This window comes from Homalodisca vitripennis, chromosome 3 (assembly GCF_021130785.1).
Source record: "Homalodisca vitripennis isolate AUS2020 chromosome 3, UT_GWSS_2.1, whole genome shotgun sequence".
Lineage (NCBI taxonomy): Eukaryota > Metazoa > Arthropoda > Insecta > Hemiptera > Cicadellidae > Homalodisca > Homalodisca vitripennis.
Window position 1 is genome coordinate 172,951,249 of NC_060209.1, and position 72,089 is coordinate 173,023,337.

The 72,089-nt window shown below is 36.9% G+C and overlaps 1 protein-coding gene across 1 annotated transcript; it reads right to left on the minus strand.

The window, feature by feature from the left end:
- Nucleotides 1-25,976: 25,976 nt before the first annotated feature.
- LOC124358475 lies at nucleotides 25,977-38,285 on the minus strand. The gene is made up of 7 exons (XM_046810768.1): nucleotides 38,004-38,285; nucleotides 36,681-36,811; nucleotides 35,676-35,811; nucleotides 34,353-34,483; nucleotides 33,275-33,410; nucleotides 26,397-26,463; nucleotides 25,977-26,120 (listed from the first exon to the last, which is right to left on the minus strand). Exons 2-7 carry the CDS (start codon nucleotides 36,799-36,801, stop codon nucleotides 25,977-25,979), a joined length of 735 nt encoding a protein of 244 aa, XP_046666724.1. The 5' UTR covers nucleotides 36,802-36,811; nucleotides 38,004-38,285.
- Nucleotides 38,286-72,089: the final 33,804 nt, after the last annotated feature.

Here is a 72,089-nt window from a genome sequence, read left to right on the forward strand (position 1 = left end):
AACGAAGGCGATCGCGCATTTAAATTACTACAATTCTTGTATAGCGTAAATTTACGGTTTTTTTTTATTTTCGTTGCGGATAGCATCGCGGTAAATCGGGAGTCTAGTCTACTGTACATTGAAAAACTCGTTTAATATGAATAAAACAATTTTATGTACTGGAGGAAAATCTTTTTTTATTTTTGGGGTTTGCGGCCCCTTTAGACCTGCGGCCCATAGGCAGTTGCCTATCGTGCTTAATGGGAAATCCGCCACTGTATGTGTAGTGTCGCAACTGTTGTATTATTTCGCTTGTTAAACCACATACACCTAGTGCTTATTAAGTTGACAGTGTGTAAGTATGAAGATAAAAATGTATCAAAATATCTAAATTGATCGTATCGTTAGATTTTATTACACAACTGTGAATATTAAATATGCCCACTTCCTGCTGTGTACCTGGATGTGACAGAAATTACAAAGATGACGGTAGGATTGCAGTTTTTAAATTCCCTAATGATGTTAAGTTTAGGCAACAATGGCTTCGTTCCATTTATAGAAAAGACTTTGTACCAAGTAAGAGCTCGGTAGTATGCATCAAACACTTTGATGAACGTTATCTTGTAAGAGAAGACTCAGTAACTATACAAAAAACCACAAGAGAGTGCAGTTGAGGGAGGAGCCTATTTTGCCCGTGACGTTGGAGCGGCCAACGAGAACTGAGCGACGTTGCCAAACTTGTTCCCCGCTGTAACCACAAGCCGCGCGAGTCCAGCGTTCTTAACCCTCCATGAGTCGCATGAATTTCAAAACGCGAGAGGTCGCACACGGAGGTTACTTCCAGGTGACTAAATTAAATGTTATTTTCACGAAACTTAATACTTTTATTTACAGTAATTTCAAAACAGTATGTAGAATCATATATAAAAAAGGTAAAACTTATTTTAGTACCAAAATTATAGTAAAAAAAAATATGTATGTGAGTGTTGAAATTACAATACATTTTAAATCAAATAAATTAACAAATGTAACCCTGATACTGTATATACAAAAAATGTCGTTTGTTAACGAAGTTTCTGATAACATACTAATCATGAAAAGAATACAATAAAAAAGAAAAGTACAAAAAATTATATAATAAAAACAAAGAAGATTGATACACTTTTCTGACTACTAAATCAGAGCTTATTCTGAGTCTGTGTGAACTTTCTTCCTCACTTACTGCGCAGTTGACACACATCACTGGTGCAGAGTGCTCACGACAGATGAAGTTTTTGCAGCTGTTACATCTTGTTTTTGGACAAACGGTTTTTCCTCCAGTTGCATGAGTAGCATCTACCTGAAGTGTCCTCATCAGCGGGTGCGGGTCGTGCCTCTTCTTCATTCAAGTCCAACATCTGTCGAAGCCTTTTCTTGGTTGCAGTTGGAGTACTTATTACAGTTATTCTTGTTGCCATGTGTTCTCTGCATAGTTCTTTGGCTAAAGTTCGTTAAAAAAAGTCTTCGCTTAGCCACAGGAGAGTTCACATTTTCTTTGTGAATAATGAATGAGTTCAATCCACCTACATTCAGCATTGAATAAAAGATCACCATAGACCATCTGTTTGAGATTCTTGCTTACATCGTAATGTGAAACGTATTTATCCACTGTATCAACTCCTCCTTTGCTTACAGTTATAGAAGAGTATTACCTCTGGCTTGCCATAGGTAGCTGAAGCTTCATCTCTGTCTACAGCTGCGTCGTCATGCATGGATGATAACAAAACAACCTTTTTTATTTTTGTTTTGCTTTGTAAGACACTAAAGTCATGTCTTTTTTGAAACCAAATTTAGAGCTTCCTACGTCTCCTTGTTTTTTGTCCACAAAAGCTGGGGGGAGTTCTTTTTTTATTTATCCTCAACGTACCAACAAGTGTTAGTTGGTGATTCCTCAAAAGGTTCGACACAAAGAGGTATGGAGCAAAACCAGTTGTCGACCGTAACATTACGTTTACTGCCTGATATTGGTGCTACAATACGTTCAACGACAGACTTTCCAGAGTTATTGACCTGGTATGGACCGTCTGGTTGTTTTCCAGGGTAGATTTCTAAATTGTTGGTGTAAAATGATTTGGCACAAACAGATGAAAAAACCTTAACTCCGTACTTTGCAGGCTTGTTTTTTATATATTGCCTGAAAGAACATTTGCACCCTGAAATTTTAGTAGCATTTCGTCAACAGTGACAAACTCGCTGACGACATAAATTTTCTTGACATTTTTGCACACAAAACTGTTCGAAAACTCTTCTTACTGGAGCCAGTTTATCATTGACTTTTCCTTCGTGGCCTGGTGGTACGAATATCATCGAACCTCAATGCTCTAAGCAGTAATTTGAAAACGCCTAAGACTCATGGCTAGTCTAAAGAATTCAATTCCGCTACCATCTGCTGCCCATAGGTCATCCAAATTTAAATGAGAGGCTTTGTATAAGCCAGCTAAATACAACAAACCAATAACACATTTTATTTCTTGAGGTGTTGTATTGGTACAGTCTCTTTCTCTGTTTTGTAATTACTTTTATTTTTTATCAATCCAAATGTTCGTGCACTCAGTAATTTCTTCAATCATTTCATTACTAAAAAACAAAACTCCACACTTCCAGAGGAGTATTAGCATTTTTTTGCAGCATTACTGACGTGTCCCATTCTCATCAGAATAATATTCCTTTGTCTGTTGCGATTTTGTGGCTTGGGTTCTACATCCCATAACATCTTACGATTTTTTACTCATGAAAGCTAACTTATTGTTTTGTCTGCGTTACAATTTCACCGTTTAATCTTTCAGCAATTGGTAAAGCTTCTAAATCAGAAAAGTCATCATCGTCTAGTTCTATTTCACTATCATCACCTAAGTTATTTTCTAAGTCATTTGGAATATTATCATTTACCTCATCTCCAGATTCATCAGGATCATCAATAATTCCATCGTTGACTGCCGCGTCATCGTCAAAAACCAATACTCTAGGGAACACTCCTGTGGGGTCGTTGAACTTGTAATTCTTCTCGTTCCACACTTGCCAAAAGGCGAGCAATTCTTCTTCTTCTTCGTCTGATTCCATTTCCACAACGATAAAAAAATTATATAAAAAATGACTATACAAAAAAAACTAACAATATATACACATAGACTAAATTATATACAAAACAGTAAAGCAAACAGCACGCTTTGACGTTTAGTCCTATTTAGCACCAGTGCGCGAGAAGTCGCATACGGAAGTTGCCTCCGGGTGAGGACAATACACGAGAAGTCGCACACGGAGGTTACCTCCAGTCCACTACGAAAACTGAAACTGAAACTAATAAGAGAAAGTCCGGCAGGGTTGGGGTTGTTGTCTTTAGTTCCAGGAAGGAGGCTCGTGAGGTACGGCGGAGCGCCGACACCACACAACCTCACAAATGTCATTTATACTGAAAATCGTAGCTACCGGAGGTTACTTCCGTGATGCGACTCACGGAGGGAGGGTTAAAATACTTAACCGTTACGCTCGAAAGAAATGTTAGAACTGCCTTGAATTAATTAACTACGTATTACAAAATGTAATTTTACGGTCATTTAAAAAAAAGTACATCTCTGTAGCTTATTTCCATGTTGAGTTAAATGGATTGAAATAAATTATTGTATTATATTACTCATATACGAAGATCGTAGGATTAAAATCTTTAGCCGAAATATAAATTAAAAAGAAAACATAAAAATACCGCAAAAACGTTAATTTCCCGTTAATATCACGTGAAAATGAAGAAGACTCCGAGGTTTTGGCTACGATATTGCCGCCTGAGAGCGAATAAATAATATACAAGTGCAAAGGTAAGAATATTATTAAGTCAATCATGCTTTTCAACGTATTTCGTTTTAAAATAGTAGGCCCTAAAAGCTATTTAGTGGAAAATTGGATTATTTCAAATTTTAAAAATATAATTGTTCCATAATTTTAAAATTGATTATATTGTTATATTTTTTTAATTATTTTTAATCAAGCAACACGTCATGCAGTGTCCAATATAAGCAACATGTATATTAATTTTGTGTGTGTTTAGAAATCGTTTAAAATCACTGAAAAGATTGTTGTATCGTATGGAAATAAGCAAGTACTTTACTCTGACTAACTGACGGGACGATTTGTTTGTTTTAATCGATAGTTAGTTTGTAATAACATAAATAAACTATACAAGTAATTTAAATATAATATAGCTGTCAACACATTTTAAATATTGTTTTTCAATTATACTGATAAGTTTTAAATGTTCAGTATCAGTGTTAGTTGTGACAGCGAAGCGGTTTATCAGCCACAATGCGCCAGCCCTGCCGGGCGGCATCGGCAGTTGTGTGGCAAGGTCGCGCAGGCCAGTCCATTCTATTGGTCGCCGCCAACTGCACTCTCTGGTGGTTCCTTGTATAGGCCGGACGGAAGTGTATTGACAGTAAAGAGACAGAGTAAAACTTATGCCGAATGCTGTGCCAACTATTTTTAAGAATCAGCCTTCGTATTTGTCAGTAAACTTGCCCCAGCTAAGAATAACCCCGGAAACAAGAGAAAATGAAATGTTGAAATGTCAAGAGGGAAAAAAAGAAAAATTAGCAGCTTTAGATATTATTATTAGTATTAAGGAAATAGTAAATAAATATGACAAGAGTTGTGATTTATTAAAAAACTATGTATTTTTATATCAATCTAAGGATAGTGTACAATTTTTCAATGTGTCTAAATAAAGCAAGGGTAACTTGAAAGTATCTAAGTGTATCAGTATTAGTGAATGTCTTTCTTACACTGTTTATTGTAATAATATTGTGATAAATACTCATCCTAAGGTTGCAGGAATTTTAAGTGGTTTAAATATTTTAAACTCTTGGGAAAAACTTACGTTTTTGTTGAATTGTGTATTTGAAGAAATTGTTGATTTTGTTACAGAAAATAGCACAACAGAAGAACACATTAAAATAATAAATAACTCAATTGACATTTTAATTACAGAACATTCTAACAACACAAAAACCACAACGAGACTGATGTTTTCTAAGGAACAGATTAATCTGACTTTTAAGGAAAAAGTTAGCTATTGTAGAAATACCCTTCTGTGGTTTGCTACTGTATTGTTTGCTTATCCTGCTGCTTATAATTGCATACGAGCAGCAAAGATATTCACTATGCCAAAACCAAAATATCTTAGTAAGTACATGCTTAAGTTAGGGCTTAACAACACTGGATTAGAATCTGGGCACATTAATTACTAATGTAAGAAAGCAAGCCTTCTTAATGATAGTAAAAAAGTATGCTGCCTTTTAATAGATGAAATTTATGTAAAACCACAAGTTAAATACTGTGCAGGTAAAATAGAGGGGTTGGTTCTAAACAACGATAAGCTTGAACTTGCGAGTACTATACAAGTTTTTATGATAACTTCTATTTTGTCAAAATATAAAGAAATCGTAGATCTGTTTCCTGTCAAAAACTTGAATACAGATACTTTGTTCAGCCTAATTAATCAAGTTATAAAATTTCTCACTGACTTAGGTTTTAGAATAACATGTTTAATATCCGATAACAATAAAGAAAACAGTAAAATATGTTTGTGCGATTTTGTAATGGCCAGTTGATGTCTAAATTTTCTAACCCATACTGTGAGTCACAAAATATATATACTCTTTTTGATCCAGTCCATTTATTTAAATGTATAAGGAACAATTGGCTGAATCAATGTGATAGCAAACAGACATTTACGTTTCCAAATTTCGACAATTATAATATTAAACAAACTGCATGTGTATCTGATTTGAAAATGTTACACAAGAAAGAACAAAATGAAAATGTAAAATTAGCACCTGCTTTGTCTCTGAAAGTTCTCTATCCCACTTCGATAGAAAGGCAAAATATTTTACTTTGTTGTAAATTATTTGACGAAAAAAAACATTGCAGCTCAAAAAAAATACCGATATAAACTCTAGTACTGCTTATTTCCTGGACATCATTTTAAAATGGTGGAATTTTGTGAATGTAAAACAAGCTTATAAATGGGTAAGATTTAATGATGAATATTACAAACCAATTAACTCAATGACAGACAAAACCAGTTTATATTTAGAAAGATTTTGTTCAAGGTTAGTTAAGTGGAATGAGATAGAGATTCAAGGAGAAAAAGTAGGTAGTAGGAATGGTAAATTATCTAAAGAAACTCAAGAAGCTTTGTTACATACGACAAAAACTCTGTTAGAAATAGTCGAATTCTTAACTAAGAACCTAAAATTGTCCTACATCTAACTAGGAAAATTTCAAACAGATAGTTTGGAAGCACGTTTTGGCCAATTTAGGTAAATGAGTAGGGCCTGCTATAACATTTCAGTAAATCAGGTAATACAATCTGAAAAAAGTTGAAAATATTAAGTCTCATTAAATTATACTCTGCAAACATTCTGAAATATGTATATCAGATATATTCTCTCAGAACGATGATTTAGAGAAATGTGAAAAAGAAATCGTTAATCCAGTTTGTGACGAGTTTCAAGTACAGTATATCTGAATGAAGTTAAAGTTACAGAGAATGATATGTTAAGTTTAGTATATATTGGTGGTTATGTAAGCCATATTATTTAAAAAAAAGGATAATGTTTACTTTAACTTAATTGATAGGGGTGCCTTGAAATACCCCTCTGATTTCATTATGCAGGTTATTGTTATACCTTTTAAAGTTTGTTTATCTGATAGGTATGAAAGTAAATTTCTTCTGAGAAATAATCAAAGAGAAGTATTAAAACAGACTATCTTAGAATTTTTGGCCTTAAATGAGAGTGAAAAGTGTAACAGTTGTACTGTAGAAAAACGTAGACACAGTACAATTCATTTTCTCATTTTGTAATATTCTTTTGAATAATTATTCCAGATCAGCAACTGATTCAATGAAAAGAAAACAGTCTGAAAAGAATTGTAGTGTAAAAACAAAATCTAACAAAAAGAGAAAAGTTTTTAAGTTAAGTTCAAACTAAAATGTATAAAACACTAAACAAAATTGAATTTGTAAAATTTTATTCTAACAAGTAATAAGTATTGTTTATGTTTATTTGGTATTTATAATTCTTTGTAATATCTGATGATACCTACATACACTGTTTTACTAATATGTCATTTTTTACCTTTACAAGTAATATTGTTACTACCTACTCAAAATAAGCATACTTTTATAAATTAAAATAAGTTTTTGAACTCACTTTTAATCTTCATTTATACCCCAACTTTCAAATATTGAAACAAATTAATAAGTCTTTTGATCGTAATGTTCTAATTTTAGTACATGTCTTTGAAATCAATTTTATTATTTTTATACATGCCGAAATAAGACAATATTGCCACAGATTTAAACAGAATGATGTAAGCTTTAATTTGATATAACATACATAATTTTACTTCAGATTTTAAGAAGTCAAATGACAGGTTGTAAGTTGCATTGAATGTAACGGCCGCTCAGAGCCAGCACGGCTACTATGCAAACTACTACCTCACCGACATACCTCGGCCCCCACCAACCCCCGCCGAATCAACAGACCAGCTAGACCAACAGGTTTTGGACCTGACCATCACCCTCCAGGAGGCTGTAGAAATTTCCTCATCCCCTCTCTCACAGAAGGATCTCACTCCACCTCTTCCTGAGAACCTGAGAGAGGAGATACGCCTACGTCGTAGACTGCGAAGGGAGTACCAGCTGACACGGTGTCCCCACGCTAAGAACGCCTTCAACCGCCAAGCCAGGAGATGCTCACGTCTCTTGGCGGAACACAGAGCAGCTGCGTGGGACAACTTCGTGGAGCACCAAGCTGACGGTGGTGTCGGCGGCATCTGGAAGGTCTCCAAAGCTCTCCGAGGGGACAAGAAGGTAAACCGCCCTCTCCACGGCCAACGTGGCATCGTTTACTCCCCCAGAGACAGAGCTGAGGCCTTCGCCGACACCATGGAAGACCAATTCTCCCCACACGCTGACATCTACGACGAGGTTACTTGCGAAAAGATCGAAGACTTCCTGGAGGACTACGAACCTGAAGGGGATGACCCGCTGCCCTTGGTGACTACACACGAAATACACGACCACACCCGTCGCCTCCGCCCAAAGAAGGCTCCTGGCCCAGACTCTTTGGGAACGCCAGCTTTGAAGAACGTGCCGGCTTGGGCGATCATCACTATCACATGCATCATGAACTCCTGCATACGCCTGGCCCACTTCCCGACCACCTGGAAGGATGCCAAGGTAATTATGATTCCCAAGCCCGGCAAGGACCCACTTTTCCCGGAGAACCACAGGCCCATCTCCCTGTAGCCTGTGCTCTCCAAGATCTTCGAGAGGATCATGCTGGCGAGGTTCCCTGAGGAGTTTTTCACGTCTATCAGGACTGAACAGTTCGGATTCCGAAGTGGACACTCGACCACCCTCCAACTCCGCAGAGTTCTAAACTACATCTCTGGAGCGGTGGAGAGGAAGCATCATTCAACTTCGGTCCTGATAGACGTGAGCAAGGCTTTCGACAAGGTGTGGCACGATGCCCTACTGTTCAAACTTACAGAGTCCCCGCTGCCTGGCAGGATGTTCCGGCTAATACGCAGCTACCTTCACCATCGGACCTTCTCCGTCTGCGTTGCCCGATCCACCTCCACGACTCTCGACCAGTCTCCCTCCGGTGTACCACAGGGGTCAGTGCTCGGCCCGATCCTGTACCTGTGGTACACTAACGACATCCCTGTTGCTCCAAGAGTGCAGCTGTCGCTGTACGCCGATGATGCACTCTTCACGGCCACATCTGCAAACCTGAGGATGGCCAGAGTCTACATGCAGCAGCAGCTGGATCTACTGGAGCAATGGTGTGAAAAATGGCGGATCAAGGTCAACGTAGACAAGTGTGAAGCTATCAACTTCACAAGGTCAAGGAGGCAAGCGGATGGCCGACAACTGACTCTCAACGGGGACAACATTCCTTGGAAGACGACGGTCAAGTACCTGGGGGTACTCCTGGGACAGCAGGGACTGACCTTCACTCCCCACGTCACGAGGATCTGGTGGACTAGCAAGGAAGGGCTTTGCTAGCATCGGCCCACTGCTCCGCTCCACGAAGCTGCCAACCAGGACGAAGGTCCTGCTCTACACGGCTCTGACCCGACCAGTGATAACCTACGCGGCTCCCAGCATGGTATCACCTCACCTGCAAGTCCGCCCGGAGAAAACTACTCGCAGTCCAGAGTAGGTGCCTCCGGCGGGCCACTGGGTCGCCCTGGTTTGTAAAGAAAAACACCGTGATCAGAGCATCGGCCAACGTCCCTACGATCAGAATGCTTCGTGGATGGACCTTACATCAACTCTTGAAGAAGCAGCTGAATGCTCGCCGTGGGAACACATACGTCATCTACGTGACCAGGAGGTCCCCCAACTCCGTCTTCCAATGGACGACTAGCTACTAGACTACACTCCACATTTCACCACAACACTGACAGGTAGCGAAAGCTACTAGGGCTTTAACCCTTGTTGACACAAGGCAAAAAGCCCAGCGGCAGAAGCCTTGAAAGAAGTGGGGGAATAACCCCCCACAGTCACAGTGACTTGACTTGCACGGCTGCTACTGTGACGTCACAGCTGGATGGCTCCGGCCTGGTGTATAGTGCGGCCTTGCCCAGACGCTGCAATTCACTAAAACGATGTGCTTCCATATTACAAGTCCGAGGCTATCAAGTCGGACGCTAACATACAAGAGAAGGCCCGAGGTGTTGTGTGAGTTGAAACGATTACTTTACATCTCATAGAAAAATATAGGGCGACCGCGGTGGGCACGATCAGCAAAAAAAAAGCCGCCGACTGAAAAAAGTCACGAAAAACGGATCTCCTGCCGGATCCCGACGATATCAGAACATTCAGCAGTTATATTCACAAATTGTGCCCGCACTACACACGCGATCTGCAACAGGTTCCAACAATAAAAAAACTACGATAGATTGGCTAAAACTTACCATCGCTCACACCATAACTCTGGAACGTCCAGAACACTGGACAAGCGTACTGACTATGAACTCGACGTACAGAACGTTTTGAGACGAAGAGGAAATAGAATTGAATGAGGCAGACAGATGGCGATATTCTACGCCGCCGCGAACAAGAACGTGAAGAAAGTTTCCGTTCTGTTGACGACGGAGTTCCACGAAGTCGTAGAGACTTTGTTGGAGTCCCCAACGAAAAGATCAGCATAAAAGAGTAAATACGTTTTTGGTCGAGTCGGCAGTGCGGTGCGGTGCGGTTATTTTGAAGGAACTGGCGATAAAAGGCGGTTTGAAAAGCCCTGCCACGTTTACGCCGAAACGCGTTGAGACGTCACGCGGCGGACCTCGTCTCAGTTGCAGACGCGGATGATCTCTACCCCAAACGTTTATCAAAATTCATAGGACATGATCTGAGGACGCACGCGCATTATTACGAGATGCCTCTCCCACTTATACAGAAAACTCCTAAAAATGATGTTATCTATACCAAGTAGTTGCGCCTGCAAAAACGTGTACCGTAACATGGCCCAAAGAATCGAGGAGTGGATTCTTACCATCACCACCGGAATCAATTACCGGCCACTGAGTTCTGCCATATGAGGAGTTGGGTGCAAAAACGACCTGAGTCTGAAAAGTGAGTTTTGAGAAAACGGGGGGCTTTGAAAGTTAGACATGATTTTTTCTTTTTATTTATATTTTTTATAGTGCTGTACATTGTAATATTCTGTAACATTATATTCTTCTAGTTAAAGAATATATCCTGTTGCTAAGTGATATCATTTTTTATACCAAAGTATTAAACATAATAGTAGCTAGTGTTAGTGTCGTTTTTGCATAAAAGTATAGGTTGGGAAAAAATTACAAAGGATACTGTTTGAAATAATGGCACTAAAACACTGCAGTCTTAAGAATATTATTAATAATTCAAATTGGTATAAAAATACAAATAAAGCATTTGTTAGAAATTAACTTTAATTAAGGATTTAATGAAAAAAAAAAATTAGTTCAAAATTGAACTGATCATATTTTTCAAATGTTTTTTTTTAAAAACTTTGAAAAGTGAACAATGTTTAAGGAAACTCATAGGCGAGTATGTTTTTCATAGTCCGACTCCTCTTCAATGTCACTTTCTTCGTTTTTGCGACCACATTGTCATCTACTTTGGGCTTTTCAATGACATTCATTGAACCAACACTGTTTCTTCTGCACTTAAAAAAGCAGAAACAGACTTGTTAAGTCTTTCTCTTTTGCTGGTTTTAAACTGTTTTCTCGGCATACCAGGAATATCTTCAGGGATAAAAAGGTTCAGGTTGGCCCCCTTTACAAGGAAGTTGAATGGGATGAATGAACCGAGGTAGCTGGATGGAGGCTGAGATGTCCCTGATGGGTTTATACTGGAGCCTGCAGTATTGCTGGATTTTGAAAGAAGTTTTTTTTTGAAACTATATTCTTGTATTCTCTAAGAAGTAGTCAAGTAACGAAGCACTCCCAGTTTTTCAAATGTTGATATCCATGAACCAGCTCAGACTTACTGGAAATTATTTTGTCATACTCTCTTGAGTTGTGGCCATTCTCGCAGTTTTTCTTAAAACGTTTGAATAGGCCCCAAAGTTGCGGTCACACTGGCAGTAAGAGTGGCTTCTTACAGGAAATAACTGGATAACTTTAATTTTGAACTTTACAGCCAGAAAGAAATGAACAAAACATAAGCATTTTTAATGATTTTTTATTTTGACCTCTCCAGCATTGTCTGACATCAAAATGATTTCTTTGAAGTTTTTATTCTCTTTTAGTCTGTTGTCTATGTAGTGGTACAAAAAAGGAAACTACAGTGTCTGGATCTTTAGTACACTCAGTCTCTAGGTAGGTATACATAGTGCTAGAGTTATTGTTATGGCAGTGAATATTAAACACGTAATACCACAGCTGTCTTTTATAAAATACAGAATTTACTGTCAATTTTGGCAGTGGCAAATTTTGACCGTAGTCCAAAACTCCAACAATAGACTGTGAGTGTCATTAGATTTTGCTTTTTCTACCATTTTATTTTTTAAATCTTTGTAAGCAGCAACCTTTTTTTCATGTAATTGCAACATAGTCTTCTGTGTTCATGTCACTAGGATTTTCTTTTAACTTAAAGTTGAGCTTTTCACACATGTCACAAGTATCTGACCTAGGTTTTCTAAATGAGTAGGGAGAGTTCTTTTTTGAAGTATTGAAAGTAAGTGTTGTATTTCATCTTGGAGAGAGAGTGTGTTTGTTTTTTTCTTGAAAATATTTTTTTGAACAAGTGGAAAAGCCAGTGGCGTAACTAGTATTGATTGCGCCCCCAATGCAAGTCTTCCTGGATACTGCTTCGCTACATACGGCATTGTACAATCTCTATCCAATTAGAGAAAGATATATGATATACTAGGTTATTTAGGTTATCATCCTGTCCAAAAATGACGGTATTTCTAATTTTTTAATGTTTTATAATCAATGGATTATTAAACTTATGATGTTATGACTTTTTAACTGTTTTGTATTTCTTGGTCATATTAGTTTTCAAACTTAGTAAAATTTAAATCAATCATTCAATCACCTGGGTAATTGGTAAACGTAAACACTAATGTTAAATTGTTGGCAAAACACCTGGTAAATGTTAACACCAATGATGAATCTTTTGTTTACATTTACATGTTTTGATTGTCAAAGATTATGTATAAACATTTCAATTAGGGGCTAACTACAAGACTAGGATCACATTACATACTTTCAATTAATTATTGTACTTTTTAGGACGATAAAAATAAGACTACTTCTTTTTACTTTTTACATTTATTCAGTGACATATAAATGATGTAAGAAGAAGCTCCAACATTATCTTAATGTTAATTTTATGCTAAACATGAAACATAGACATTTTAATTGAGGGTTTTAATTCCTACTCCCACTCCCTGACAACGCCCCTACGGCTCTTTGTTTCTAGGGAACCGTCTAGCTAACCTTTTTACATCTAAAGACCGAGCTCTCTCATGTTCCAATACTAATTACACTAAGGTCACACAGTCTAGTATTGGACATAGAATTTCTTAAGTAGTTCTTAATTATTTTTAGTTTGGAAAAAGACCTTTCACTACTTGCCACAGTCACGGGTAATGTAAGAAAACATTATGAATGCAGTACATACGTTTGGCACACTTGATGAAATAAAACTTATTTTCCAATCAATAGATAATCAGCCAGCTGGTGATTTTGCTTATTTTATTACTTCTGATGTCGCCTTTGACTATATTTCTAAAGCAATTGACTTCGTTAACTAAAGCATGAGTCACATCAGATTCATATTTTTTACAAAAGTCAGAGGCTGACTGTACGAGTTGTTCGTCAGAAAACCGTAACAAATTATCTGGGTTTAAAAAAACTGAACGTGTCAGTTATACATAACATAGATTTAAACCTTTCGTTTAACTGTGAAATTAAAATATCAACAGCTCTCACAAAAACCCTAACTTTAAAGCAATGCACAGGATCACTAAACTCATAGTCACTAGAAAGTTCGTCAAAAAAAGTCTTTACTTTTCTTTTACGTTTGGAGGTCATTGACGAATCAATATTCCACTTAGCAGCTAACCTCCTGGCTTGATCTAGGACATCGTCGAATTCTCCTCGCAGTTGGCTCACAGTATTTAAACACTTCTGAAGGAGATTCTTTTGCATCGTCTAGATTATAACGTCGGACCTCTGTAGGGTTTTTCGGACGTGATCTGGATTCTTTCTAAAATTCGACTTTGAAAACACTAACATCAAAACAAACTCAAAAGAAGACATTTCCTTTATAAGACCAGTTTGCTTCTGCGACTTCATTATTCTTGCTTGAAGTCAAAATTATTTTCGATAGACACTTCAGCACAGCGACATAAATTTACATTGATTGATAGTAAAGCGTCGTACCTTGACGACCACCTAGTAGGACAGAGTTTTTTCAAGGTTAACTTGATAACACAGGAGTCGGTCAACTCTTTTAAACATTGCCATCTTGGTAGGCTTTGGCCGAAAAATACATAAATACTGTTTATTGTATCATAGAATGATGAAATCTCTGAAATCGATTTCACACTGTCGTTTAAAACTAAATTTAAATTGTGACTAGCACAAATGGAATGGACATACTCAGCGTTAGGATACTTTGATTTTATACTGGTCACTGCAGTCCTGTGTAAATTCCATTCATGACAGAAGCGCCATCATATCCTTGACCTCGGCACTTATCAAAAGATATTTTCTTTTCTTCTATAAATTTAACTACAAGATCCTCTAGTCCTTCGGCTGACTGGTCTAGTACTTGCACAAAGCCTAAAAAAGGATTCCATTATCTCAAGCTGATTTAGGTCTGGTTTGTATAAAAAACATATCTTAAGATTATTGATAACTGATCAATTTTCGAAATGTCTTGTTGTAGTATCTAAAATGAGAGAAAAAAATGGAGACTGTTGAACATCAGTCAATTTTTCACTTCAAAATCTGATGAGATGTCAAATGAATAAGCTCGTTTTGAATTGAAGGCTTAAGTATTTTACCCTACTTAATCTTCGTTTTCCAGGTGATTCTTTAAAAATAGGGTCGTATCTAGAAAGGAGATCAATAATATTCACATCACAGAAAATTTCCTGAGTCACTCTTAACATTTTTTATGCTCTTCAGATCGATGACCTCTAAGAGCTAGATTACAGGTTGACATTGTTATGATAACATCCAAAATTCTCTTTATTACTTCAACCAGTTTATCTTCTTTGTCATAGAAAAGAGTTTTGATATCTCTATTATTTTTTCTTATTCCATATGCGATACATGCATTAATATGGCACTTACTCAATTCGTGGTCTTTAATTTTTGTTGACAGATTTCTCCAATCATTAATTTTCCAGTAGACCATGCATTGTTAAAGTTTTTTATCAAGTCTGTTGGCAAAACAGCCAACATGGTTCACAATACACGCCATTTAAAGACGGAGAGAGTAACAAAGCCAAAAGCGCTCAATTTTTTGACCAGTTTTCGTTTCGGAAAAATAATAATCTTTCGAAAAGGATCTATTTGTTTTAATGTCTTTAGGGAATGGCCCTTGAGGTCTACACGGTTCGGAGTTCAAAATCCGAGATTTCAATTCATCATTGTTAATATCTTCTGAGAAAAGAGCTATGTCTGTACTCTCTACTCCACCATCATTGCAGATTATACCAAAGACATCAGTATTTTCTTGTACTGAAATACTTCCGCCAGTTGCTGATGTAGAAGGAGCAGTATATGTAATATTTAAATCAGCAGACTTACTCACATTTTGGTGGACTTCTGAAGTTTGGTTATCGGCAAGAACATTCAATTCGACGATATCTTCTGACGTGGATATTTTACCCCCAAGCCCACATTCATTCTCACCAACACCATCGTCACCTGATTGACTTTGAGAGGTATCAGCAAAACCCCGTTTTTTAAAAAACGTGTCAATCTTTGGTAGTTTCTTCACTTTTTCTTCTTCTTGTTTTTTCCTTTTTCGGAACTCGGCACCACTAGGTCTTTTGTTTCCGTCCATTTCGTTCAATCACAAACAATCATAACGAAATCCATTAAAAACGCACAAATTTATACGGTAAAAACGGTCCACTGATTTAAATTGTATAACAAATACACAGACAAAATTGTTTTGTAATAAAACTCACACTACTGAACCGCACAATCGTACTAACAAGGACCGACTGACAGGACAGGGTGACTAGTCTGTGAGTGCGCAGCGACCACCCCTCCCCCGCCGAGACTTGGACTCGCCCAGGCACCCGGCACACGAGAGGGGAGGGGCGGCGGCCTACTACATGCCGCATGACCTTGAGATGCGCAGCAGTTACGGAGTAAAACTGAGTTGTGGGGACAGCGCGCGGCTCAGTAGTGTCCCAACATTCAAACTGAACGTATCAGTCCGGCATAGTAACATCGCAGATAACCTAGACTTGAGTGGACTAGTTATCATATTTCATTTCAAATATACTCATCATGAGAATATTTTTAAATAGTGTATTAATAGTTCATACTATTGTACTGTTAGAATAACGAATACAACTCGGTGGTCAAATGTTTTGTTACCCACAAATTTAGCTTCAATTAAAAAAAAACACTTTTGCGCCCTTCTAGGGCCTGCGCCCCCTGAAGGCCTGCGCCCCAATGCACCGCATTGGTTGCATTGGCGTTAGTTACGCCACCGGGAAAAGCGCTGTAACAGTGAGTTAGGAATTATCAAAATAGAGTCGCTTGCTTTTTTTGCAGCGTAGTGTGAAAGGGTATTGGGTAATGAGGCCCAATGCTCTTCTACCAAATTCCACACAGAGTCATCTATTTTGGTAGGCCTGTTGTTATGAGTACCTCTTTTTTCTTTAAAATCTAGGCTCCCTTTCTTTAGAGTATCCTGAACAGTACGTATTCTTCTAGAAGATATTTGAAATAGTTTAAGCAAAAACTCTCGACATGTTGCATGTCTTACGTTAAGTTCTGGTACATTTATGTTGTACTCCCACAATGCTTCAACAGGTTTTGTTGCATTAGTACTCCGAGTCAAAATGTCCTTATTCAACATACATCTTGATAAATACAAGTTTTGGTTTGCTTTGTCACCCAATGCATAAAAATTTTCAAATATCTTATTTTGTTGGGCTCTCAAAACTCGATCACAACATCTTTGGGCAACATGTTGTTACGACAGAAAACTGTTTACCCTTAACTTTAACATTTCCCCTTATTGTATTTTTAACAAATGATTTACCTTCAGCTCGCCTCTTTTTATTTACATTTCTTTTCCACGTACTGCTATCACGTTCCTTTCGTCTCCCTCTCTTACGCGAAGGTCCAGGATCATTATGTTCTGAAAGTTCACTTGAGTCATTAGACATTTCAGCATCAGACATTTCAGCATCAGACTTTTCTTCATCAGACATTTCATTGTCAGTTTCCATGGATGAGAACTGTAAAGACACTTAATTATTCACTAATAAAAGACACTTATTAACTACGCCAATAAAACGATGGACGCATAACCAAACAATCTTCACAATAACACAGCAGACAGCAAAGTGTTAGTGTTTACGTCCAACAGGTGATCAACAAGTCAAACACTGCTGCAAAAAAAATCCACGGTTCAGCCAATTTCAAAGATATTGGAATGAAACAAACACCAAAATGTTAGGAATTAAAAGGCCGTGTATTTAAGATGTTTTACGCAAAAACGACCCGATGCTGCTCAGGTCGTTTTTGCACCCAGCTCCTCATTAATTTCCAGTACGAAATCCGTGTAAAATTACACGACCTGAGGAATCGAGTGGATCCTTACCCTTGCCAAATAGTACCAGGTCGAATCATCGTACCGTTACACGACCCCAAGAATTGAGCAGATCATTCGCAACACCGCAATCACCACCCACGCTACCGTCACCTTCGGAAAAGACACCACCGACAACGATGTCGATACGGAGTGTAGAAACGACACCTGTTCGAATGACGCCAACGACTCTATCGAAAAACAGTCTAACCGGTCCTTCGACGGAGAGCACCAGTGAAGCGGAAACTCTTCCCAAAAAAGTACACAAGAAAGCGTGGTCGGAGAAAGAAAAACAGGTTCTTCACGTGACTTTTGGCCAACATTTCCTTCTGAAATTGAAACCTTCGAGGTGTGAAATAAAAATTGTGTAGAAAAACGAACAGGTTTTACAAAATTGCACTTTGCAACAGGTCGTCACGTACAACATAATCAACAATAAACACCACATACCAACACGAATGAGAGGGAAGATCAAGAACATGGTGAAAAGGGGACAAATAAGTTTAGCCCCTAGACTACAAGAAAACGATGGGTCTCCACTAGCTAATTTACTTTTCCATTGTATTTCGTCAACAACGACAATTATGTTTAGACCACAGGCTCGTTTATTTTGTCTCCAATTTATAGGATAATTTATCAGTCTTATTCCATTACTATTTGTAAATATATACATCACTGTTTATTTCTGTTCAATCATTTCTTTACTCGTTCTGGTTTTCCTATTTATTAGTATACACTATATCTCCATATAGTGCCTCTCCAGGCATTTGAATAAGAAACATCCGATACGTCAATCGGGCTCCTCCAAGGCGTCTTTTGCTGATGCATCCCGAATGTTCTGCCATCATTACTCCTCGTAACAGTTTTTCTACTGCCACTTCATACTAGCATGTGCGATCTTAAGGCTCTGGCCTATCGAACCCCTATTGGAACCGATCGGGCCAGAGAGCCACAAGAAACGCGGGGCCACCCCCACGACCACGGCAAATGACGACAGCCGAACCAATGCTTATCTCGAAACAAAACAAACACCGTATTGTCCACGTGGTCACCTGTTTGGACCACGAAATTGCCAGCAAGAGCCGAGATCGACGCTCAGTCATGTGCACGGACAAGCGTTGCGTGCATGACCCGACGTACTTTCAAATACTCGCCGTCAAAAACAGTTTGGAACTGAGAGGCATGGTAAATGTTCCAGTGTTGTTAAAGCACTGTGATCCGAACACCATGAGACTGTTTTCCGTACATAACGATGAACCCGAGTACGGGACGGTTAAGGAGCATACGTTCAGCGTGCCGCGTGTATACGAGAAAACGATATTACCTTCACATTTTTACGTCAACTTTAGGGACGAAAAAACGAAACGGCACGATGTCTCGCCTGTATTTCCAAAATTGTCGACTGACCTACCGCGCCGATTGATCAGTGGATCGGGTAAAATGCGCGTGGGATGTGACACCTGTCTGGGTCTTTTGGAACTTCTGTCGAATTTCAAGACTGGAAAACCCTTTCCGACTCATTCATTCAAGAAAATTGAATTCCGCAAGGAAATGTTTTAAACTGCACCCGGTTTACCATCGCAATAATTTACCATCGCAATAAATGCAATTGCATCGTACGTTACACCTCCTGTATGTTGTTCTTTGTTTGTAGACGATTTTTCCATTTTAATCTCGGCAAAGAAATTGTCTACATCTGAAAGAGCTCTGCAATTGACTATAAACCGGCTTGAACAGTGGTGTAGAGTAGGGGGGGGGGTTTCGTTTTCCCCATCGAAAACTAAGTGCATGGTCTTTTCTAGGCTCCCAACCCTGGAGAAGCTAGCACCAACTTTGATGGGATAGAGAATACCAACTGTCGAAGAAATAAAATTTCTGGGCCTTATGTTTGATTCTCGTCTTACTTGGGTGGTACACATCCGAAATCTTAAAAACAAATGTTTTAAACGCCTGAACATCGTGAGAGCTCTGAGCGGAACAAAGTGGGGGGCTGACTGGAGCTGCTTGCTTAAGTTTTACAAAGCCACCATTCGTTCCTGCTTAGATTACGGTTGCCATGCTTACGGATCAGCAAGAAAATGTCAAAATGTTACATACAGTCCAAAACCCTACCTTACGACTGAAAACTGGAGCCTTTCGTTTTACTCCCATTATCAGTCTTCATGCTGAAACTGGAGAACCCTCGTCTGCAGACGACTGCAATTATGCCTAAATTATATTCATACACTAACATCAAAACCTGAAAACCCTGCTTTTGAATCAGTCCTACTTAACCCTCTTCAAGATTTGTTTCTTGCGAGCCCCCGTCACCCATCACTTATAGGTGTCAGGGCTAGACCTTATGTCGAACAATAGGCCTAGATGAGTACGAGTTTAGGGCAGTACACCAGTGTGACGTTCCACCTTGGATAGTCACAAAACTTGTGATAAATATAAGTATGTCTAAATATAAAAAGTCCTCTACTACAGATATCGTATACCAACAGGAGTTTCGTAGGATTATATGCAGCCTAGCTCCCTGCGATGTTGTATATACTGACGGATCAAAAGACAATTCGAGGACTGGTTGTGCATTTGTTACTGCGGGTAGTCGCTACGGCTTCAGTCTCCCTAATGATTCCTCTATATTTACAGTGGAACTAACAGCCATAGAGAAGGCCCTCAACATCTCTTGGTCTAGAACTGGGAGATTAGTGATCTGTACATACTCCCTAAGCAGCTTACAGGGTATTTATGATGTGTATTCAAAGAACATATTCGTTCGTGACATATGGAAATCCATACATTCACCAGTCTGAAGGCGTTGTCGTAGTTTTTGTTTCGGTACACGGTCACATTGGTATTTCAGGAAACGAGCTGCCGGATGAAGGAGCGAAGGATGATTTTACTGCACGGATGATGGCATCCGACATTAGGTGGTGAAGGCTAAATTGAAAGAAAAGTGGAGTTCTGAATGGCGGGCAGTCGGGAATAAAAGCTGCGCCCTATAAAGGACTGTGTAAAACCATTAGGTGCAGCCAGCCGCAGCTATCGTCGTGAGGAGGTGGTGTTGTGTCACCTGCGTTTAGGTCACACACTGCTGAATCACGGCTTCCTCATGAACAGAGATAACCCTCCAGTCTTTGACACATGTGACACTGTTGTAACAGTGGAGCATGTGCTTGTCAACTGCCCTCGCTACACAAGATGCCGTCGCGTTCTTGGTCGTCCAGCTTCTATGATCTATATTCGTTCATTGTATGAAAAAGCACTTTTCTTTCTCTTCTATTCCAAGTAACACGTATGCTATATATACGATTTACACGGCATAATAGTATTTATAAAATCAGCCTGAGTAAAAGTTGTACTTTTTAGAAGACAATGATAGTGGTTAACCGAACAAAACAAAATACCTTGTTTATTAGATTCATTTATTTGTATTATATTTTTGGTTATGGTTAGTTCATATTATCTTTGTATAACGTGAATAAGGAGCTGGTTAGTACTCCACACAGCTCAATTTATTTGCAATAACAATTTTATAAGAAGAAGACAGATTTCCATTGCTGTAATTACGTCAGAAATAATAATAGTGCTTATTCGATGTTTCATAATAGGAAACATATCCAGGATGTGCAGAATGTATGACCCTTTTCCCCAGCCCCCGCGGGCATGGCCTAACTCCATTATTCCCAGTCAATCTTTACGAGGTATCATACCATTTTCACGGCATGTAGAACGGTTCTTCTTGTACTAACATATCATAAAGCATTTCGAAAAAACTACGAGGAATAACTTTATGCTTGTGTCTGCCTCATGTTCCTTTAGATCCTCTATTGTTGATACACCCTAACTGACTGGTGCAGACGTTAGTCCTTCAGAGCTAGAACTCACATCTTGCAAACTAACATATCACGGTAACTAGAACAAGACGGTAGCTCTTCTGAGTGGCGGGCAGTTGGGAGCTGCGCCGTATTAATGACTGTGTGAAACTATGGGCTACAGCCAGCCGCAGCAATCGGCGTGAGGAGGTAGTGTTGTGTCGCCTGCATTTAGGTCACTCACTGCTAACTCACGGCTTCCTCATAAAAAGAGAGAATCCTGTAGTCTGCCTTACATGTGACACTGTTGTAACAGTGGAGCATGTGCTTGTCGACTGCCCTCGCTTCACAAGATTTCGTCGCGTTCTTGATCTGCCAGCTTCGTTAACTGATATACTAGGAGACAACGAGTCTAGCGGTGGCGATTTCCGCCTATCACAAGAACCTCAGAACGTTGCAACAGACTATAGGCCTTGTTTCTTCGACGCCGCCAGGATATTCGGCGGCATCGAGTATTATGTTCGCACGAGGCATATGTGGCAAATGTTCCTTCCACTAGTCGATGTTGAATCTACGCATCGGCTTCTGCGCTTCTGTACACCAGAATACAGACCGATCATTTTTCCTTACAGGAGAAGTTGGTTTTAGCACTCAGGCAAAATGATTTACAACTGTACAAATTAATAAAAGAAACTTTTATTCATCAATATCAAATGCAAATGCAATGGTAATGCAATAACATCTATGAAAATCTAAACTTTTAGTCATCTTCTTGAGGTTCTGGAATTGGCACGTCTTGTAAAGGTCGTATGTCTTCCACAGCTTCGTTTGTTTTCAGGTTTTAATAGAAGTTATGGTTAATCGGGGAATGTAGTCCAAAAGATCAATCATGTATCGTTTTTTTTCTATGGCCACCGGACGGGGCGCACTGTACAAGTTACGTTGCTCGATTTGCCCTACCGGTATTTGATCTGAGTTTTTATTCTTTATTATCTTTGCCTTTGACCAACTGAGGTCCACTGACTCAAAATCAACCTTATTCTGTAAAATGTCTCCTTATAAAAAGGTGTAAATGGTTTTCCTCTGACAAACCGTATCCACTGCGTTCTTAGCCAGTTGAATTTGCCTCCGTTTTTATTGACTGATCTTTTCGTCACAGCATCTACAAGCTCTGTAGCACAGTAGAACTATACACGCTCCATTTTATTTAGGTGTAACGGGTTTTTTATTCTGCATTTTAAAATGACCTCGTTCCATTCGTTAGGTGAAAATATAACCTGCCGCTTGTGCTTGGCGTATGATTCTATAGCTGCAAAATCTGTATCATTAGCTAAAAAGGAGTGACCACTCACCACATATTTCAAATCATTTATGTCAATAGAAGACTCAATCTGTGTCAGTTTTTTCATGGACAGCGCAAAATTCCAATTTCTATTTTGTCCAGTGCACGTGTCACTCACAGTACATGACGATATGCTTGTGATTTATTGCTTGTGAGTAAGTGCTTAGTTACGCAAGAACTTATTTCTTGCGAACCACTTGATGCTGTGGTTTCATCCCACGTGTACATAAAACTTAACCCATTTTGCAACTCATGACTACCTAAATTGTAAAGGTACATATTCCTTGTATAATAAGCCAAGCTTGTTGTCAATCTGGAAAAAGGCAAAGCTTTTTCCACCTCGTAAATACATAAAAGTTGGGGTCAGCTTTCGATCTAGATGTATCTTCTTTTTTGCAGACCTAGCAGATTCGGCCTTTCTTAGATGGAATTCGTGCATTGATTTTAACTGCCGTTTCTCATCTACATTTTGAAGGACGTTCAATTTATTTTTGAAAGCATCACATTTTGAGCATGTATCCTTCAAAGGCAAATGGAAATGTAGGTTAAACTCATAGTTAAATGTACGGCGATATACTGCTTTACTTTCAGGAGCACTTTTGCCATTGCAGTATTCTAAATACGCCTTGTACATTGCAGTAATAGTCAACTCTGACGGTAAGTGCTTTCTGTTAGGGTTGTGTGATCTAGTGTAGTGGGATTGGTATGCTGGGAAAGAAGATACGAGGAGTATATTATGTTCTCGAACAACTTTCATTATGTATCAACAAAAAACTGTCTACAGACGTTCACGCTATTTCCACTCACATTATGTATGTAAACAAAATTTGATGAACTTTTTCCTTGTCGGGAAACAACTCTTGACTGACGAAACGTAGGAAGTTCTTGCTTTAACAATCCACAGAGATAGGCATTTTGAAGTTTGAAGGAACCCAATTTCCAAAATACAGAAAAACGTGTTTCCTCGTTTCTGAATCTATTTTTGTGCTACATCCTTTTTTGCATGAACATGGGTTATTTACGAATGTTTTTTACAACCCAGTGTTACCGTGTTTAGTTTTGTATGACAAACCAGAGTTCCTTTTCTTTTTTCGATCAGCTCTCTTGCTCTCTCGATTTTGACGTTTTCTGGTCTTTTTGGGTAGCTCAGCTAGTAACACATTGTCAGTTCCTTCTCCTCCAATAACAGCAGTGTTGTTTGGAGGCTCAGGCTTACGGGAGTCATCTGTAAGACACGAACCTCAAGTTAGATCATTGTAATTTTAAAAAACCTTAGTAACTGTTAAATTTATGAAGTAAAATTGCTCATTTGAAATTAGTCATTTAGTTAATAGAAATAAAATAAATTAAACATCACCATAAAATACCTTGAAAAAGTAAAAAATAGGCCTACTCCAGCTGTCCGTATAAAAAGCAGTATTTATCTGGCATTTTCCATAAAGACACATCTTTTAAATACTGTTTACAAATTTAAAAAGGAATTTACCCCACAGTTACAGTAAATTCTAGGCGTACGTTAAGTCTTGGCTGTAAACTGGTTTGAGGTTATGTTCAATGTGATGCTATGTTCGTGTTAAAATAGTCCAAAAGGTATAGATGATAGTTTACATTGCAAGCAACATTGTGCTATAACTAGTTTGAACTATTAAAATTATCAGTTTTACAAGTAGCAAGTTTGCTATTAAAAAAATATGTACAGGTTAGGAACAACCAAGACTTTTTATCATTCTTACCTGAATTAAAATCATCCGAAGGTTCGTAGTCATCCGATGCAGAATATTGCAGAATACTTGGTTCACTACTAGTATCAGATTCTTCCATTGTACCGTATACAAAATTTACAATGGTGACAGCATAAAAACACAGCCCCCACTTGGTTGTTGTTAAGATACAAGATGGCCTGACAGGCTTGGACACAAACCAGTTTCAGGCAGAGTGGACAAAGTCGACTTAGACCACTCTGCCAGCCGAATTAACAGCTGACCAGTTAGGAACAGCAGCATCTGCGGTCTAGCAGATTTTGTAGGAACTACGACTTAGCTGTCATTACCATAAAATGAAATCAGCTATTGGCAATCTGAATATGGACTTAACTCAATTCCGGAAAAAATTTAGCTTAGACCACCTTGCCTTTCAGTGGCCCATAGGATGGACACCCAGTGTTACGTCTTCTTAGCGCGGTCTACCTATTAGGTGCAGAACATGACCGAGTACCTGACGGCGTTCATGTTGTACATCGACGAACTCTCGAAAGACGTATACGCGAGTCGAATAACGCGCATACACAGTCAGTTTTGAAGTACATATTTACGAAAAACGTGCACATGCACGACCTGACATTCGATATAAACATCCCGAAAACACCCCCAACGGAATGGACTTGTTACACGAAAAAGACGCTTATCTCGTGAGCAACCTGCCGGCTATGTCGATCGGAGCAGCCAGTTTTTAGGTCGCTGCACCCGCAGTCCGCAATAAACACAACAGCGTGTATTATAAAGCCTTCCGTGGTCTAATGTTCTATAAACTCACGGCAGAAGATTAGACGGATTACGGTAGCACAGTTTTGGAAAACCTGGCACCGAGCTCACCGAGACGCCAGACTGTGTAGAAGTGCCCTTACAATCGACGCGACTGTTCGGATCTGGTGTCGGCGCCACACCAATCGGTCGTGTCGGTACGTTCAGGCCTTCTCCGCGGACTTCAGACGTCAGGACTGGCTGGCACCGCAGAAAATAAACAAGGAGAAAAAAAGATAAGAGGGGATTTTGAAAATCCTTACAACATTCCCCCCGTCTTCGATTATTCGTGCCACCAGTGTACGAAGTACGGGAGGACGGCGGAAAGAGAACGAGAATAAAGACAACACGAGATTCTAGGAATCTATACAACAAAAACAACTTCCCCGCCGTCTGCTAGCATTACCAGCACCGGCGAACACTGTACCGAACAAAACAAATACAACAGGAAATATTCAAAATCCGTACACCTGGCCCACCTGCTGCAGACTTTTATTCCGAGATCGGGGAAATGAAACAAGAATACATCAGGAAGTAGTGAAAATATTCGACGAAGACGATGAGCCCATACCGCCAGCAACCGAACAACCACCAGCACAATCGCTTTCGTCGGCTTCAACGACCTCCTCGTTGAAACGTCTTGACAAACGGACATTCAATTGGTGTGCGCTAACGCCGAAGACAAGAGGAGAAGAAATAGTAGAGATAGGGAAATTCCGCACGACATAAAGAGGCAGAGACTTCTTTCTCTTTCGTGAGAATATCGGAATCGGCCCACCACCGCCAGGCACTTTATTTGCGCTTCACCATCAGCTCCGCCGTCACGATCGAGGACCGCCGCCATCCCCAACCGGTTTCATCTAAATTGTAGATGTCATGCTTCAAATTTATGTCTTTGCATAACAAGGTGTAAATTATCAAAAAAACTGTTTACATTTTCTTTATTGAAGCTAGTTGCCCTTGCCAAGACCTGTGGCCTCGGGTTTACGTAAGCTCTTGCTAGGATGGTGTTCCTGAACCACGTAACCAAAACTCTCCAGCAGATTCAGTAGTAACCCATTCGTTTGGTACCTGGGTTTTGCTATTAGATTGTTCTGATAGGGATTTTGCATACTGAAAAGCTAGTTTTAGAGTATCTTTTTTTGTTAAACCATAATGAAGTACAGCTGATTGTTTTAAATAACCAACTAGCCTAAGTTCTTCGTCATTTGAAAAAACTTTCTTTACACCATTTTTTTCAATGTCATAGACGAAATAAGGCTCATTTTCATTTAATCCAGATGTGAGGTGTGTTTTATAATGTCTACTCACAGTTGAGTTGCCCAAGCCATATCTTCGTGCGGCCTCATTAACCTTTAGGTGTCCCTTACCGCATTTTCTAAAGCTCGAGGGTTGATCTTCTCCCGCGTCTTGCCTTCCTTACTGCGAGGCATAGTCCTAAAATCAAATGAAGAATAAAAATAATTAGCCTGCATATAAGCTAGATAAAAAAGCACTGAAAATTTACTAGCAAAAGTAAATAAATCAGCATAAAATTTTACTTCTTTTTAATGTATTTCCTATAAAAATCTATATGTGTTGTACCATGACATCCCAAGGTACAACTATAATTTTGTCCCCAAGTTCAACATAGTGCAACAAAAGAAAACATGACCTCTAAACATATTTTAGGTTAGGTGTAGAGAATAACTAATCATGCCATTTAGTAGAGCACGTTTTAAATTCCAATACAATGTCTTAAAGCTTTACACAAATGAATTAGGAAAACACTAAAGAAACAATCATTGAAGCAACCAAAATTTACTTCACTATGAGAGTTTTTCCTTTTATTTTGTAGCTTCCACAAAACTAACTCCACAGCTGCCAGTCACTCTACACTAATTCCCGGTGGCTAAGGCAACAACTACATCAGGCTAGTTTTGTCTTTTGCTAGATGTCAGAGATATGCAGTTCGTCCCGAGGTACAACAGTCTCCCCTACCATCAGGATACATTTAAATTAAAAATTAATACAAATTGACCTCACGTTGTTACTGTAGGAAATTAAATCACAGATAAGCTTACAAATGTTATTTTATTCACAAAGTAATGTAAGACAAGTTTGGTACAAAAAATCTAAATTTCAAATACAAACATTGTAAAAATTTTGATTAGGCTTTTATTGTTTTCTCAAAATTCAATTTTCTTAGACATTTTGTGGATATTTCTTTCAAGGTTAGGCATTACTATGAAATTCTAGGAAACAATTTCTCTTAGCTTAGCTTACATGAGCTAATCTAAACGAATTAGGTGTAACATCTCATTTTGGATCCGCTAGATTTTGTGTACTACCCCTTTCTGATTTTGTTGTGGCCACTGGGCCACGCTCAATATTCTCTAAATTTGTTTGTATTTCTCTCAACCTTTGACTACGCTCTTTGTAAGCATTTTGAGACCGAACTTGAAGATAACCAACATACGCGCCTCTTCCCCTCGGCACCCCTCTCACCGGGTTTACCTAAATAACCGTGTAAAAATGATGCTAACATACGGCGTTCTACTTCCTACATTACCACTTTCTGCTCTTCCTACGCTTCCTTATGCCTAATCGTCAATGATCCCAGGTACGAAATTCTCTCTGCAAATTGCTCGACGCTTTTTGAACAGCACTCTGGAGTTTTGTGTAATGGTACTGATCAGTTCGTTTCTTCACGAACCTCTCAATGTAAGCTTTCCTGATATTCTCATATTCTAACAACGAAACGCCGTTTGAATCTACTTTTGAAAAGACAAATTTGGTCGTAATAAAACCTTTAACGGATCCCTTCACTTTCAAACTATTATAACAATAGCAACCAACATATTATAACAGCAATACTACCAAAAGCAACTCCCTGGGAAATGCTACGTCCCTATACATAAACATCTCATTCCCCTTATTGTAATTTTACTACCCAAATTAGCTTACAACTGTCTTCAAATGATTCGCTTATTTCAGAAAGGGGTCAAGTCAATAAAAGTTACTTTTGAGAAAAACTGAAAAAGTGTATATATTATTAACAAAAAAAACTCCTATAATTAAAATTAAATTTAATTTTAAAACAATCTATTTTGTAAAAAGTTATATTATTTTACAAAAAAATTCTACTTTTAAAATTTTTTTTAAGTTTTGCACTTAACCCCTTTCTGGAATAAAACGGACGTCCTACATATGTATTTAAGTAATTTTACTATATTATACAGGGGTTTGTACAAATAAAAATGCTGTCATACAAAGAAACTGTGTTATAATCATTAAAAACATATTTACAAATAAGGTAGGATTAGTATTTTGATTACCAATCTTCATAAATCAACTCCACATTGCATTCAGCATCAGTAGTTGGCCACTGGAATATATCGTTGTAAAATCCCTCATAACCAACAAGGTATGGTTTCAATTTCTTTAAGTCTTTCAAGTTTTTTTCATTGATAGGGACGTAAACAAACACGAGGAATACAACCTGGACAAATAAAAATTTAAATTTGTTACCAAGTAAAGTTTTTATAGATTTAAATCATGCAACAACTCCGCCTATTTCCTAAGACATTTTGTAGTAGCATTAAACAAGTACTATTACTAACAATGGTGGTAAATTATAAGACCACTGCATAATCTAATTATTAAATTTAGTTTATAAGCTATTTGCAAACATCTTTCTAACGAAAACATACTATTTACTTAACGGAATTGCAAGCCTGGCAATGGCGATCACTCATTCCACCATTAACGTAATGCTCAGACTGGAGGAGATAGGCGGAGTTACTTTTTAAGAAGACGATAGGTGGGGTTAGAAAAAAAACGAATATCAGCGCATTCTGTTGGTTTTACGCTAAACTACGTTGTCAGAATTCTCCTAAGACAGATTGGCAACCTCTGCAATAGGAATCTCATTTTCGTAAAAAATGTGACATAGGCGATGTTGTTTCTTAAGCGACGAGATACATTGGAGCTTAGGGATAGCACGACTTACCTAGCGCCATCGTCAAGAGGCCTAACGGAGACATGACAAACAAACTACACCGTTCAGGGCTCTGGGCTCGAATCTGAACTCGACTCTATTATTGATTAAGTTTTTGGTTTATATACTAAAGTGGTGATTTCCTCTCCAGATGAGGCCGATTCTCCCCTACGGTGTCGCACCTCAGGGGTTCTGAGTCTCTGATTGGCCTGTCTTATGATAAACCCCGTCTGCATTCCCATACACTTCAATGATCTAAGAAAGGATATTGTGAAGACCATTTTGACCGGCGGCGAGGTGTTAGAATAGAGCACGCAGCAGGAGAGCGAGAGGTCAACGTTAAAGGAATAAAGTAGGTGGATTTGACAGAGATAGAATGTGAAAATTTCAAGACTGCTACTATTACGGATAGTTGTTCTTTCCGACTAAAAAGGTGAACTATTGAAAAAAGATACTTTTTTCGGACTCCTTAAACTCCGGTATGATAGGCCAAGATCAAAAATAGAAAACCTGTGACGTACATCTTATAAACCGGTAGAGATGTGGTATTGTGCCTTTAACAAACTAAAACCAGAAAAAGAGCTAGCATACTTTTTCTGATCTGAAACCCACCGAGTGATGAACAAATTGGCTCTTAAACCACAAGACAAATTTTCCGTGGGAAGTACCGGGAATACCGTAATGTATCACATTTGTGCGGAAGATGAGCATATACACTACATGGACGTATAAATCCTATATCCCTACGTTTGTAAATAGTGAAACTATCCTCTAACTCATCCTGTTAGCTACGTCGGTGTTATTTAAAAAGTAGGTAAATCTTTGTCAATGAGTGTAAGTGTTGCTTTTAAAGGCTTATAGAGGAGCAAAAACCTGTTCAGCATTAAGAAGGTGGAGTTCTATCTTGTCGAAATTCCTTGGACTAACTTCTTAGATGAAATACTCTTTTCTATATTTTACTTTGGGTAGGTCCAGAGCCTTTCTGTTGTTTTATGCTTTTTTTAAAATACGTATGATACTATTTTCGTGATATTGTCGAATAGTAGGGGAGACCGGGTATAGTTGATACACTTTTTATTTCTGGTTTTTGTATTTTTTTTCTCTATAACTGTACTGAAACAAATGCAACGTAAAAAGGTACTATACCTGTTTGTTTGGCTATCAGTTTGTAAGTTTCAAAGTTTTATAAAAATACATTTGTGGTGTCTAAAAGATATTTTGTAAACTTTTGTTAGACTTCACACTTTTTTATCTTGTTTCCTTGGTTTCTCGACCTGTTTGTTTTGTTCATAACAAAATAACTTCATTAGTTTTAATTTGCCTTTTTCTGTATTAATGGCCTCTTTTCCTCTCTCTCCTTTGTATCTTGCTCTATCTTATTTTTATAGGGGTATCTGTAAGAATGCAGGACCTTAAGGGTTGCTTGCCTTTACCGCTTGTTTTGCGTTCTCCTGCTTTTGGTAGAGGGCGAATTTGTTCTGGTGTAACAATGGGAGAGATAGCCTCAATTGACAAATGTGAATCGTGATTGTCAAGCAACAAAAGGCAGGGATGTTCGGGTGAGGACTTAACGTGGCTGTGAAAGTGTCTAATAAAAGTTAAAAACGATGACCCAGTCATCCAACCAGATGGATGTGCAGTACCAATACACCCTGGTGGTCCTCCTTTTATGAAATGGTCTTTAAAGAACACTCTATAGAAAATTAAGAGTGGGGGAATAGCGTTGCCAATAGTACTGACAGCTGTTGCAATTGTAACTGTGTGCCCTCGCTCAGCAGAAGTGGCTTTTGCAACTTTCCGGACTCCTTTCTTAGCTATAATTTTGCTTGGCCGCTGAACAGTCTGCACCCCGGTTTTGTCCGCATTCCACACATCTATGCTTTGAAACTTATGTTTTTCATAAAAATGTCTCAAATTAAAAAAAAAAGTCCAACGTTGTGCCGATTAAAACTAGTTGCCCGACTAAGGCTTGTCGCTTCTGGCTCTCTCAAAGAAAGATTGGGATGCCTTTTTAAAAACTTATAAAACCAATGGTTTCTTTTGGACCAACACTCCTGTATGGCACCCTTCTTTATCTGACTCATAAGCATATATAAAGCAATGTATGCCTTCATTTCACTCAAATTTACCAGTTTCCAGCTACTTTCGTAGTGTTTTTTTTCCTGGTAGGATTTGATAATTGTTGTGTGGCGTAGTTGTTAGTTTCGACACAAAGCATTTCAAAAAATTCGTCACCAAGAAATTCTGAAAAGCATTGCTGAGCTGTTGAGTTTGACCCAATTTCCTACTGGAATGAGCATTTAGTCCTGGTTGGCCTATAAAAGGTATAATATCTTTGTTTTTCTTTGCTATATAAGAGACAATTGTGAATTCCTTTCTGTATGCAAATCTTGAGGATCCTACTGGTAGACGTTTTACATCAAGAAACACACTAGGAACTTCTCGTTTATTTTTTCTTAAAGTTCCAACTAGTGTCAACCGATTATCATTCAGCAGTTCATAACATAGGGGAATGAACGTGAAGAAATTGTCTGTTGTGATATTATGTCCTGTGCCAGATAGTCGTTCTGCAAGACGAATTACAATTTCTTTTCCTGAGTTGTCAACTTGATATGAACCTTCTGGTTGTTTTGCAGCATAAACTTCAAGATTGTGTATGTATAATACGTTTTCGCACAAACTAAAGCGTAGATTTTTATCCCATATTTCGCAGGCTTGTTCTTCATATGAATGTGAAATTTACATCACCCCCGAAATGATTGTAACATTTCATTAATTGTAATGAATTCGCTTACTACAAAACTTTCTTGGCAGTTAACTATGAACTGGTCAAACAAATCTCTTAATAGGAGCGAGGTTGTCTAGTTGTTCTAGGGCTTGTCGTGTCATAACATCATCCAAAGGCATCGCCCTAACCCATTTAGGACCAAATTATTTTATTTAATTTTTTTAAGTGTTTAGCCACTTTGTTTTACTAAAGTAGTGTATCTTAGCACAAAAACACAACTTTTTAATTTTTACCTTGTTTGTGTAGGAAAAAAATGGAACAGCGGTCCTTTAAGGCTCCATGTATTTTTAATGGACTTATATTATAAATAACACTTCGTTAGATAAATTTAGGCTTTAAGACATTAGTTTAGTGGGGTTTTCATATAAACTACATCAATAGAGGTTGAAAATGTAATGTTTTATTTATAATAAATACAATTATAACAAAAAAGAGTTAGAACAATCGTACAGTACACTTCCTTTACAGACTAGGCATTCAACCTACTTGGAATGAAATGCGACAAAACACTTTGTGTGGAGAGCAATACCACACTTGATACATTTCATTGTAGAGTTTATTTACACTGCCCACATGTTGTTTGCTTCTCACTCCTGCTAATCATGTGACCTTCGTTGTCATATCTTATGTCAGTGGTTACTCTTTTGTCTACTGCTCCAACTTTGTAGTGAAGAGGACGCCTAAGGCTTACTCTGGAGGAATGTTTTTTCAGGTAGGTAAGAGTTATTTCCCTAGTGAAGGAAAGTAAATCTAAAGGTTTTTCTTTCCCTAAAGGTGTAAGTCGGTATAAGAGCCAAGCATTATTCACTGACACATTGATGGGGAAAACAAGCATCTGCCAGTACCACCTTTTCCCTCGAATTCCAATTCTATATTGGATCAGTGTAGCATGGACGTTTAAAAACTGGATGTTTTATTCTTTTGTCGCCCTCTTCGAAATCAATCCATGTCTGTGGTTGCTTTCCTCCTTGCAACTCCTCGCTGGCGCCAGCAGGGCTTCTTAAGTGTGGCCTACGAATAATGGTAAAATATATAGACTGCTGTTAAAAACGTTATTTTATGTCTTGATTGAAAAGCACTTTCTTCTCAGAAGGATAACATTTTTGCAGATCAAGTATGAATTTATAATTAGACAACTACATGAAACGCTAAAAACCCATAATTGTATTGGTCAATCACAATTTAGCGCTAGCGGGTTCTGTAGGAGTATGTTGGTGTAATAATTCCAAACATTTTAAAATTGGGATCATGTACATAAATAATGCTTTAAATATAATAATGAAAAATAATAAAATCAATAATTCACTATTCCTTATGGGTGTTTGGCAAGTATAATACTATATAATAGTCTTCCACGTATTCAAATGTTAAATTAAATATTCTTGTTGATCAAACCAAGTAGAAATATAATGTTGCTTTCTATTACTAGAAAATATAACTATTATATGCTATTTTGAAGTTATTAGACACATGGTACTTACCGATCAGTGTAGTATGGACGTTTAAAAACTGGATGTTTTATTCTTTTGTCACCCTCTTCGGAATCAGTCCATGTCTGTGGTTGCTTTCCTCCTTGCAACTCGTCGCTGGCGCCAGCAGGGCTTCTCAAAGTGTGGCCTACGAATTATGGTAAAATATATAGACTGCTGATAAAACGATATATTATGTCTAATACAAAAGCACTTTCTACTCAGAAGGATAACATTTTTCCAGATCAAGTATGAATTTATAATTAGACAACTACACGAAACGCTAAAAACCCATAATTGTATTGGTTAATCACAATTTATCGCTAGCGGGTTCTGTAGGAGTATGCGGCAGCTGTGTCCTTGAGGGTACACTGTAACGCGTCTACGGAAACGGATTGAGGAAAAGGAGAAGGAATGAGTCGGAATTCACAGGTTTAGCAAACAAAGCCCTCAAACAACTTGCCCCTTTTTGTACTACCTATTTGTGTGAACAAACATTTTCTACGGTTCAAACAAATTCATTCCTCCCATTGGTAGTGATGAGTTCTAGTCTTATATATATGTTCATCAAGAGAGATAGAAACAATCCTACACTTATAAGAAATATTGTTAAAAATAATTAAAGATGTTTATAATTATCTTATGATGTAAATACACATATCTGAGTACTTGTAACAAACTTATTTATTTCTTCTGATTCCTAATACAACAAAAGATAAAAATTAATTCTGAATTGTTATTCCTGCAATTTTAAAATAGGTAAAATAAAATAGTTTTGAACTTTTAATTGGTACTATTTTTATGACTGTGTGGGTATGCGAATGATAAATTATCTACTTCGATTTATTTTCGTGATAAGTATGTTTCGTATATTTTCGAAAATATCTGGTACTTAATCAAATTAAAAAAAATATATATCTATGTATAATTAGATGTGCAAAACTATTATTAATTTGCATTAATGAGTTTATATAGAATATGTGTGTGTGTGTGTGTGTGTGTGTGTGTGTGTGTGTGTGTGTGTGTGTGTGTGTGTGTGTGTGTGTGTGTGTGTGTGTGTGTGTGTGTGTGTATGGCCTGAAAGCCTTACCTTTAGCAAAAGGTTCTTCCGTCCACCACGAATCAACAGACGATTGCGGAGGAGGTGAACATGATGGCGACCGAGGGTGATACGAGTATGATGGTCTTCGGTCTATTTCCGACCTATCCATCGGTTCAGTCCTAAACAAATGAAATATGGCAATATAGTGAAAAGGTGCATTGTATTTTATAGTAAGTCATTAACTGATTACTTGTATTTATTCTGGAGAACCTTAATACCTGCATATACATATGTACCTACCATTTTTAAAATAACATTTAATTTTCTCTCTCTCTCTCAGTCTCTTTTTTTACTATCAAAGCTAACTAAATACTCACTCACTTTTTATGATCAAAATCTCTTATATGTATGACAGTAACATTCTAAATTTATAAGTACAATGGTCTGTTCAGCATTTTAAACTCGAGTTACTCGAAGATGCAAGTTCATGCTAGATATATATAAAACAGTTTGATTAAATCTTTCCTCATTTAACGACAATATAATACAATCTAAAAACAATATGCATTTTCTTATAAATCTTGCAAACGTTCCTATCAATACAAAGGTATTAATGTACAGATTGTTTTTGATAGTATTAAGGTAAAGTACACAAATTTATATATAGGCTACATAGACATATAATTATATTTTTGACACTTCAACGTACAATATAGATTCCAAAATAGACAAATTTTCCACCCTTAAAGATGTTTTGTAAATTTATGGTTGGTTTTTATTTTTTAGTAAATATCTTGGTCTAAAGCAAGGTATTAATTAGGTTATTATTATGGGAAAAAATAATAGGTATATAGTACTTCCTTTCGTAAGAATTTTAACTCTCAAAATACATATGTTATCCATATTCATCTGGAGTTATTATATCCATATCAAAGCACATTTCGGGAACCAGTTCGGTACAGGTAAAATGAGTTAGTTAAACGATAACCATGCACAATTTCCACATTACAAACCCAACAGATAATTTCAAATAGGCAAAATGGAATAATTAGAATTTCAGGCAATTTATCAATAAGCACTGAAAATTTACTTATTTTAATATGTTGGTGTACATTCCAAACATTTTAAAATTGGGATCATGTACTTAAATCATGCTTTAAATATAATAATGAAAAATAATAAAATCAATAATTCACTATTCCTTATGGGTGTTTGACAAGTATAATACTATATAATAGTCTTCCACGTATTCAAATGTTAAATTAAATATTCTTGTTGATCAAACCAAGTAGAAATATAATGTTGCTTTCTATTACTAGAAAATATAACTATTATATGCTATTTTGAAGTTATTAGACACATGGTACTTACCGATCAGTGTAGTATGGACGTTTAAAAACTGGATGTTTTATTCTTTTGTCACCCTCTTCGGAATCAGTCCATGTCTGTGGTTGCTTTCCTCCTTGCAACTCCTCGCTGGCGCCAGCAGGGCTTCTCAAAGTGTGGCCTACGAATTATGGTAAAATATATAGACTGCTGATAAAACGATATTTTATGTCTAATACAAAAGCACTTTCTACTCAGAAGGATAACATTTTTCCAGATCAAGTATGAATTTATAATTAGACAACTACACGAAACGCTAAAAACCCATAATTGTATTGGTCAATCACAATTTATCGCTAGCGGGTTCTGTAGGAGTATGCGGCAGCTGTGTCCTTGAGGTTACACTGTAACGCGTCTACGGAAACGGATTGAGGAAAAGGAGAAGGAATGAGTCGGAATTCACAGGTTTAGCAAACAAAGCCCTCAAACAACTTGCCCCCTTTTGTACTACCTATTTGTGTGAACAAACATTTTCTACGGTTCAAACAAATTCATTCCTCCCATTGGTAGTGATGAGTTCTAGTCTTATATATATGTTCATCAAGAGAGATAGAAACAATCCTACACTTATAAGAAATATTGTTAAAAATAATTAAAGATGTTTATAATTATCTTATGATGTAAATACACATATCTGAGTACTTGTAACAAACTTATTTATTTCTTCTGATTCCTAATACAACAAAAGATAAAAAATTAATTCTGAATTGTTATTCCTGCAATTTTAAAATAGGTAAAATAAAATAGTTTTGAACTTTTAATTGGTACTATTTTCATGACTTTGTGGGTATGCGAATGATAAATTATCTACTTCGATTTATTTTCGTGATAAGTATGTTTCGTATATTTTCGAAAATATTTGGTACTTAATCAAATTTAAAAAAATATATATCTATGTATAATTAGATGTGCAAAACTATTATTAATTTGCATTAATGAGTTTATATAGAATATATGTGTGTGTGTGTGTGTATGGCCTGAAAGCCTTACCTTTAGCAAAAGGTTCTTCCGTCCACCACGAATCAACAGACGATTGCGGAGGAGGTGAACATGATGGCGACCGAGGGTGATACGAGTATGATGGTCTTCGGTCTATTTCCGACCTATCCATCGGTTCAGTCCTAAACAAATGAAATATGGCAATATAGTGAAAAGGTGCATTGTATTTTATAGTAAGTCATTAACTGATTACTTGTATTTATTCTGGAGAACCTTAATACCTGCATATACATATGTACCTACCATTTTTAAAATAACATTTAATTTTCTCTCTCTCTCTCAGTCTCTTTTTTTACTATCAAAGCTAACTAAATACTCACTCACTTTTTATGATCAAAATCTCTTATATGTATGACAGTAACATTCTAAATTTATAAGTACAATGGTCTGTTCAGCATTTTAAACTCGAGTTACTCGAAGATGCAAGTTCATGCTAGATATATATAAAACAGTTTGATTAAATCTTTCCTCATTTAACGACAATATAATACAATCTAAAAACAATATGCATTTTCTTATAAATCTTGCAAACGTTCCTATCAATACAAAGGTATTAATGTACAGATTGTTTTTGATAGTATTAAGGTAAAGTACACAAATTTATATATAGGCTACATAGACATATAATTATATTTTTGACACTTCAACGTACAATATAGATTCCAAAATAGACAAATTTTCCACCCTTAAAGATGTTTTGTAAATTTATGGTTGGTTTTTATTTTTTAGTAAATATCTTGGTCTAAAGCAAGGTATTAATTAGGTTATTATTATGGGAAAAAATAATAGGTATATAGTACTTCCTTTCGTAAGAATTTTAACTCTCAAAATACATATGTTATCCATATTCATCTGGAGTTATTATATCCATATCAAAGCACATTTCGGGAACCAGTTCGGTACAGGTAAAATGAGTTAGTTAAACGATAACCATGCACAATTTCCACATTACAAACCCAACAGATAATTTCAAATAGGCAAAATGGAATAATTAGAATTTCAGGCAATTTATCAATAAGCGCTGAAAATTTACTTATTTTAATATGTTGGTGTACATTCCAAACATTTTAAAATTGGGATCATGTACATAAATAATGCTTTAAATATAATAATGAAAAATAATAAAATCAATAATTCACTATTCCTTATGGGTGTTTGACAAGTATAATACTATATAATAGTCTTCCACGTATTCAAGTGTTAAATTAAATATTCTTGTTGATCAAACCAAGTAGAAATATAATGTTGCTTTCTATTACTAGAAAATATAACTATTATATGCTATTTTGAAGTTATTAGACACATGATACTTACCGATCAGTGTAGTATGGACGTTTAAAAACTGGATGTTTTATTCTTTTGTCACCCTCTTCGGAATCAGTCCATGTCTGTGGTTGCTTTCCTCCTTGCAACTCCTCGCTGGCGCCAGCAGGGCTTCTCAAAGTGTGGCCTACGAATTATGGTAAAATATATAGACTGCTGATAAAACGATATTTTATGTCTAATACAAAAGCACTTTCTACTCAGAAGGATAACATTTTTCCAGATCAAGTATGAATTTATAATTAGACAACTACACGAAACGCTAAAAACCCATAATTGTATTGCTCAATCACAATTTATCGCTAGCGGGTTCTGTAGGAGTATGCGGCAGCTGTGTCCTTGAGGTTACACTGTAATGCGTCTACGGAAACGGATTAAGGAAAAGAAGGTATGAGTCGGAATTCACAGGTTTAGCAAACAAAGCCCTCAAACAACTTGCCCCTTTTTGTACTACCTATTTGTGTGAACAAACATTTTCTACGGTTCCAACAAATTCATTCCTTCCATTGGTAGTGATGAGTTCTAGTCTTATATACAGGGTGATTCATGAAGTTCTCCCCCCACTTCTACAGCACATTGTACTAGTAAAAATAATGAAAAAATGTTATATAAACATAGGTCCGAAAACGCTTCTTTAGCGAGTTACAGCTAGCGAAAGATTTCGCCTGAATTCCTGGGTAAAGAGTAAAATAAAGCTATACTGAACTTTTGGAAAGGTTAATTAAGTAAGAAATATCGTGGATTCTTATGTATTTTTACCTAATAAAGCTAATAAAATAGGTTTCAGAACTGTACCTGTAGTAGTTTTTGAGGGATTCAGGGTTAAATGCAAAAAATTGGGGCACGAAACAATGTTTTTTTAAGTTTGATGTACAATAACTTTGTTAAATTGGTAATAAATACATAAAATCAACAAACATTAATTGTAGAGAATTTAATTCTGAGAAAATTTATATAATCAAAGTCTAAAATAAAACAGAAATAAGTACCAAAAAATCGATTTTATTCAGTATAACACATTACTAGCTGTAAAGAAATACCGTACGGTATTTAGTTAAAATAAAACAAAAACAAAATGTTTGTTCCTTAATGATGAGATAAATTGAGAAAACAAGATTAACTGTTAAATAAATTTGTTTGTAAATAAAAATATCATGTTTTATTACGTTGTATTTTTTTTTTAATAAAAATTTACATCAAATGTTCGAAAATAAATGAAGCAAACATTTTCCCATTATTGTTTACTAATCATCGAAATGCAGTTTTTTGTTTAATTAATTTCTAAGTTGGTAACGCACGAATAACAGCTGATCAACAATGGTATTCTGTACTGTTACGTTAGAACTGTGTATTAGTGGTGTTTTGCAAGCTACAGCAGGAGATCGGGTTCTGTGAATCGTGTTATTAAATGCAATTTTTCTGTGAGTTATAATTCGATTGTTTATTCAGCAAAAAAATGCCTTACTTATTTACATCAGAGGAATACGCTGATATGGTTTTTATTTTGGGTTACTGTAATGGTAATGCTAGAGCTGCTGTAGAAGAATATGAACTACGTTACCCTAATAGGAGGATTCCAGATACCAAAACAATTTCAGGAACTTTTCGTACTCTTCGGGAAACAGGATCACTACCAAGTACTAGAACCAATTATGAACGAGCTGTCCAACTTGATGATGATATTGTTATTAATGCTGTTCATCGCAGTCCAGGTGTAAGTACACGACGTATTTCTAGGCGGATAGGAGTTTCGCAGTCAACGGTGTGGAGGTCACTTAATCGAAACAAATTTTATCCGTTTCATAAACAAAAGGTTCAACATCTAGCTAGGGGATGGTCCGCTTCGCTTGGAGTTTTGCAACTTTTTGATTATTAATAATCAACTCTACAAGCGTATTTTGTTTACGGATGAGGCACAATTCACTCGGGATGGTGTCAATAACTTGCACAATGAACACTCATGGGCAGAAGAAAATCCACATGAGGTAGTGGAACAGAACTTTCAACACCGATTTAGCGTCAATGTCTGGTGTGGCCTTTTGCACAATCGGCTGATTGGACCTTTCATATTACCTGGACGCCTAAATGCTGAGTTCTATTTGCATTTCCTTCAAGAAGAGTTGCCGCAGCTGTTAGAGAATGTTCCTTTACATCTCAGATAAAATTTGTACTTCCAGCATGACGGAGCACCTCCCCACTTTTCACGTGCCGTTTCTGCTTACTTAAATCATCAATTTCCTGGACACTGGATTGGTCGTGGAGGGCCTCACCCTTGGCCACCAAGATCACCAGATCTATCTCCATTGGATTATTGCATCTGGGGATGGATGAAAGACATTGTATACAAGACAAAAGTGAATTCTCGTGATGAATTAATTGTCCGTATTATGGATTCGGCTGTGCAGATACAGGGAAGTCCTGAAAAATTAAGAAACGCAACAAAAGCAATACACAAACGTGCTGCAAAATGTATTGATAATGATGGCCTCATTTTCGAACATCTATTATAAAAAGGTGCGTACGGTTGGCCCAACTTGATTAATTTTGCTTAAAACTAGTAATGTATTATACTGAATAAAATCGATTTTTTGTTATTTATTTCTGTTTTATTTTAGACTTTGATTATATAAATTTTCTCAGAATTAAATTCTCTACAATTAATGTTTGTTGATTTTATGTATTTATTACCAATTTAACAAAGTTATTGTACATCAAACTTAAAAAAACATTGTTTCGTGCCCCAATTTTTTGCATTTAACCCTGAATCCCTCAAAAACTACTACAGGTACAGTTCTGAAACCTATTTTATTAGCTTTATCAGGTAAAAATACATAAGAATCCACGATATTTCTTACTTAATTAACCTTTCCAAAAGTTCGGTATAGCTTTATTTTACTCTTTACCCAGGAATTCAGGCGAAATCTTTCGCTAGCTGTAACTCGCTAACGAAGCGTTTTCGGACCTATGTTTATATAACATTTTTTCATTATTTTTACTAGTACAATGTGCTGTAGAAGTGGGGGGAGAACTTCATGAATCACCCTGTATATATGCAAAACTATTATTAATTAGCATTAATGGGTTAATGTAGAATATGTGTGTGTGTGTTTGTGTATGCCCTGAAAGCCTTACCTTTAGCAAAAGGTTCTTCCGTCTTTGATGATCCCAAACTTAAAAAGAGCCCTAAAGTGATTCCGTTTCCATTGCAATGTACAATCAAACATAAAGCCATTGGGAGGCCTAAAAAGATACATTGTGGACGTCCTAAACGACTTGCAAGTACGAGAGACGAGCAAGTGAGAGAGGCCAGGAAAAACTATGTTAAAAGTAATTGTCAAACTATTCGTAATAAACTTCATCAATATCTTGAACAGCACCCCGAGAGCCACAGAGACGCCGTACGCCGTTACGACCAGCGTCATCCTGAGGTCCACAGGGACGCTGTCCTTCGTTACGACGAACAACATCCTGAGGTCCACAGGGAGGCCGTTCATCGGTATGAGGAACGACACCTTTACGCCTGTCACGACAGAGTTAGATTTTATCAATAATCAAAAACTTGCCGAACTTCATTACTTACCTATCTCACTTGCTGGACTCATCGTTGCTCACAGACCAATGTCACAATGTCATATTGGAGCGGTGTACTACTCTACGACATAAATTTATACAAACTGAAGAAACAAGTCTTTGGTGTGATGACGTTTACATTTGTCCTCACTGCCAAGCACCTCTGTTCGAGGAAGAGGAGAACAGAAAAAAGTGGTGCTGTGGAGTGGGCGCATATAATGTGACCAAATTACCACCTCTCAATGCCATTCTATTCTAATCGGCGCTTCCTCGACAGAGCGCGGGCCTACAACGACCTCTTTGCACTCTGTGCCCTCGAAATATCTGGCGGATACCGGCATCCTAGTGGCCTCTCGTTTTTCAAAATCGAAGGGAGGATGTACCATCAGGTGTACAGCTTGGACACCCCGGGCCAAAGGTTTGTTACTAAGGGCGTTGACGTCCAATTCGTAAATCGGTGCCGCTTGTATATAGACCATGGAGAAGAACGCAAGAACATAGCCATGAGTAGATCACTTGATGCTGACATAACTGACGCCATTACCAATCATTTGTATTAATTAAATCCACATATTCGTGAATTCCGAGGATTGAGTAATTAACCTTCGATCAATTAACACCTGGAATTCCAGTTGACAAGTCGAGCTACTCATGGCCCTGATCTTCTCGACAGACAAAGAGGTATTGAAGTGCACGCCGTGCTTAGTTGTGATGACGCAATCACTGAGCCTCGTCGGCTCACCGTCTGGAAAGTGGGGGCTGGAAGACCTTCTACCATCGATCTCTGTAGTCCTCTAATGGAGCCCTTCCAGTACCCACTGCTCTATCCGCAAGGCACTTTGGGTTGGCACATCGGCATGCTGGATAACGGAAAAAAACTTTCTCAATATAACTATTCACGTTGTCTCTTGCTCTCCAATCCTTGTTTTTCTTATCTTCGTTTTATAAGATTTTCACAGACAAAGTCCTCAGCCCAAAAGGCCATGCGGATAGGACAAATGAACGAGCTACGAGCTATATGACGCTCAACGCAGTGGTCCGGCAGGAAGGCAGGTTAGAGATGAAATCGCTTGTGACGAAACAGTCCAAGGTGAGGGTGGGGCACAGCCTGGAAAGATTTACCTCCCAAGTATGTTTACTGGTGAGCCCAGATACAAGAAGATACATTACGAGAACGCGATGACTCTCGTATCACGTTTGGGTTCACCAACGTACTTTATGTATAGCGCGACTTGGGAGGAGAACAAGAGAGCGTGTCCCCACGGCAGGGGACGCAAAGAGCCTAGCACGGCTTGCAGAGTTTTCCAGATAAAACTTCTAGAACATCTTAGAGATCTGCGGAGCGGAGCGATGTTCGGCTGCACGAGCTATATCGTCTACGTCATCGAAATGCAAATGAGGGGCCTTCCTCAAGCCCACATTGTGTTTAAGATAGACGGAGACGGTCCAGTACAAGCAGACGAAATCGACTCTGTAATCTGCGCGGACATCCCCTCGGAAGAAGAAGCGGGTGGAAGACTCAGGAAGTTGTTTTTGCAGCACATGATCCACGGTCCTTGTGGCACAGATCATCGCACCGACTTCCTGTGCTGGGACACTGTGAAGGGCCACTGCACAAAGTTCTATCCTAAGCTTCCATGCCAGACAACTCACGTCGTTGACAGAGGATTCGTTCAGTACAGGCGGGATTATAGAAATGCAGGTCAAATCAAGTCACGCAATAGGTCTGTTACTGTTCACGATGGATGGGTTGTACCTTATAACACCGCACTATTGCTTAAGTATGAAGCACACATTAACTTGGAGCTTGCGTCTACCCGTCGCGTCATCAAGTATCTATTCAAATACCTGATGAAGGGTGGATCACTTCAAAACGTCACAGTTACACCTTTGTGGCAACAAGATGACAAGGTAGAAAGCTATATGACTAAGAGAATGGTCGGTGCAAGCGACGCTTGCTGGCGTCTCTTGGACTTTTCAATCTCCAAGTCAGAACCGTCGGTCGAGTGTCTACCTGTTCATCTTGAGGTAAAGCAGCATGTGTGTTTTCGTCCCGGTGATCTGACAGACGCAATTACAAGATCAAGTTCCAAGTTATTACTGTACTTTAACAGGCCTGTTGACAACATCTTCGACACTATGACATATCAAACATTTTTTGAAAAATTCATTTTTCACGTGAAACGACCTAACACGGATTATGTATACACACACACAGATGGAAATCACTTCATCACTGTTCGCCAGCGTGGAGAGAAGGTATGCACACTTTTTTGGGTCTCGCCTAATTGTGGTGAGCTGTACTACCTGCGGATGCTCCTAATGTCTACGCCTTGCCGCGGCTCCTCTGACCTCCTGTTACGAGGTGGTCCTGGCTGTCGCACGTTTCAGGAGGTCTGTCGTCATCTCGGCTTGGTGGAGGATGAAGATGAGCACCAAAGAGAAAAATGTATATATATATATATATATATTTATTCACTTCGGTTGTATAATGCAGAATTGCTCTATTATAACAAATTATACTTCTTAGTTTAAATTTCCTTTAATATTTCGGCTTTGCCGTTTTCAAAAAGGTATAATAAAAGGTATAATAAAAAGTATAAAACAAAAGTAACACAGCAACAAAATTTACACAAGTAAATAAATAAACATTTGCATAAATAAATAAACATGTGATTAACACCAAAGAGAAATATCATGAACAGAGAAAGAATTTTAAAAAAATTATAATAACAAAAACAATTGATCATTTCATCTTTTATTCAGACCGAAGGGTACTTTTGATTTTAATATTAACTGATGTGCCTGTTCTAAATTTTCTAAGTAAATTTTGTTTCCATTTTCTGGTACTTTGCAAATACCTTTCAATGAATAACATTGTTCAAAATTTTGTTGGTGGCCTAATGCGTGTTGTGAAACCAATTTTTCATCCTGTTTTTTAGACGAACAACGATGATTATTCATTCTTATGTGCAATGGATTGGTTGTCAATCCAACATAATCCATTGCACAATTTTTACATGTTAATTGATAAATTACATTTTTGATTTTGCAGTTAATTTCTCCTCTAATAGGGTAAGTTCGTATATATATATAGAAGATGAGAAAAATTTATATATAATATATAAATTTTTCTCATCTTATATATGATTTCTCATCTTTATATCTTTCCTCTGTACCTCGGAGGTAAAGGACACTATGTCCATTTTTCTAATTTTTCAGGAGAGGAGTTTTAAGATTTTTTCAATTTGTAATCAGCAATTACTCAAATGTTTTTAATATTTAACCTATATTATGTTATTAAATTGGTATTTTGTATAATCCTTTTCATTTCTATAAAAAGTTACATACATGAAATTTTACCTTTCATTTAAAAAATTAAAAAAAAAAGTATTGTTGGACATAGAGTTGTTTACCTCTGACAACTTTGTTAAAAATATGACATTGCATGTTAGGGGTTTGAAGAAATAAACAAAACAAACACAAACTTTCAAAATTAATTAAAAAACTATTGTTTTATTGGAAACCTAATGTTACAACAATTAAGTAAAGTTAAGAAGATAAATCCCAACATTGTTATAGAGGCTCCATATCATCATCTTCTTGGGGGTAATCGTTTGTGGCTGCATTGCTATGTTTTAAATTTTTATAAAAATCATGGCAAACAGATGGAATAAAAGGCAATAGTGCTATTAAGTCATTGTACTTTTGCTTCGTGATTGGTAATGGGCTTGCTGAGACTTGATTTAAATGTGCTGGAAACGTTACTTTTAGTCTTCGGCACCTTTTGAGGTCCACCTCATGCATTTGATCATTGAAATCAGTCTTATAAAATAGCTTTCCAATGTGTTCTTGTTTCACTTGTAACATAACACATGTTGACAATAGAACAGGCTCATTGTTAACATTCTTTTTTCTATTGACAAAAGGAGGATTATCTGACTGTTTTTTATCATACAGCATTTTCAAGTTTTTAAAATCTTGAAGTTCCATATTGTGCACTATGTATTTACTTGATGTGTGCCTAACTAGCTGTTGCCAGTCCCATGGTGTTAAGATGGCCAAATTAGAGAGTTTCTTCCTTTTTCTTTCGATCATTGCGTGAACACCGTCTGCCTCCATATGGGTGTGCCCTTTCAGTAAAAACTTCTGTGTTATGGTCTTTATTTGAGGGTAGCACATTACAATAATTAAATTTTTGTTTTGACCATAGCAATTGTCGGTCCAAAGAGTGATCTCCTATATTTGACTACCAGGAATTGTGTGGTCAGCCCATTTCAAAATTGACGAAGCAATTTCATTTGCACCACGGGCTCCCTTCGATTCGTCCCACATCATGCATTGCGCAGAGGAATCAGCTGCATCATATAGAGTGAAATTTAAAGTCCAAAGCTTTCTTTTATGAAAACTAATGCAGTTGTTTGTTAGTGGTGAAGGCAAACATTTTTGCAAGTCACCAGCTAATACTTTTTGTTTTGGTGAGTTTTTAGCCATGGTAAAATCCAACTGTTTTAAGTCATACCTAGTTTTGGATACAATGAGGTGAGCATCATAATCAGCCTGTACAAGGGTTTTTTCATCTTCAGTCAGATCATTTTTCAATTTCGCAGTCAACATACTGCATGTATCGCAAGTGTCGATTCCGGGCGGTTTAAAACGACAATTTGAATTCTTTATTGAAGATATCTGAGTATAACCACTTTTTTGCCCTTAGTTTTGGGTCAACATTACTTTCATTGCATTTGTCCATGTACAGTTGATACATTTTTTCTATTGTAAGTTCTGTGCCCAAAAAATGTTTCTCGCTCTTTTCCCTGGAATAATGGCTTTCATACTTTGGGAAGGAATTGATATGTTGGTGTACACTATTTTTGATTTCGTCAGAAGTTTTATTAATTGGCGTGTGCTTACCTCTTTGATCAGCCTGTATTAGACCTCCTGGTTCAATTTTTTTTAACACATTTAATACTACCAAGTTTGATATACAAAGTGTGTTTAAAAACATAACCTTACACACCCTAAATCGCTGATTATTCACTGTAAAATGGTAGTGTAGTGTGTTATTTTTAGATTTATTACTGTTTGGATCCATTTTTCTCACTCTAACAGTAGGGACGCTTTCAATACATGAAAAGATAAATTGCCTTTTAACATCTGTAATGTTTTCCTCATTCCAGTATGAGTTAAAAATTTGTTGTCTTTCGTTTTCTGGCAATCTTTCATAGCATTTCATCCGACACATGCAAGGAGGCTTTAATTTTTTTGCAGGCATGATTTTGCCTTTTTTACTTAAATACTCCTTTCCACCAGCTATTTTTCGTTTCCGAACATTACATGCCCATTCCTTTACATGCACTACACGTTTTTTAACTTTCTGTTTACATTTAGATGCATTTTTTACCTCTCTTTTAGGAATATTTTCCTCTTCTAAATCAACTTCATGTTCATTTGAATCGTCTTCATCACTGGTTAGGTATAAATCTTCATCAAGTAGATTTTGATTTGTTAACGTACTAGTCAAAGGATTGGTAATAGATTTCGCCCTTACCTTATTTTTCACTGGTTTACTTATATTATGTCTCACATCATTGTCGTCTGACTCCGAGCTTTCAGAACTTTGAGGCTCATAGTTCTTGTCATTATCCGAATCATCGTCTCCAAACAAATTGTCATCTTCAACCTCTTCATCGGCATAATCTTGTAAATTACTGCTGTGACCAGGTGTTTCTGAAACAAACCCAGCCATGATATAAATTATTGTAGGTTATTGTTGGTAGGCCTATAATAATTGGCCAACACAAAAACAACCTTTATAACATAACATAAATGGTACTACATGTTACGTAAATAAGTCACCAGAATCACACCATGTTCAAAACATGGTCAGTTTAAAAACAGACAAAATCCCATATTATTATAAAAGAACCATTCTATCTTATACTAACATTTTAAAAGCAGAGTGAAACTAGGTAAAGTTTGATATTGAACCTCTGTACAAAAGAACATACAATACTAAATGAGGTTAGAATTAATACTAAATCAGTGTTATTGAACAATAGCTTACCTGTTGTAGATGTTGTTGCATTAGGAATACTACATGACAGTAATTGTAGTATTTTTCTCCCACGAGAGTTGGAATCCATCTTACAATATTATTAAACAACAGCTGAATTTAACATCTGAAAAAACATCTGTTTTTAATTTTAAAATATCTTCAAAAAAACTTTTTATTAAATATTTTAAAATTGTTTGCAACTATGTCGTTTTAACAATATACTAGGATAAAATGACACTTATGTTAGGATAAAATGACATAACACTCTTTTGTGAACCAAAATGAAAAAAAATTCTTTATTGGACATAAATTATGTTTTAGTTACAGTTTCACAAAGTTCACATACAAAAATTTTAATTTTTTTATCTAGGCCAGTGCAATCCAAATGAGCCCAAAGTTTGCATGACGAACATTGCAGCCAAAGTTCCCTGGATTTCGACTTCGAATACAGTTCATTACAATAAATGCAGCCTACGTCCTCTTCTTCGTCACTGATGTCAAATAGGTCTTCTTCAAAACGCATCATCTGGTTGAAATTGTAACCACTTCTTTGTGTTTCTCAAGCTCTTCTTTTGTTCTTTTGCCACTCTGAGGACTTTTTTTTCTTTCAGCACTTTGATAAAAGGAGAACTAGTCAAATGTGCTTCATGTTTCTTCTTTTGGCGCTTTTTTATTGGAGTTAAGGCTTGAGGCAGTGGAGAGATATCAGCCACAGTTAGGCCTACTACTTTGCCAGTGCTTGTAGACGGACCTGGAGAGTCTGCAATTGTTTGCACTGATGATGGGCTCGGGTTTTGTACAGGAGTTTCTTCATTAGGCGTACCGTTTTCTATTTCTCGAAGCCTTTTTGTTGTTTCACTTAAGGTACATGTTACCCAAAAACTTAAATTTTATGTGTTTTTTGTTTTATATAACATAAAATTAATCAGCATTTTTTCCTGAATTCAGTAATACCAAACACTTGTTAGTAAAAAATATATTTCGTGTATATATTAATTAATTACTAAACCCTTACAAACATTTTTGGACCGCAGCACTGCGAAATCGTGTGCTGCAAACAGCTTGGTAGCAACACACTTGTTATATTACTGTTGGTGAATTATTTTGTACTATTTTGTTCTACAGTTGGTAGCATTGTATTGCTGCAAAAAGGGAAGCAATAAATGACAATGACGGAAGCAGTGATATCACGGTTGCGATGGATGGTACATGGCAGAAGCGAGGGCATACATCATTACATGGAGTAGTAACTGCCACTAGCCTAGACATAGCCAAAGTGCTGGATGTTGATTGCCTCAGTAAGTATTGTCCTTCATGTAAAATAAATAGCAAAAAAGACCACCCTAATCAATAAATCAATAAAAATCTCTAAGCAATAAAAAGACCTGCCTAATCAACTATGAAGGTTCTAGCGGAGGAATGGAAGTAGCAGGTGCCCTAAAAATATTTGTGAGATCACAAGAACCTCCTGTGCCAGTGCGATATGTTAACTTTTTGGGAGACGGAGACTGCAAATCTTATGATGCTGTGTGCCAACTAAAGCCTTATGGTGGGGAAGTTACTGTAAATAAATTAGAGTGCATCAACCATGTTGAGAAGCGGATGGGAACACGAATTAGGGAACTACGTAAAGTTTATAAGAACAAACTCCTTCCGGATGGTAAAAGCCTCTCTGGGAAAGGAAGGTTGACGGACGCTGTGATAAACAACCTACAGGAGTACTATGGCAATTAGATCCAGTACAACTCTTGAAGAAATGAAGCAGGCATGTTGGGCAACTTACTACCACAAGATATCAACAGACGCCGACCCATTACACGGTTTGTATCCAATTGGTGGTGACTCTTGGTGTAGGTATAATCGGGCTGCAGCTCATGATCTACCTTGCCCTGAACACACAAACTCTATTCCTCCAGAAGTGATGAAAGTAATTAAACCTGTATATGAAGACATGTGTAGCCCTAATCTTTTGAAAAGATGCATGCACGGTAACACACAAAATTGCAATGAGGCGTTTAACAACATCATCTGGACCCGGCTTCCAAAAAAATAATTTTGTTAATGCAACTACCTTGAAGATTGGTGTTTTGGACAGTGTAATTTCGTTCAATGAAGGTGTATTAGCCAAAGTACAAGTGTTAGAGTAACTGTGTGGAAGAGCAGGGGGAAATTGTGTTGTAGGCCTAAAAAACAGCGATGAGAAGCGTGTGCGCCAAGCCGAGAAAGCATATTTGGACATTCAAAAAAGGGCTAGGAAGGCTAAAAAGACTGCTAAAAGAAGGCTTGAACATACAAAGGTGGAAGATGGACCAAGTTATGGAGCAGGGTTATTTTAGGTATTATTTTGAAAGCTTTTTATATGTATTAGTAGTAGCCGTTTTAGGTTTTTGCGATTTCCCGAAAACTGATATTTTTTGTCTTTCGGTACACTTTGTAGCCATATTTATGAACCGATTTCAATGAAATTTTTACCAGTTGTCTTATGTACATATACAAACAGTATTATGAAGTAAAAATCTCCATAGTAACACTGTTCTAGATTTATGAATTTTTTATATTTAAAATTTAGATTTTAAATTTTACAATATTTATTTTGGTGTCAAGTGCTTATTTATACCCATAAAATAATTCTGTTTAATAATATTGTAGACACTAGTGTCAAATAATAGGGGTAATTTTTCTGAGTTGATATAATAACTTTAAAAAAAGTTATGTGTACCTAAAAACAGCAAATTTAACATGGGCAAGATAGGGAGTACCGTGTTACCTTAAAGCGAACAAATGTTCAGGAATAATATCTGGGTTTAAAGGATACATTCCAATGTGCAAGAAACCTTTCTCAGCATTGACTACTGTGGCAGCTTTTCCGTAAGCTACAGAAAAAATTGAGCGAATTTGATACACTGTAACAACTCTTCCGGGGTGATTCCGCATCCATTTATGAACCTCCTGGTTATAAAACGTCTTAAGTGGGCCAAAAAAGCTTACATCCAGAGGTTGCATTCGGTGAGTGCAGTGAGGAGGCAAGCACAACATAACAACTCCATTTCGTTTAGCAAACTCGAGGACAGTCACATCTTTGCGACTCCCATGACCATCAACTAATAACAATATTTTTTCATTGATTGAAGGCTGAGTGTGCTTTACGACATGTTCAAGAACTTTAAGAAAAAGTTCCCCAGTCATCCAGCCTTTTTTTTGGACAAACCCCAGAGAACCAGTGGGAGCGCCATCTAGAAGCTCATGTTTAAAAGTTTTCCGTGCAAAAACAAAAACAGGTGGAATGTAATGGCCAGTGGCACTCATAGCACACACAACAGAAACATGAGATCCTCTTTCTGCACTAGTGATTGTTCCAACTTGCTTCTTACCAGTTGTCGCAAAAACCTTCGGTGACTCTTGCACTGTGGATAGTGCGGATTCATCAAGATTATATATTCTGTTAGGTGAAAAATTATTTGAACTAAGCATATGTTCATAGTTTTTGAAAAAAGAACCAACACTTTCCTTGTTAAATCCTGAAGCACGGGAAAAACTAGTACTCTCTGGTTTTCTTAAAGAAATGCCAGGATTTCTTTTCCGGAACCCTGCAAGCCAATCCCATCCTGCTGCTTCATTTTCACAGTTGAATCTGTGATCAACTCCGTTCTTTTTAGGAAGTTGAAAGGCAAGCTTTCGGACCTCGGTAGGGGTTAGTCCAAAGCCCCTTGATTCCAAGAGCTTAATTTGTTCAAGTAACTCCTTTTCTGTGTCGGTATCAAATGTCGGTTGAAACCGTCCAAGTCTTTTTTGAGCTCCTTTGAACAACTTATTCTTACCTCCTTCGGCCCTCCTTCTTAAAGTAGCCTGAGGCACTCCAAATGTTTTGGCAGCTTTCAGCCATCCCATAGTTTTTTCTTCAACCGCTTTTAATGCATTAAGCATAGACTCCTCACTCCAAGACTGCCTATCTGTTTTTCTTCTGTATTTACCCATCTGGAAAAAACAACAGAATTAGTCATAGTCGAGCACGACAAAATGTATCATTTCACACATTTATATTTTTTAAATCTAATAACTGTCGAATTAAAAAGCTGTTAAATACAGCGTTTTTAAAGTCTTTAAAATAAAACAAATTGCTTTATTCGTGATAATTTCAATTAATCGGTGATTTACTTTTTTAAATAAAGATAGAACGTTATACATTTTTTCAATTATAATAAATAATCAGCACACTAGTATGGACTGGCTTTGGGTGTGAGAGAAACAAAGCACTTAAAAATTAAACAAAGGTTTTTATGTTTCCTTTAGAAAGTAATCTGGAACATGACCGAAGCACATTGATAAGTTTTTTTAAACTTTTATGTAGTGTTAGAGAATTCTTAATGTTTTTACGACAGATAAAATTGTAAAAGAGATTGGCTGCGATTCAGGGTAAAATGACATACTATGTCATTTTAGCCCATTTAAGTAAATATGTCATTTTACCCTGAACCACGTGATTTTAAATAATCTTAAATATATTATTATTACATTGGTTTTAAGGTTGTTTGGTTAATCAAACATGTACCTGAGACTACAAGGATTCCAAAAATAATAATAGTTTCTAAGTTACTACTCACCTTGATGTAGAAAAATAATATTTATTACATAAAAAAAAACTTTTGGTAAAGACAACACAGAAACTCAAATGACAATGGCCTCCGTGACCCAACAGAAGCTACCAGCCAGCTCAGACCACTGGAGACGGCAGAGTACCAACTGCTGAAACTGAAATTACTTGTATTTCCGCTCAAAATTTCCCTCACGGTGGGAAATCACGTGGTGTGTCATTTTACCCAAGTGTGTCATTTTAGACTGGTCTCCCCTACTTGTACGGAAAACATTTTCAGGTCCTCTCACCCACAACGTATAAGTTTATTATATTTTTGATCACTGCTCACCATGCACTATTTGAACAAGTTTCACTCTAGTTCATAACTGATATTTATTAATCTATATCAATAAAACCCTTAAATACTAACGTATATGATACACTGTTTAAGAAAATCAAACAGAAATGTTCTAGATTAATACCTGTTATCAATGACAGTTGAAATTTTCGTATTGACTCAACGAATAAATGAATTAGTCAACTGGCCTTTTTGAATTGTACAGGAACAGTTTAGTTACAAACTTTACCTGCTTACAAAAGCAGTGTAGCCCCTTGCATCTGTTTGAATAAATATGTATTTTTAGCATAGGAATCAAATGAGCATATAAAAAATTGTAAATAGGTTACAATAAATAAATTGCACGAAATGATATCCTGGTATGGTAATGATTCTCAAATGGAAGATGTGTGGAAGATAATATTTATTAACTCGTAAAATATGATATTATACCTTGTCAAACATTTGTTAAATGTTTTGATGTCCACTGCATGTATCCTCAGGATATTACTCAATTCAAAAGTGCTACCACATGGGTTAAAAATAACGAACTTACAACAGTACAAAATTAAACATTATGTATAACACACAAACAGTAGGCTCACCGCACGCACACGATCACGCCAGGGCGGACAGTAGACAGGTTGAAGTCTGGAGCTCCTACGTCACTCTTCTTATACAAAAAACCACAAGAGAGTACAGTTGAGGGAGGAGCCTATTTTGCCCGTGACCTTCGAGCGGCCAACGACAACTGAGCGACGTTGCCAAACTTGTTCCCCGCTGTAACCACAAGTCGCGCGAGTCCAGCGTTCTTAAAATACTTAACCGTTACGCTCGAAAGAAATGTTAGAGCTGTCTTGAATTAATTAACTACGTATTACAAAATGTAATTTTACGGTCATTTTAAAAAAAAGTACATCTCTGTAGCTTATTTTCCATGTTGAGTTAAATGGATTGAAATAAATTATTGTATTATATTACTCATATTCGAAGATCGTAGGATTAAAATCTTTAGCCGAAAAATAAATTAAAAAGAAAACATAAAAAATACCGCAAAAACGTAAATTTTCCGTAACCGTTAGATAATGCCATTATCACTGACATAGGCGTAGCGTGACCTAATAATTTGGGGGGGGGGGGCACGGGGTCTCCGGGGGGGGGGTGGTCCCGTGGAAACTTTTTTGAAAACTACCACTTAAGAACTAAAGTAAAGTATATGTGTATTTTTGTTAAACATTGGTTTTAATCAATTTTTACTATATTGATGGATTGTAAAAAGACTCAATTTCAAATTATACAAGTTTATTCTATTCTAGACATAACTGCAAGGACATTTATAACACAAAAACAAATTTGTGTACAAGACAAAGTTTTAAGGTGAACAGAACTACAGTAATGGTTTTCAACGAACCAATTTTCGTTACTTCTAATGAAGCATTAGCCTCCTATCGGCTAGATTTGAAAATCTGTCAACTAACAGATCTAGTTTTTTATCTTTCATGTATTCAGACGTCAATTCTTGCTCAATAGACATCAGGGCAAGCCCACTTAAGCGGTCTTCTGTCATGGTGCTTCGAAGAAATGTCTTTAGCCTTCGTAGTGTAGAAAACGATCTTTCTGCGCTTGCTGTTGTGATAGGCCACGAAAGTGATATTTCTAGTAGCTGCCAAACATCTGGTGCACTGGCTTGAAGATCATTCTCAATAAAAAAATCAGCCAACTCTTGGAACGTTATTCTTGTGGTTGCTTTGTCTGTTTTGACAAAATTGTTCTTTGCATAACAGTGAAAAAACTTAAGATGTACAGAGAAACTTAAAGACAAGTTATAAAACTTTTGGATTGCCATAACAGCGTTGTTGTCAATTTCGGTCCAATTAAATAGTAACTGGGCAATGCAGTTGATTTTATCATAATCGTTCTTGGAAAAACGAGATTGCAGGTTTACAATTACTGTGTCTAAAGCAGCAAAGTAAATGCCAGTCTTGAACATCTGTTCAGGTTCAGGTTCAGGTGATTGATGAAATGCAGCATCTGAAGAGCTACTACTAGCTTCAAGTTTTTTCGGAATCTTCCGTTTGCGTGGTAGTGAAGGCCTTTCAACTGACAAACCTTTCATACCATATTTGTTACACTGTTCTTCTGACTCATTCCACATCTGAATAAAGCCATCATCATTTCTGTCCAGTTTTAAACAGTCAATGACTGATTCAACTTTTGCAAAAACCTTAGAAATGTCAAGAGATTCACTCTGCAGTTCTTTGGAGAGTATATCAGTCTGACTCAAAACGCTGTGCAATAGTTTTAAACTGAATACAAATTCAAATGTGCTGATTTGTTTGGCTAGACCATCAGCTTCGGCTGCAATTTTACGATTTGATACATCGTTTGCAATAACTTCCAAAGTTTCGTACACTTCAGGGAGCTGCTCTAGAATTACATGGATTGCTTTGTGTCGAACTGTCCATCTAGTTCGAGACAAGCTCACCAGTCTTTTCATTTTTGTTTCTCCGCTTTGCTTACATATTGATTCAAATATTGAAAACCTGTTAGCTGATGCATTAATTAAGTTATACAGGTGATTTACTATGGATAAGCAATTCCGAAGCTGTCTTATTTCTTCACAAAATCTCTGAACAGCCAGATCAAGCAAGTGGGCATGGCAGTGTGTGTACAAAGCTTTAGGCTCTTCTTCTTGGAACCTTGAGGCAACACCTTTGAATTTGCCGCTCATGTTACTAGCTCCATCATATGCCTGGCCGTGCATTTTATTTAAGCTTATACCCAACTGTTGCAGATACTGTTTAATAGTGTGATGTAAATTTTCACCAGTAGTGTCTGACACATCAACGAAGCCCAAAAACCTTTCATTGATTTTAATGTGTCCATCTATTTTAGTAATGTATCGGAAGCAAATGCTAAGCTGTTCACGGGTTGAAATATCCGTAGTTTCATCACAAATAATTGAGTAGGCCAAAGCCTCACTCACCTCTTGGACAATTTGTTGAAGCATTTCACTTTTTATGCAATCTATTATCTCATTTTGTACCTGGGCACTTTTGTATGAATGGACTGGGGATTTCATTAATGTTTGGATTCCTTCCTCCATTTGAGTAGATCTCAGTTGTAGCAGTTCTATAAAGTTCCCCCTGTTAAATGAAGCAGTACTCTCATCATGTCCTCTTAAGGCAAGATTCTGTTTTCCAAGGAATAGGATGTTTTCAATTATGAATTTTAAATACCTCCTATTCATCTCAACCATTTTAGTATGTGCCGAGGACAACGAATCTGCTACCGTGCTTCCTGCTTTTCTATACTCATTGAGAAACTGTTTAGATTTTTGATGCATTTCACTATTCTCATGTTTCCTGAATTTTTCCAAAGCTTTCTTCCAATTGTTCATGCCCAGTTTAGTGAATGACTCCTCCCCGCGACCAGACTTATGTTGACAAAATAGTCGGCATGGGTAACAAAATGCAGCGTCTTTAATGGGGCTATATTCGACCCAATTAAATTCACTGTACCAGGATTCTTTGAACTGCCTCGATTTGGATTGAATCTTGCTTACCTTAAAACAATCAACAGGCTGAAATGCTCCTTTTGCAATATCTGCACTTTGTACTCCCAATGAAGGATCTCTACTTTCGCCCTGGAATGTAGCATCACGATCTGGGCGTAAACAAGATGGCGATTCATCACCAACGCTACCTCCAGTGCTACTTCCCGCTAAATGTCTATCTTCATTTACACTTTCACTTGAATTTCCAAGTTTTTTAAAGAATGTTGCTTCCGCACAAGTGTTGTAGAGCAAATAATTATAAACTTAGCAATGTTCAGCGATGTTCAACGTGAACACCAATTTGATATGACTTCTTTGGATACTTTTGTTGCTAATAATGAACGATTGCTTACTGTTGAGCAACAAAATGTGTATGATCGAATAAACGTATCAATGATGGATTTTTGTTCTGGGTGCACCAGGTGGCACTGGCAAAACATTTCTCATCTCACTGATACTTGCGCGCATTCGATCACAAAATCATGTTGCATTGGTATTTGCTTCATCAGGCATTGCAGCCACCTTACTTGATGGTGGACGGACTGCGCATTCAGCACTTAAATTACCTTTAAATATTCATACAAATCCCGAAGCAATGTATAACATAAGTAAGCATTCAGGCATGGATAAAGTTTTATTATCTGGGATGAATGTACAATGGCCCACAAGCATTCGCTTGAAGGTCTTGACAGGTCCCTGAAAGATATCAAATATAATACTAGGCTTTTTGGTGATACTTTACTGCTGCTGTCTGGTGATTTCGGACAAACATTACCCGTCATCCCACGTGCGACATATGCGGACGAAATAAACGCATGTTGGAAAGAATCTTATCTATGGCGAAATGTCAGCAAATTATGACTTACTCATAATATGCGCGTTCAACTTCAAAATGATCCATTGGCGCCAGAATTCTATAAACTATTGTTAGACATTGGCAATGGTAAAGTTCAATTTTATGAAGATACATAAGACTCCCAGAGAATTTATGCAACATGGTGGCTACCAAAGATGACTTAATAAAAAGTATATTTCTAGATTTGCAATATAATAATACCAATCATGTATGGTCACGTGAGCAAGCTATTTTAGCCGCAAAAATTTAGAAATTGATGTAATAAATTTTAAAATACAACAATTTTTGCCTGGTAATGAAATTACATTCAAATCAATTGACACCGTTGTTGATCCTGATGAAGCTTTCAACTATCCTGTAGAGTTTTAAATTCACTGGATTTACCTGGAATGCCACCACATAATTTGCGATTGAAGATTGATTCACCTATAATTTTGCTTCGGAATATGAATGCTCCGAAATTGTGTAATGGCACGAGATTGGTCATAAAAAATCATGGCCAACATTCTTGAAGCCACTATTTTGAGCGGGAAATTTCAAGGTGAAGTTGTACTTCTACCACGGATCCCAATAATTCCTTCAGATTCGCCTATACCATTCAAACGTTTTTAATTTCCAATCCGCTTGGCATTTGCTATGACTATTAATAATTCACAAGGTCAAACAATGACAGTTTGTGGCTTAGATTTAGAAAATCCATGCTTTTCTCACGGCCAGTTATATGTTGCGTGTTCCAGGGTCGGAAAACCATCTAATTTGTTTGTGTATACCCCTAAAGGATTAACAAAAGATATTGTGCATTCAATGGCATTACGATAAATTAAGTTGTAAATTGAAAAATATACCTGTTATAAAATAGTTTGTTTCAACTTTTTTACCTTCAGTTTAAATAAGTTTAAGTTTTCATTTAAAACATCCTCTACATTTCACATCACTCATGTTATACTCACACACTATCGGTTGGTCGAAGTGTGATTAAATGTACATGTAATGAAGTTAGATATTGTAATAACTTTTTAATAGTCATTTTTATCAAAACAGCCCAGATTGTTACAGATTAATAAAAAATTAAAATTTTAGAATTAAAGACGTGTGTACAGGACAACGTCTGTCGGGTCTGCTAGTAGTCATATAAATATTGAAAAGATTATTAATAAATTGGTTGGGTAAAAAGTTTACAAATAATTGAAATAAATCAGAGTGAGCAAAATACACGATTACTCTCAAACACAATGTACACAAAGAAACAATGATAAGATATTATTAATAGCATACACATATAAAAAGTAATGTATAAAATAATAATAAGGGCAATAAAAAAGGAACATACAAAATTCAATGACGATTACCGCAGAAAAAAACGTATTTTACTCACAACCTTTAATATTGTATAAACTACAATTAAACCCTGAATAAAATAAGAGTAAGAAACTTACAAATACGAAAATCCCTCTTGAGAAACATACTCTTGGCAGTCATTGGAGCATTCGCTGGTGCTTTGGAGACTGGTCTTTGTAGTGGGCACATATTGGGTCAAAGATAGAGCTCTAGTTCATTCCATTGCTTCAGCCTTACGTATAGCTTCTAAGACGGTCCAGATTGATGGATTATTTTGGTTTATTTGGCTGTTGAACCTATTGTTCCAAGACTCGCAAGCGTTAATGGTACGATAGTAATTACCAAACGTGGCCTAGTGGACGGTCCACACTCCAGCACTGCATACTTAATATTTGCTAAAGTGTACAATTAAAGTAAATTCTTACAAACACTTAATTTCCTTATCTTAATATTTTCCCTACTATGTGTTCAACAGTGGTTGCAAAAAAGGTTGAATAAGAAGTATTGTTAGAATCAAGTTAATTCTATGTTAACAATGTTTCACAGAACAGATAACTAATGTTAACAGGCTCTTCCAATCTATACTATTGTATTATAAAAATCTTATTCTATGTACCTAACTTTTCCGTGCATTTTACGATACTTTAATAGTTGTTTAGCTAGCGCGGTGAAAACGAATCCACAAAGGCCCAATCTACACGAGCCACAAAAACGCGACCGTTTGGTCGCGAGCGACACGCGTGTGTCACAGAACCACAGAGTTTTAATTGGGTATTCTATACGGGCAACTTTGCTGTCGCGTTCGTTGGCGTGCCGGCGTGTTGAACGCAAGAGGTTGCGTAAAAGTCGCGAGCCGGAGACCGGCGTGTCATCATTCTCCATGTAGCAACTTGCAAGCGTTTGGCCGGCCGAGCTGATTTGTTCTTCACCAGTCCACGACTAGTAGTCAAGATAATTGTTGTGCTTTGTGTCTTTGCAAACAAGATGTTTGATACTGAACGATTTATTTGTGAAATCGAGGGCCAACCTCCCCTGTATGATATTAAAAGTAAGGAATATTCTAACAGGGATGTAAAAGCTAAGCGTTGGGTGAAAGTAGCAGAAGTAATGTTTGAAGATTGGATAGATTTTGATATGAAAACAAAGGATGAAAAAGGTAAGATTAAGTCTAAGTACACGGTGGTCCATTTAAGATAACCCACTACCTTATCTGGATATCTGTTGGAGTTACGAAATGTTTTTAAAGCAAATAGTGATTGGGGATAACGAATTTTTATATTATTCAATTTTTTTGTATACAAGGTGTTTTTTTAGGTGGGGCAACTATCAAATTTCTTATCCTAAATGAAACACCCTGTATATTAGGAAGTATTTAGATTGTAATCTTAATTATAGTCATTTTTACATTCAAACTCTGTTTGAATTTCCTGTAGTTTTTGAGATATGAGCACCAGAAAAGTGTCATATTATACCATTTGAAAGCCTCTAGTATGTAAACACTTTAAGTTAGAGTGAAACGGTTTGCACTTTCCTATCTTATTTTTAATCCCCTATCTAAAAATGTCAACTTTCGGTTTAAGCGGAAGTGTAGAATTTTCAACTTCTGGTCAAAACCAGAAGTTGGTATATTTAGATAGAGTATTAAAAAACTAGGATAGGAAAGTGCAACCCGTTTTGCTTTAACTTAAAGCGTTTAGATGCTAGAGCATTTCAAAATGTAAAATATGTCACTTTTCTGGTGCTCCTAAGTATCTAAAAAACTAATTAGAAATTATTATAAGTAAGGTTACAATCTAAATACTTTTCATTTAAAATAAGAATGATGATAGCTGCCCCATCTAAACAAGATACCCTGTATACAAAAAAAATATAATAAAATAAAAATTTATTTATACCCAATCACTATTTGTATTTAATTTTTTTTTGGAACTCGTACAGATAACCAGATAAGGTAGTGGGTCATCTTAAATGGAACACCGTGTACATATTTGGCTAGTCACGTTAGGGTTAATCCCAGCTCTGTGGGAAATGTGTGTTTCATGTTAGAATATAAAAATTGCCATACAAATTTATATTACAATAATTCATGTTGTAACATGAAATGCACACTACTCACAGAGCTAGCAGAGCTAGGGTTAAGGCTCTGCTGTACCAGTCGCCATCTTAGATTATTGAAACTCAAAGGTGGTTGAAACATAATAACGAATGACAAAAAACGAACTTTATTAAGTAAACTGATACAAATTGTTTATAATTCTCACAGCATTACATACTCTTTTCCATTTTTTTATACTTTTACACATATTTGTTTTGCCAAGAAAGTGCTCCAGAACCGTTGAAATATTGACAGGACACTTCTCTTACATCAATCCCTTTTGACATGCCCCCTACAACAGCGGATTCTTGAATTTCCTGTAGTGGACAGGTTAGAGTATCCTCGAAAAGGTAGCCATCTGTTCTTCCAACAAAATTAGGCAAAACACAACAAGCCTCCACGACGATGACAGCAAAATCAGGATGTATTAACATAGAAGAATGTAGTACGCGCCATTTGTTAGAGAGAATTCCGAAAGAGCATTCTACGACACGCCGTGCTCGGCAATGTCTGTAGTTGCAGATCCTCTTTTTTTGCGATTATCCCTTGGATGGGTATGGCCGCATCACGTGCTTGGACAATCCAAAAGCTTCATCCCCAAGCAAAACATAGGGTACCTCGGAACCCTGCTCAACATTGTCAGGTACTGGTAGGGAATTATCTGCAGACAGGTCTAGTTCGTTATTTTTGAGTCTTAGTCCAAAATTTGAGTTTTTAAAGATCGTAGAGTCACCTTCGCGTCCAAAATATCCAATATCGACAGCTGTGAAGTAATAGTTTGCGTCAGCAACCGCCAAAAGAACAATCGAGAGGTATTTCTTGTAATTGAAATACTCTGAGCCAGAGTTAGGGGGACAAATTATCCTGATATGTTTCCCGTCGATACTTCCAATACAATTGGGAAACTGTGTAATCTGATAAAATTCCTTGGACTTCTGCAACCACAGCTCCTTCGTAGGAAATGGAATTTCTTGAGGTTGAACAACATTCCATATGGCGAAATAAGTTTCTTTCACAATTAATGGTATTGTTTTCCTTGAAATTTTAAAACCATACTCCAAGTCTTCAAAGTTCATACCAGAGGCCAAATATCTGAAAATAATAAATAATTTAAATATTGACATTTAAATTCATATTCACATTTACAAACTACCTGCAAATTAACAAAAAATCCAACAATAGATGTTTGTCTGTTTTAGTGAAGGAACGTGTGAAGAAATGGAGGGCGATAAGAGATTGCTTTGTGCGGGATCATCGCACAACCACCGCTGCGGGAACAGGTGTTTCTGTTACCTCATGTGAAAGGTAATTCCAATACAGGTTCAAACATTGCTGCACTTCACACTCATGAACATGTTGGTGAGGAAAGTCAAATGGAAGATATTGAAAGTAGTAGCTCACATGAAAAATACTAGCCGATGATGCCATCAATGTAAGTCCCCACCCTCCCTCAACTACTTTACTGAACCAAGCTGCAACAAAACCTAGACTCGAAAAGGAAGAATCTGACAGCCATCTATTAATCCACCCACTGGCAAAACGGCTACTTTTAAGAAAAATATTTTGTCTTCATCAAAAGATTTGACTAACATACTAGCTTCAAAACTTAGAATGGCAGAAAAATGAAAAAAATTCAGATAAAAATGGCCACAAAGCGTTTTTTCTATCTTATGTTCCTGTTCTTGACAGCATGCCGTTTAGTAGATCGATGTAGGGGAACCCGGGGCGGAATGGGGTACTTAGTAAATATATATTTTTTTCATGTAAAAAGGGTTGATTAAAAAGGCTGAAATATTTTATACATGTTTATTGAACATTAGCACACAACAAGAAAATATTCATATCTTAACTAAACATCAATAATTTTTTTTTATATTTTGAAAATTACACCTATTACAATTTCCCGTTCTGCCCCGGGTATCGGGGCAGAATGGGGTGGTCATTAAATACATGTCAACATTTTTGAAAAACTTCCCTCCAAACGTATATTGTTAATTATAACTACTAAAACGTGTTTTGTCATAGCTTTTTTCCCTAAGGCTACTTAAACTAACATCAATTGTTTTCAAATCCTATTCTCAGTCCTCATCGTCACATAATTCACATAACAATACAGCTTCATCGTCCTCACTGTCTATGCCTGCGCATGAATTGTGAGCCCACTTTTTGCACCTACAGCACGATACCCACCCTTCTACTGATTTTGAATAGAACTCTCCACAATACAAACAGGCACAGTCTGCATCATCATCATCATCACTGTCATCATTGTCTTCATTTTTCTGCTCCTTCTTTTTTTCAAGTTTCTTCAGGTTTTTTTCTTTAGTTTCCTTACTCTTCGATTTGTTCTCCTTAAACAACCTCATTCTTGCTTTTCCTTGCTTGATACAATTTTTTTTCTTCCCTTTCATTTATAGCCTCCATAAGTTCTCTTTTGTATGGCGATTCTGTTAAGATCGCAGTCTTCCCTTTTTTCCGATTTGACCTCTTTGTGGTGGCCTTAACTTTGGGAATTGGCATCACAACTTCGGGTGAGACTACAAATTTGGATGTTTCCCCTAATTGAGAGGCGTGGTTACCATCTACCCAATGAGAGCATCCAGGGACACTCAATCCATCATTGAGCCGGGGTTTCTTTGCCGGTGTTTGCTCCTTATCAGTGCAAAAAACTTCATCAACATCATTTGAGCTTGCTGATTGGCATTTTTTAACTGGAATGTTCGGAGAAGGCTCTTGGATAAGTTCTTCACCTCCTTGGTTAAGATCTTCACCTCCTTGGTTAAGATCTTCACCTCCTTGGATAAGTTCTTCGCCTCCTTGGATCAGTTCTTCTCCTGGTGATAAGACAGCCTCTTGGGAAGGAGGTATTTCAACAGGAATGTCGGTTACGTCTGCTGGGAGAAAATCTTCCTCTTTGAAGATGGAGGGATCAGTAGGCCATATTCCTGTAGCTTTAAACGCACTTATGGCAGTTCTCATATTGGCGCATTGAATATAGGCTGCCCCAAAAATAGTCGATATCTGGAATAAAGTTACCACTTTTCCTGGATTGCTCCGAAGCCATTTTCGGAGCTCCTCGCTGTAGTATCGACTTAAGGGGTTCATAAATGCAACATCAATAGGCTGAAGCCTCTGGGAGCAATGCGGTGGAATACATAGCATGGAAACTCCATTGTCCCTAGCATAGTCAATAACGTTCAGGTTTTTAGTGTGTGTCGAGTGGCCGTCAAGGATAAGAAGAACAGGCGATGTTTTAGATGCATTAGAGAATGTAACAAACTTCTTGAACCATGCAAAAAAAGTATCTAATGTAATCCACCCCGAGCTGTGTACCTCTGCCCAACCCCCAGGAGGCAATCCCATCTCAAACTCCTGCTGCATTCTTTTCCTAGGAAATATCAGCATAGGAGGCATGTACGCTCCACTTGCTGACATGCAAAGGAGGGCAGTTACAGTTTCTCCTCTGTCTGCCGAAGTTAACAACCCAACCTGACGCTTTCCTTTTAGGGCAATGATTTTTGAATTGCTCTTTGGGTTAACTGTAATTCCAGTTTCGTCGCAGTTATATATTTGGGAGGCAGTTAGTTTGTGCTTGTCCACTACTTTTGTGAGTAACAAAAAAATTTGTCAACAGACACTTTGTTGAACCCCATAGCTCGTGCACCAGATGTTGACTCAGGTGTCCGAAGAGTTAAAGTAGGATGTCTCTTAAGGAAGCCTGAGACCCAATCTTGTCCTGCGGTTTGATTATTAAATCTATGGCCAATGCCATTCCTTACAGCTAATTGATAAGCTAATTCCCGCAAGTCTTTCATTGACAAACCAAATAACCTAGCCTCCATAGATTTTAAGTAGGTTACTAGCTCTTGTTCCTGCTCATCACTAAATACTTTTTGAAATTTTCCTGCTGATTTATTAATTTTATAGTCAGGGTTTTCTTTCTTTTTTTTTACATATCTTTCCAAAGTTAATTGGGGCACATTGAACTGTTGAGACGACTTTTTGTAACCGAATTGGCCGGAAATAACTGCATCAACTGAGTTATTCATAGACTCGTAGGACCATGATTGTCTATCCGTTTTTCTTTTATAGTCTCGAACCATCTGAAATATAAAAAATAGCCTAAGTAATATGGTCACCAATAAAAATGAGTATATTTTTATTGTACTTCCCCGTTCTGTCCCACCCCGTTCCGCCCCAGTGATATGTTTTAGGTTATGGAGGTATGGTGACTCAAAAACGATGTGTAAAGAAACATTCTACTACACGTAACATAAGCTAATTAAATGTACTTCAAGTATCCACTAATGATAGTTGAGCTTAAAAGCTTTAAATTGACCTTACCTTGGTTCCAATACCGATCAAATTTGCAACGCAGAAGCACGAAAACTATCATCAGCACACTCACTCCGCAAACATCAACGAAACTAACTAAACATGGCTGCCGGTGTCGAGCCGAAGTGGCGTGATCTAGTTACAGTGATTGCCGCTAGGTAGAAGCACGTGCTTGACCTCAAAAATCTACATCTTCATTCTGCCCCGCTACCCCATTCCGCCCCGGGTTCCCCTATCTAAGAGGTCAAATATCACAATTGTTTTCGAACTACTTCGCCCAAAATGAGAATCTCCAAGAATCATCCAAAATGTGTTAGACTTCGTCTATGCCAAGCTCAGCTGGAGCCACCCGCACGGCTGGCAATGTATTTAGTGAAGAAAGTGGTGATTTCAATATTTCTTATTATATAAATTTTCCATCAATAAAAGACTATAAAAAATATAAACAATAATAACACTTGTTGTGTAAAACATATATGTGAAACCAATCCCAGAGTTCTATCCGTGGCCCACCCTTTAGGGTTAAGAGGATACTGCTTGATTGGCCCCTGGCAGAGAAGACAAAATCCATTTTTTACCTTTGTGCTGTTACATTTTTTTTGTAAATAATATCTGTGATGTGTGTATATATGTGAATGGATGCTGATTAGGTGTATGTATTATAACAATCAAAAATATGATGAACAAATGGACAATAGTGTACATCGAGGTCTCATGGTCATTTAAACCAGACCGCCTTTTAGGCAAAGAAAACAAAACAAAAAAAACATATATATATATATATATATATATATATATATATATATATATATATATATACAATTGTGAAATACTCTTTGTACAATGTAAATCAATACATAAAAATACTTGTTAAAGTTTGTTTGGTTTCACTAACCTAGTCTACGTGTAGGTACCTTACCTAGATAGTTAAGTTCGTCTGAAAATTTAACTGACATTTGACATTTTATTAAGTCAATGTACAGGGTGTCCCACATAAGATGTTCTATTGCCTTATCTCGAAAACTGTAAGAGATATAAAAAAAATTCTTCAAGAAATTTTTCTTGTTTTGTCTAAAATTCTATACTATTTAATTACCAATTATACCAGAGTTTTCAGTTTGTCCTGGAGAGCTACAAACTTTATTTTCAATGGAACACCTCATATATTTTTAGATATTTAGATTGCAGTTATAAATATATGTAATTTTTACATTTATACTTTATTCGAAATTTTAATCGTTTCTGAGATATAATCATTATAAAAGTTATGTTTTTCACACTTTGGAAGGCTCTAGCATCCAAACGGTGTGAGCAAAACGGTTTTCACTTCCGATCAAAACCAGAAGTTGAAATTTTTAGATAGACTATCAAAAACCAAGATATGAAAGTGCAAACCACACAGTTTTGATGCTAAAGACTTCCAAAGTATAAAAAACATCACTTTTCTGTAGCTGTCCAGGACAGACTGAACACTCTGTATAATTGGTAATTAAATAATATAAAATTTTAGATAAAAATAAGAACGTTTTAAACATCACTTTTCTGTAACTGTCCAGGACAGACTGAACACTCTGTATAATTGGTAATTAAATAATATAAAATTTTAGATAAAAATAAGAAAGTTTTCTTTAAGAAGTTTTTTTTTTCTATTTCTTACAGTTTTCGAGATAAGGGGATAGAACATCTTATGTGGGACACCCTGTACAATAAATATCATGTTGACTTTTACTAGTAAAAACAAACTAAAAATGAATAAATAATAAATATGTACAATTAATATATTGCCCAGGCCAGTGAATGTAAAAACTATAGATTACAATTATTTCTATTTGTTTTAACAAATATTAAATGCGCTACTTGATGGCCAACTGGAGGTTGAACATAAACGCCCCTTTTAGTTAATACAGTACATTGTTAATTTTACTCACCTCAAGGTCACTAAAAGTCTCTCTGCTGGTTCTATACTTCTTCTCATAACTGTGTTTGTTCTTGCTATGAATGAAGTTATTAACCCCAAGACTTCGTCAAATGTCTCTACAGACATCCGGTAGTACTGAAAAAACTTCTCAGGATATCTCTGATGTTCTGCGAAGCTAAGATGAGACACCTCTAAGGTCAGGCGATTAGCACCAACCGGGTGTACCCACCAACGTCTTTTTTACGTTATTTAGCCAACAAACTTATTAATAACTTGGTGAACAGCGATACACCCAACTTGTACGGGATCCATAGCAAATATGAGGCGTTTTGTCCCTAGTCTAGAATGGGTCGCGTTTTACTCACCGGTTATACGCGCTACAAAGGCGCGGCGTCAACACGCTCGTATAGAATGGACAAAATTTTCAAGCGACTGAGCGACTAACCGGTCACGTTTTTGTGGCTCGTGTAGAATGGTCCTAAGACCATTATAATCGTTACAACCATTCATAAGTTATAAATGGTGTATTATTAAGAATACACCTAAGAAAAGAAACCCGAATTTCTTTTATGCATACTCGTATATCTTTTTGTTTCATTCTTTCTGTAGCTGTCTTCTTCTGTAGCTAGTTAGGAAGACCTAGTAAAACACAGTAGCTTAATGAATAATATTTAACAGATATAGAGTATAGATCTCGAAACATCCGTTCGAGTGCTGTAGGGTGAGTACGGCGGTCTCCTGTCAACCCCTAGAAGTAGGTAAGAAATGGCCCCGACAGTTTTACGACGTGGACCTACAGTCCGTTTACCCCTTGGATTAGCGTATAGATAGGTCAAGGACAAAGCAATGGTCATAAGAAAAATCCAGGCGCCTCGAACAATTTTAGCAGCCCCTCGGCACCTGAATCCGATACAGTACGATGCTTTATGTTTTAAGGAGCAAAGTGTTCTGCGCATGCGCCAACTCCCTTCCACTATCTAGCACTACAGCTGTCACGCGCAAATGTGAGTGTGTGCTTTGTGTTTTCGAATCTGTGTTTGAATCTAGTGTAATGCGTAATTACTGAAAAGGAGGAAGATGTCATGGACCACGATACAGTTATCGATGTTGATAAATTTATAGCCGTCGTGGAAACCAGACCCGATTTGTACGTGATTACCAGAAAAAAATTACCATAACAAAGGCGAGATCGACAAAGCATGGCAACATATAGGTCAGGAAATGAAGATTTGAGGTAAGATATGTTTATTTCAAATACAAATTAATAAAATTGGTGCAATATTTCACATCTGTTCGAATCATTTTTTGTAGTTCTTACATAAACAATCATCCCAGTCTTCACAGTTTTTTTCTTAACACCCAGTATATTAACATGTTATACAAAATTAATTTTAACTGTTGGAGGAAAAGCTCCAAATTTGTATTTATTACCTAAATTAGTAGGAAGAAAAAAAAATTCCCCACTAGATTATAATTTGGGTCTGAAAGAGTTAATACAGATTAGGTAATAGTTTAATCGTCATCTTTACTTTTAAGCATGAGCTTATTTCTACATTCTATACGTCTATACGTAAATTTCTCGTAGATTTAATGATAGCTTAATTATAGAGGGCATCCTGTCTTGCCATGGAACAGCATCTGTTGGGTTATTAAAAAACTGTACATATATTTATCTATCTTTGTAGGCCGCTTTTGAGGCTCGTGTTACAGTCTGTTGTGGTTCTTCATCAACCTCAACCATATGCATAAGCTCATAATAGACTTCTGCTAGTCTTCCTCCTTTTTTCTTATGAAATTGTGGCAAACACAACAGGCTAATACAATTTGTTTTGTGATACCTGGGTGCAGGAGCATTGCTTGCTCAAGAACTCTAATTTTTTAACCATCATACCAAACGCGCATTCTGCTATTCGGTGAGCTCTGGATAACCTGCAATTATATATATATATATATATATATATATATATATATATATATATATATATTCTACCATTACTTAGAGGTGCTGATCTTGGAAATAGCTTCATCATATTGATAGCCAAACCATGTACATCATCAGCTACAAAGACGTAAGGGAACGAAAAGTTTTGCTAGGGTAGAACAATCGGGGTACAGGGAGATTTAAACTCTTATGAACTAATCTTTGTCCAAAGCTCGAAGAGAGGAAAACAACACCTGCATCATTGTTTCCTCTTAGTGTTCCTACGTCAATAATCAAAAAATTGTTTAAAAAAATACAACTACTGCTTGTAGCACGATAGAAACAAATTTCGAAAATTACACAAGTCTTCAGAGCGTCTAGCGACAGATGTCCATTTTTCAAATGTAGATCAGTCATCCATATACAACGATAAAAGTACTTCCCAAATATAAACACAAGAGCTGGACAATCTGATAAAAACACTATAACCGGGGAGAGAAACAGTCATTCTGACGATAGCCCTTATCCCAAAGCTAGTCACAAAATTAAACAACTTCACCCATTTTCCAAAATTAGAAGACTTCACATTTATGGAGCATGGAAAATGATGAGTGTACACTATTGCTTTATTTTCCGTATTTTTACATACAATTAAGAGAGGTTCTTATACAGCATTATCAAATATTTCTGGATATAATTTTTCAACTTATCACATGTGAACTTGAACTTATGTATCATATGTATATTTTGTATAGTTTATGAATATCTTAAGAACATTTCTACGATAGATTATATTTTAGTGTACAGGGTGGCGCAAAAGTCACTGGACAGTTGTTTAAAAGAAGACAAAAATAACAGCAAGACGTAGTACAATAGTTTTCGTCCGTGATGTAGGTATTTCTAAATGTTGGTTACGTCTTTTTAAGTTGGCGATACAATGCAATGAAACACACAACAATCGAACTAGTGAGTTCATCTGTGACACGTGTTTTAAAGCTGTAGTCCCCGAATTATTATTTTTCTACAAAAATTGTTGTTAAACATTAGTCAAAAAAGAAAGGATTTTCCCGTTAAAAACATTTTATAAAAGTGGTGCTACTGCAGTTGTTAAGGGGAGCGGGAAGGCCATTTTTTTATTTTTACAAATTCACTTTAATTTTTTTTATTGTTCCTTGGAATATCTTCTTTAAGAAAATATAAGGTTCAATGTCGTGGGATGATTATTTAGCTTACTATAAATATTTTTGTAAGCCATGTCACGTCAGATTTTATACCCTTTGCGCGTGGGCGGGCGCTTATGAACTAAGCTTACATTCATATAGTATACCTTGCAAGTAACTTTCAGTGTGTGTCATGTTATTTTGGTACACCAAAGGCCAAATAAAAGAGTGTTTCTGCAATCAGCTGACAGTAAACCAGCAAAGTGAAGTGTATTGGTTTTCTGTTTTGTTATAGTTTCAATCTTTGTTTACAAATATTGTTTTCTCAACAGTTTTTATACTGAGATCCGAGATAGTTATTTTATTTTGCAGTGGAGTGTTGTGATAGTTTGTGTGAAGTGAAAATGCCGAGAAGAGTGTCGTTCAAAACAAAGCCTAAACCCAAATACAGAGGGAATCAGTTTACAAGTGCTGAACATAACCCTAAACCAAGGCCAATTGATAAATCTGCCACCAAATCCCCAAGTTCTTCATCTAAGAAATTATCAAGGCCTATTAGTGAGTCTGTAAAGTATGAGTGCAAGGGAAAAGGTAATTTTATTTTTGACTTAGATTTACTAAGTGATGCAATCAAATGTTTCACAAAATGCAAGTCTTGCGATGGCGTAAATTGCATCGAGCTGCGTATCACAGACAAAAGTAGAAATGGGTTAGAAGTGACTGAACGTAAGCATAATACGCTAATTTTATCTCGTTCCGTCTAAAATTTCACTTAGTTTCCTAAATGCATAAATATACTTTCTAATTTTGTTAAGGACATAATCAACGTGCTCAGACCATTTTACGCGAGAGTCAAAAACAACTCCTAGGTATTTATAGCGTTTTACGAGCTCTATTTCTTTGCACCCACATGTCGAATTCGAGTAACTACCGCACTGATGAATTATTAGATCTGTCAAATTATATTCTGTACTAGAATGAAAAGAAATAGGCATACATTTTTTTTGGAAATATTCAATGAAAGAATATTTTGGTCAAACCATTTTTTTAACGTCTTTAAGTCACTCATTGCATTTAATTTTACATCTCGCCATTTTTTTCCTGAAATGAAAATCAAACTGTCGTCGGCAAACAAATAAAGCTTCCCAAATAAATTAATTCTGGAAATATTATTGATATAAATAAAAAATAAAACTGGTCCTAACGTACTGCCCTGGATTACCCCGTAATCGACAGTTTGTTCGTCACTATTATGTCCACAGTTTGAAACCACTTGACGCCTTTCTTTGAAATAACTACTAAACCAAGCCAAATCAGCGCCGCGGACGCCTACAGCTACTAATTTGTCCAATAAAATACTGCGATCAATTGAGTCGAACGCCTTTTTCAGGTCTAAGAATATGAGCATGCATCTATTGTTTTTAGATAGATTGGTATTTAAATCTTTATTTATGTCAAATAAAGCATCATTTATACATTTGTCCCGCCTAAATCCATACTGATTTTCACTTAAAATGTTATTGTTTTCCAAGTAAGATACTAGCTGACCTTTAACTATTCGTTCTAGTACTTTAGAGAACACGCTAAGCAAAGTGATTGGACGGAAGTTGCTTTTATCTGTAAAGTCGTTAGATTTGTATATGGGAATTATTTTTGCCAATTTAAATTTATCAGGGAAAATTCCTGTTGAAATACTGGTATTAATTAAATGTGTCAAAGGTTTTAAGATAAAGTGAATATTATTTGTAAGAAGGTTAGCCGATACCCCATCAAGTCCCGGGGCAGACCCTTTCCTAAGTGCAGTCACCTGTCGTAGTACATCTTGTTCCAAAACAGTACACAGTGTGAAGTGCGTGTCCAGTGTGTAGTCAGAGTCCCTCACTACTAGCTCCCCTCCTGTGTCTATCTCTGTTGCCAGGTTACTTCCAACAGCGGAAAAAAATTATTAAAATCATTGGAAACTTTTTTTAAGAGCATTGGATTCATGATGGCTCCTGGAAGATGCTTTGTAATGGGAAACGAGTACTTGGTGTTGACTCTTCCAGCTAACTCATTTATAATACCCCAAAATAATTTTGCATCCCTTTTTGTCTCATTTAATTTTGTTCTATAATATTCTCGCTTTGCAAATTTTACAGAGTTGGTTAAGTGTTGTCTAAGATCAATGTATTGTTTTTTCAATTCACGGTTAAATGGTTGCCTTTTCAAAATTTTGCTCATTTTATCCCGTTTACGTATCAGGTTTATTAAATTAGTAGTAATCCAGGGCTTAAGCTTTTTCTTTCGGGTGGTCACATTTTTTATTTCTTTTTTTGCTTGTGAAATTGAATTATTTATAATAGCATAAAAATTAGTAGAGCACT

What these genes read in the sequence shown, in the direction of transcription:
- LOC124358475 (XM_046810768.1), bottom strand. Translation starts at nt 36,801, where the DNA reads ATGGATAGGTCGGAAATAGACCGAAGACCATCATACTCGTATCACCCT. An exon ending in GGAAGAACCTTTTGCTAAAG is followed by an intron (nt 35,812 to 36,680) that starts GTAAGGCTTTCA and finishes CATAATTCGTAG; the next exon opens with GCCACACTTTGAGAAGCCCT. An exon ending in CGTCCATACTACACTGATCG is followed by an intron (nt 26,464 to 33,274) that starts GTAAGTACCATG and finishes ATTTGATTTTAG; the next exon opens with GACTATGCCTCGCAGTAAGG.